Source organism: Glandiceps talaboti, chromosome 16 (assembly GCF_964340395.1).
Source record: "Glandiceps talaboti chromosome 16, keGlaTala1.1, whole genome shotgun sequence".
NCBI classification, from domain to species: Eukaryota; Metazoa; Hemichordata; class Enteropneusta; family Spengelidae; genus Glandiceps; species Glandiceps talaboti.
The window spans coordinates 8,417,595-8,489,683 of NC_135564.1; the positions used below are offsets into that span (position 1 = coordinate 8,417,595).

Here is a 72,089-nt window from a genome sequence, read left to right on the forward strand (position 1 = left end):
ATATATTCAAAAGAGCTTAACCAGGCGTCATCACTCTCGTTCGGATACTGTTTGTTGTACAACAGCGGGAACACGAGTCTACAGTTTCATATAGGTCTTCCTCACAATAAACAATTTGTGGGTGTATCTCCGTAAACAAAATTAAGTCTATGTACAGTCATTTTCAGAGCATTCATATTATGTTCTTTTCAATAGACTTAGCTGCCTGGCATCTAAAGTAAAAATTGAATTGACCACGTTGATCGTTTCAATGGTAATAATGAAAGACCACGGGTGTGTATTGTCACGACACTTCATACTGCATACTGCTATTCTTGCCATTGAGAGCCAACCCACTTTGACAAAACTTGGATCCTTCAACTTTGCACAGCGCATGACAACTTGTAATTATACGACATTAGGATTCAACTGTTCAATCAAGCGGTGTCTATTGCAACCTACTTTGTGTCCACAGGTAAACGCCGTGGCAAACGGTCTGAAACTGCCCATGTTTGAATGTTACTGCCGGATTGTACATGTACGTACAATCAATGAACATGGCAGTGGCATTGTCTTTGACATGGGTTGAGACAATAATTGATTTGTATTATGCGGAGTGACCAATTCAATGGGTGAGATTCTACCATATATAGACCAATACATAATCGATAAAGTGGGAGGAAAAGTATTGCTTCGGTCATCGAGAATATGTTTGTTTGTTTGTTTGTTTGTTTGTTTGTTTGTATATGTATTCAACCAGTAATTGGTCTATCGACATCAACTCCAGCATCACTGGCACAACGCTCACACACAGAGATTATCAAGCTGGTGAATACATACATACATACATACATACATACATACATACATATGTGTATATATATATATAGAGAGAGAGAGGGAGAGATAGATAGATATTATTTTATTATATATTATTATTTTATTATATATATATATATATATATATATATATATATATATATATATATATATATATATATATATATATATATATATATATATATATATATATATATATATATATATATAATCAAAGTGGGTTGGTTGTTGGTTGGAACTTGAGGTGCTTGGTTGTAACTCCGAGTTTCACGCTCAATGCGTTCATCAGACAATGTCTGTATCAACAAAGTATCAAGTTCCAACCAACCCACTTTGATTATTCCCGCCCTGCTTACCCAAGCATCGAGCACTCTATTCTACGAGTTTGATACTATTTACTATATATATATATATATATATATATATATATATATATATATATATATATATATATATATATATATATATAGGAAGTCAGTGGTAAGATTTGTCCGTAGTACAGTGCTCGATACGTCTAAATGAAAATCCCGCCTTACACCACACGATTTATACGAGGTATATTCAGTACATCAACATCTCCTGACGAGTGATTTACTCACGAAACAGGCTTGTAGAGACGAAAAACCCGACTTGATTTTCTTCTACCCTCAACATATATATATATATATATATATATATATATATATATATATATATATATATATATATATATATATATATATATATATATATATATATATATATATATATATATACAGACTGATAGGCGGGCGGACGGACATGCAGACAGACAGACAGACAGACAGACATATACACTCACTTTAGACGATGAATTAAACCTTCATACCACACTGATGTTGTGAAGATAGCCAATTAGAGCGAATCTAATCCAGTAACCAAAGCGATACGATAGCACTCTATTTACTCATTTGTTGATACAACTAATCACGGTATGTGAAATCTTGTGAGTGGTCAGTTTAATTACCAGAACTGGAAACACAATACAATTGAGTGGCTAATATTATTAGTCTAGATTACACTACTAAGTAGTAATCTGATAAATGTAGACGTTGTCACGTAGCCATTATCATGCGTTTTCTGCTGTCAAACGGGCGGTTACTCACAGGTTACCAAATGTCAAGAAGGGAATTTGAAAAGGCCCAGTCCAGATTCTAAGATCAACAGTTCGGTACGCAAACTTGAACAGGTGTCTGGCAGAGTTAAAGCACTGTATGGAATACTTGTAATACAGCATATACTGTAGCTTGAAAGCAATACATTCACGGGGAGCACACCATTGAGTCAATTTAATCATACAGATTATTCACACCTGTACCTATCTTTTGAAATTTATTTTGGTTATATACTCTCTCCGACTCTTTCCCATTGTTACAACTGTACTCTCAATTTCATTTAGCGGATACGGATAACGTTAGTTACACAAAGGAAGTGTTCGCATCCCTTTTATTTTGGTTATACCATAAAAAGTATCACCGACGATACTTCCATGGACATAGTACAAATCTGGACATGCTCTGAACTGATTCCGTCACTATGTCATTTATATTCAAAAACTAAATACATTTTGCAAGCGTTACATTTGACGTTCATGCTGATATCTTGCTCCCGGGAACAATAAAACATTGACGTTTAACTCCTAAAACTATCTGAACTTCGCAAATTACCACTGTGACAGCAAAACTATACTAGACTTAATGTAATTGATACAACAACAGCAAACACGGTCTCATCGTACACGCTTGCAATATATGGTGTGACATCATACTTTCAATTATATAACTTAATTAATTCTCCCGCACAATAACCGTCGAACAGAGGATTTAAAAATCACGTAAAGTAACTGACAGACGCTCTGGAAACTTGACATTTTGCATCGACGCTGGCAGTTTGATGAACAATGGCCGTTGCAATCGAAATCACTGACTTGCGAACAACCAGTCATGCTAACAATAGACAAATCATAAATCCACATTTCGATGTGTAATGGAAACAAAAAACAATAGAGGCATTTCATGGCCATTTTCATACTACCAACATTTCATTAAATTGACTGTCCAGGAACGTGAAATAGTGAAATAATAGTGAAATGCTATGGAACACTGAAAACGAAATGAAGTCAGGCAAAGAGGCATTTTCAAATTAACAGTTCTGAATTCATTATTAGCTATATGCAGATTCATAGCGGGACTTACGATACTGTCGTACCATTATGTGTTTGCGACCTCTCTATCCCACTGTCAAGAACAACAACAAAAAACAAAAACAAAAACAACAATAACAACGCTTTAAAAAGTGACTGAATTTTTTCTAACAGCAAAAGTAACCATACTTATTTGATCATCGTTTATACAAATTCACAACGTTTACGTTATCACATGGTGAAAATACTTTACCTACACTTTATGTGCACTTGTTTTGGCCTTGACCACAATAAGACTCACCGTCAATCATCAGTAGACCCTCAGATCAGACCACTAAGGTGGACCTAATTGCTGAAAAACCCGGCGCCACTAAGATTGGGAAAGGACAGTCATTAGATACACAGCATTTATATGTATAATACATGTCTGTAGTACCACTTGTCTGTGATAGTATCTATATGAAACAAATTGATGTCTATTCAACGGAGAAAGTTTTCATCAATCATCTTTGGAAAAGGAAATGCTGCGCATGCGCTTAGCAATCTTGTGGTTTATAATAGAAACCACGACAGCGGAAGCCAGCAAGCTTTCGACAAACTAGACAAACCATAGACAGTGGAGAAGTCTTTCCATTGTCTCTATGCATAAACTAAACCTTTGTTGCGACATTCTGGTGTAAGTATATGGTATAAGCTAATGAATTGGTGTTTGTTTAATTTTACTCACAGTATAGTGGCGTTTCTAATGACTTGGCAGTGTACATTTTGGTGGACTTCCAGTGTTTACACTATCTTGACTAAAGGGCGATTATATCCGCACAGTAAAAACGCCGCACCACGTACCCGCTTGTATAATAGTGCCATATATAATAGTGGTGTTTTTAGTCTTAGTGCATCTTACGAAGACGAAAGCTTGGTCACCACAGAAGTATTTGATCAACAAATAAACGAGAGAAAAAACAAGCATATCGAATTGCGGTGATAGTGAAACACTTGATAACAAATCAAGATAACTTGGCAAGTATGCACAACCACTTACACTGTAGCTGCATATTGTATGTCAGTCAATGAGACATGTACAGTGTTTGTTGATGCCACCTGTAAGAGTTATATTGTAAATAAAGTGATTTCTATTGTGGTGACACTAGTACTGTGGTTGGACGTTGGTACCAAAGTCTCCAAAGCTCTCATGGTCTCGGTCAGTCAGTCTGTCTACAAATCATCCTATTTTTCTGTCTCGCCTGTCTCTGCCTGTCTATCTGTCTGCCTGCGCTGCCTGCCTATCTGTCTGTCTATCTATCTGTCTGTCTGTCTGTCTGTCTGTCTATCTGTCTCTAAATGGTCATTTTGTTTTTGAATCCGCGATTTTCAATATTATAAGTCTCACCTCCCTCCCTCCCTCTCACTCTCTCTAGATCTCCCCCCCCTCTCTCTCTCTCTCTCTCTCTCTCTCTCTCTCTCTCTCTCTCTCTCTCTCTCATGACAGACTTGATATAATACGTCATTTTTGTGTAATTTCGACAAGAACCGAATTTGAAAGAAGGACGTGCAACTTGTAATAGTGTAATTGTATAGAATATTTTGACCCAAACTATACGCCAACATGTGTTGTGTTGACTTCCATTCTTAGTTCTACTGTGACTGTTCATCGGAATTAAGAATTCAACGAAGAACTAAATCTAGTTTTAAATATTTTAATAACAAATCATAAATACTTATATTCAATGACAATTACAATAAATATTGGGATGTATAATATCTTTAGTTCACTGCTGCGTTTCTGTGGTACTGTAAACATTGTATTTTCCAATGGCAGATTTAACGAAACCTTACAAGCACGTACAATGTTACATTGAAACATTAAAGTGAAAAAAAACACGTTCAAAATTACAATATCAGCGTAAAATGTCACCGTGGCAACGGAAATTCACACCCTGCTATCAGTTAGACTTTTAGAAAATCCTCTTGAACATTGCAATAATGATGTTTTTCAATCTCCTGTCACCAGAAGAGCTCCCTTCGAAGCACAGTACCGGCATTTATTCTAAATAAGTATATCGCTTTAGTCAGTTACAAAATTAATCTTAATATACGTATATATATTATTTAGCATCGACTGTAAGATACATCAGTGTACGTCTTATCACTCCGCCCTCAACGGTGTTGGCTCGTGCGTGAGGGTGCCTTGACAAGGCGTAGCTAACATCAACATTTGGCACAGATAAATATGAAGCCAAAATGAATGAGAGAGATATACATTTAGCTTTCTCCTTTCAGAGAGTAAACAAGTCTGATATTTGAAGCTTTAATTTTTATAGCAATGAGATATGAGTTGTACCAATGGGCTCATTTGTTAATCTCAATGTCATGTGACGTCGACCAACATCTTTACTTCGATCTTTGGGTAATACATGTAAGAACTACTCTATGCAAATTTACTGTCCTGGGACGTTCTTGTTGTTCAGTTCTTTGCTTGTCACGTTTCTTTGACTAATTTATTGTAGAACATTGCCTTATCTTCCCACGCAATTTTAATTGGTTTTTCAGGCATCTCCTTCGGAATGTCTTCAACCTGACTTACCCTTTTCAAGTATTTTGCTTTGGTAGAAATTTCTTTACTTTTCTGCGCCATCATGATGTTCCCCTTTGCCAATTTGACGGCAACGACTATAGCTGTTGTGACTAGTGGCACCACCGCCAACACAGCGAGATGAGCTAGATTGGGTTCTTTTTCGTTTTTGTTAAAGTTCATTTCTTGATTTTCAGACGATGCATTTTGTGTACTTAACTCGTGCATCTGTCGTTGCATCGACGTTTGCATGAGATTTGTACTTGTACTGATAGAATTTGTGGTCACCAATTCTGGTAAATTTTCAGAACTTTGTGAATCATCATCATCATCATCAGCAGCAGCATGATGATTCGTTTGGGTTACATCGAAACCACTGTTGATAATACCATGCAAATCCAAAGTTGTTTGTGTGTCTACCTCCGCGTTTATTGCCTCGATAGTTCGTAAATTTGTTACAGCGCCACCTCGAGTCGTAACAGTTTTTTGACTAAACGTGGTCAATATAGGCCAAGTCGTTTCAGTTGTTGCCATTCTGCCGGTCTTTGTCACTGCAGCCCGTGAATTATAATGAACAGTCTCAATAATGTCGGTACTTCTATCGAAATTATCAGTATAGTCTGTCACCTGTTGAGAAGTCACCAACTTTACTCCAATTGCAGTATGCTGGCTATGTGTAGTCCTATCATGATCAGTTGCAATGAAGGTTTCATCCGAATAATGTTTTGCAATTTCATGATCAGTGGTTGATTGACTGCTTTGCTGACGTTCCCCTGTGAAACCACGTGTGTCATCCGTGCTTCCTATGTTCACGTCACTGTCATGCAAAGTATCCGAAAAATGTCTGGTTTGTTGATAATTCTCACCAGTCGTGTAAACCTCACTGTGACGCGAAGAGGGGTCAGAAGAAGGGTCATCAGTTGAACTATCAAAACCGGTTATTGTATCCGTTGTCATCTCGCCCAGTATTGCCGTAGATGTCCCGTTGGTTGAGAGCGACATATTCTTTGGCACACAAAGCGGTAAAGGGGAACTCCATACAGCACTAGACATACATATAAGTGTATCGTTACCATGGAGATTGAAATCTTCACTACAGGAAAATAGTAATGTTGTACCTGCGTACACAGGAAACTGAATTTCTCGATCAGTAAAAAGATATCCATTTTCGGGTACTCCGGGATTTTCACACAAAGCTGGGAATTTAAAATAATTCAAAATGGTAAATAATTTATGTATAGTGTTCGTCTGCTTGACTACCGTGACTGTATCATGATCATTACACTCAAATAGTAGATACTAGATAGAAGGAATTGTTCGCACAATGGTAACGATCAATCAATCAATCAATCAATCAATCAATCAATCAATCAATCAATCAATCAATCAATCAATCAATCAATCAATCAATCAATCAATCAATCAATCAATCAATCAATCAATGAGATAATAAAAACATTGCAAATACATTATTATTCATTATATTTTGTATATTCACAATAATAATGTTACTAACCTTTGCCAAATACCATAACTTGGTTTATATCTAATTTACCAACTATACCCTCTTTCATAATCCTAACGTATCTTGATGGCCTGGGAGGTCGGCACCGCATTGTTGCCTCGGTTAGAATCTTTAATTTTTCATTAATCACTTTGCCGCATCTCCAAAGTCCCATATTTTCGCTGAAGGCTGTTCTACGAGTGCTACCCACCCTCACGGTCATGAGGAACCATTCGTTATCTTTTGAATTGAAAAGAAACACAAAACACTAGCTTGTCTGATAATACATTATGTCTAACGGTGACAAAATGATGTGGAATTGTGAATTATGCAGACAGTGAGTTGAGAGACACAAATTCAGAAAATATATAAGGGACGAGAGAGAGAGAGAGAGAGAGAGAGAGAGAGAGAGAGAGAGAGAGAGAGAGAGAGAGAGAGAGAGAGAGAGAGAGAGAGACATACATACATACATACATACATACATACATACATACATACATGCATGCATACATGCATACATACATACATACATACATACATACATACATACATACATACATACACATACATACATACATACATACATACATACACATACATACATACATACATACATACATACATACACATACATACATACATACATACATACATACATACATACATACATACATACATACATACAGATACAGAGAGAGTTAAGAGACAGAGACACAGACAGGCTGAGACGGAGACGAGGAGACAGGTAGACAAACAGAGGAGAAAGAGGGGGATCTGTGAAAGAAAAAAGCAATGCAGGTTTTCAAAGCGTTGTGTGACTATATGCATGCGTGCGCGTGCGTGCGTGCGCGCGGTGTGTGTGTGTGTGTGTGTGTGAGCTTCCACCTAGTCGATTTCTCTGCTATCGATGGCATTCAATATCCCTACCGAGTAGGAAGAGAACAACAAGAGAGTGAGATGGACTACAAGAACTCTTTTACTTACTGCATCGACTATTCAGTGAATAATTCCCATTAGCTCGGCAACTGACGTAAATATATTGCACTTCGTACAAACCATCAAGATGAATAACCCACAAGCGTCCTGTATTTTTCTGGCTGTCATACAGTGACGTCATGTTGTCAACGTTACGGATATCGACTGTTTCACCTTGTTGCGTTTGAATTTCGATGTACTTGTGTGCCGCAATATTTTCCAAAGCTGTGAAATATGAAAAAAAAAATCAAAAAACGAAAGGATATAAAGTTAACTTTTCATAGATTGTATCAGATTGTTTATGTAACATCAAGTTTTACATTGCATGGAACTCATTTCTGGTTACTACAAGCATTTAACAAGTGAAATTCACCGGAGATTTTTGGGTTGTAATATAAAGTAAACCTTACACTATTCAAGTGTGAAATATACAGCTCCCATTTTCAATAGAATTTTCAAAAACAAGTAGACCGTTTGTATGTACCACTCACTAATTCGTGCCCTGATGAGATATTACATCCCCTAGGGTCGCGCAATTCAATATCAAAACTCATAAATAAGACAAAAAGACAGGGAAGTCAACTTGGGCCAAGCTATATGGTACGTTACTAGACTAATTGCAGGTGTGATGTGATGTGAAAAAAAACCCACTAAAATATTTATTTGTGAAAATCTTTTTTTTTTGATATGCATATGTTTGATAAATCAATTGTCTAAAGTTCATCACCAAACTGAAATAACTAATTTTTGACAGTATTCAAAGTTTCTTGTCCCGTCTCTGAAACAAATCGACGAATGAACAATAATTCTATTCCGTCATTCTTATATTACCTCAGATGTTAGAATGTACATTCTGCAAACGTCTACACGTTGGAAGGAGAATTTAAGCTCCACGTACACCAACCAATGTTGCATACAGTTGGAATTTCAATATCCCAGATATTATATCTTGTGTAATCTACAAACCTGTACACACTGGAAGAAAGCTCCAAGTAGACCCACCAATACAGCGTACAATTGGATCTCCATACATCGTGTATCCATCGTTACATGCATACTCCAAGTACTGGCTAATATTCCCTTCTAAAACCGGCAAATGTGGTTCTGCACTCACTCTGTAACCATTGACCGGGATTCCTGCATCACGATTACACAAACCTAATACGAGGTATAAAATGAAACTTGGAGTAAGTACAGGTACGTAGATAGAACCCATTTCAAGATACCAAAGTCATACTTAGGCATCGAAGAGTAGTGTTGGTAGTTTAACCCCTAGTCTATCAGCTAGCCCTCGGATGTTCTTCCCATAAAATACGACACACAGCAGAACAACGTTCGCTTATAGTTATAGCATCGAAAGAAAGCCCGAATGTCTAGCAGCAAGACTATTTAACCCCCGGCTACTTGGAAATTATGTGGTAATTATAAAATCAAGAGTCAAATGTGTACATGAGTCGAAAAGGGGGGGGGGTGCGAAGCGTATGTACATGCAGTGGCCTTTCTACGTGAATACACCCCCCCCCCTGGACTAGCACCTGGTCTAAGTTATCAACATACGAATCGTTACCAAGTTAACTCGACTATGAGTATGCACATGTAGATAGACAGTGGCCCATAGCCAAGCATGAACTATCTACACACTTCGAATTCACTGCTAATTTATTAGGTGCATATACAATACAACCCAAAACCACTATGATTTTTGCACCGCAGTATATAACTGTCCAGACTAAATAGTTTCAAAATCCGAGTAAAAACGGAAATTAACATCGGCAACTTTAGTGCGTGTGATACGACTAGGACATTGACATCATAGGAACATGAACGAATACTCACCCAGACCTAACACTTCTACATGGCCTAGAATGAGAACGTCATTGGTGACGTTTTCTCGCTGTATACTGACGTATCGTGTTGTTATTGGTTCGTCACATTTTACGATTATTGGATTGTGTGTATAGTTTACCGACAACACATCGCCCTCTATCGTTGGTCCACACTGTGTGTTGCTGGTGACTTCTTCATTTGTACCAAGTCTTATTACAGATCCGTCGAGTTTTTCGCCTAAGAATAATTACAACAAGAATGAAATAACCACAACATCAATACGTAGACCAGATGTGTACTTTACAGTGAATTTCTATAAATTGCATGTAATGTAAAAAGAGTTCTCACACTCGCCGGCGTAAGACTCCGACCAGTGATTCTGTCCCTGCCAACCAAATGCAACACACACACATATTACGACATAGTATTTGCAGTCTTACAAAGCAGGTTGTTTTCTATGTCATGTTTGAATATTTCGTATTCCTGGGTTGAAATATATTTCGATACGTATATATACGTAAAGCTAATGGCTATTGCCAGTAACATCACGTGATCTCACGGTTGGTATTTTCATCCTATCCCATCCCATTTCACTCTATCTGATCCACCCCGACCCTATCCCATCCCATCCCATCCCAAATCATCACACATCTCATCTCATCTCATCTCATCTCATCTCATCTCCTCTCTTCTCTCTTCTCCTCTCACCTCATCATCTCACCTCACCTTACCTAACCTAATCTCCGACATTTATTCGTCCCATGTCAATGATATGACATATATTACACATCACGTAATGTAATGTAATGTAATGATAAATCATCTATTACAGAATTTACCAACATTTCATTTGCGAATGTTTAGTAGAAATCGTAATACATCGTATGTTATCATATGCGATATGGATTGCCATTTCAGTTTGTTTGCATTTGAGTTTTTCTTTATCATTTAGTTTTTCATTTTCTTACTAACAAATATACGAAAAAAACAAACGACGATTACAACAACAACAACAACAACAACAACAACAACAACAACAACAACAACAACAACAACAGCAACCGTGACTAGTATAATACATTAGAGGATATGTCGCCAGACTGTGCTTTCCTCTGACTCAGAACAGAACATTACTTACGGAAATCATCTTTGATATTCGGGTTATACAACACAACATACTCAACGAGATGGAGACCTCCAAGGTCCAGTTTCCACGATGGTGAGTCGATGGCAGGTGTTCTGAGAAAGTTACCAAATGAACTATCCAGCGGGTGTTTGGCTCTGACCCACCCTTGATATACTTCGTTGACGTATGCTATCTGACCCAGTATCGCTACATTTCGAAATGCTGGTATTATCAAGAAAAAAAATCATTTATATATATTGATTACAAAATAGTTATTTGAAGCAATGGTTCAAATTACTTAATAACCACCGTTTCATCTTTAAATACCTAGTTGGAGATTAAATGTACACAGTCTAATAAAGTGATAAATAGCTTACGTTCCGGGATTAACCCTTCTGTGAGCTAACGTCTGACACTACTGGAAAGTATAGAAATTCTAATGAAATCATGCTGGCATGATAGATTTATTTCTTGACAGTATAAATTGCTTACATTTATTACTAAATTTGCAACGCGGCTGCTGCATTTTCAACCGACATCATTGCCCCTATCCGTTTCACTGAATAGCGACCACGTTAGGTTAGAAGTTACAAAAATCTAATTTCTAAAAACTTTGCAAACATAATTCTTATATACTTAATGTCATCAAAAAGGCGTGTATCGGACCTTCAAATCCACCTACCAAATAAATTTAACATAACCACTTACTTAGGCCTAAAAAAGAAATGATTTGGTTCCGCTTACCCGACCCCACCTAGTTTTTCACTGTCGACCCTAAACAATCTTTACGTATTCGAGAAAAAATAATACAGTCGCGAAAATTGTGTGAAGTGTCGCGAGAGATGGGGGGGGGGGGGGTGCGTAAACTGACATCAACTTAAAAAGACAATATAAAACTGTTCTTCCAATGCAATCTGTAATGGCTGTACATCTAGTGAGAAGAAACCTACAATACAGAGACCATGTGGAAAACAACGGAAAACATAACTACTTAAACTGACACTCACACCTAAATAAGATTTAAAAAAAATAAAAAATCCACCTACCCCACCTATTTTAATAATTGAGCGTAATCGGAACCACACAATTTTTGTTTAGGCCTAAGGCTTACCTGTACAAAGTGGTAGTTGTTTATTCCACACACCCTCTTCCAAGCAGGTCAGTCTGGCGCCACCATACATCAAGGTATACCCGTCTAAACATTTGAATTCTATATTCGTCCCTACAGGTGCCGGGAAAGTCACGTTGCTTGGTGAAAGGATGTAACCATTATCGGGAATGCCAGTGTAAGGACAATCAGCTGGAAAAGGTAATGTAGAAAAGAGAGAAATCTCAGGCTGTAGCAGCTTGCAGAATTATGAACATTAATATCGATATTAAAATTATTCATTGCCAATATCGATATGATTGATAGATCAATTAAATCAATCCGAGAAATAATCATGCACTCAATCAACGTGAACTCACTGGATCACCGATATCCGTGTAAGAGCTTTTTTTCGACCGGCAAACATGATTACGCACTGTACTTGCCAAGGACCAGAATTTCAAAGCCTTGAGAAAAACAAACCATCTACTAGTAATTTATCCTTTGTAGCGGCGCGGCATCTATACCGCGCTCTATCAAAACTACACACCACCTCCCGGTCTCCGAACCTTGTTGCGCATGATTCAGATTAATTCAACATGAACTTGCTCTGAGGAAATCAATATCTCTATCATTACATCTTTCATAATAGAACGTTGGGATTATTTCTCCATCCAGGAATTCTTTGGAAATTCAATGTGGATATTTCACAAGCACGCCGTTCCCAGTAGACTATAAGCTATACGTCGTGTCGTTCCGCCCTCCTCTCACGACCGAGGTGTGAGGGCGCCCGTCATGGCATACCTTACAGACGACTGCATACGTTGCCAGTTTACTAAATGTAGGTTCCAAGGTTTGGCCAATCTTCAAAGTGGTATAGCACGTCCTAGAAAGTACCCCCAGGGTACGCACCTTACAAGGCTCGATTACGGTGGACTTTCTAACATTGTGTATGGTGATCGTATTATATGTGTTATACAATGCCAGTCAGAAAATGAAAGGTCTGTTCACTAATACCATGTGTACCATTCAATGACAAACAATACAGTCCTGTTTGCTTGTTGACCGTGAAAAAATCGGAAATCACCCAACATGCATGTGAGCGTTGCTTAATATCAACTTTTAATAGATCGTTCGCACCAGTAAACGAACTTTTGAAATAATGAAGCTATTGTCAGTACATATGTGTTTCACCTCGAAAACATCACTTTGTTTTCACAAAAATGTTACATCATAAGTGTGTGTGTGTGTGTGTGTGTGTGTGTGTGTGTGTGTGTATGTGTATGTGTGTGTGTATCTATGTGTGTGTGTGTGTGTGTGAGGAAGGGAGGGAGAGAGACACACACATTCACATACATATACACATACACACACCGCTCAATGTGTTTGAAATCCTTCAAATTGCGGAATCTGTTTTGTTGCGTATTAAAACTGTCTACATTTTGTCTAGTTCTCATTATAATCAAATGGATAGTTTGGGAAAGGAAATGGGTACCGGTGATTTATATGTATCGGTCCGAGTCCTGGGCACGGTGCAAGGCTCGTGACATTGAACTAAATGGGTTGGCAGGTCAAGGGTAACCTTGTCACGATTTTTAACCTTCACCGTGACGTTTGAAAGCTTAAATAGAAAGAGTGATGAACTGGTCGGTGTTGTGGTTCGAGGCATAAAGCAGCGACTGGAAAGGCGTGTTTAGTCTGTAGACTGACACGACTGGTCATATGGGCCCTCGGGGATATCTTTCAGTGTCCCTGTCGTATAATCAAACACACGGACGATATTCTTTCACAAACACAATAACTCGACTGTTTACTACATGGTTTGATTGTCTTTCTATTTAACCATTGTTCAGTGATAACCTTGTAATTGTTTTGGTTTAACATTTGCAGTTCACCTTGAAAATAGTTTGTTTCCAAAGTTGACATGACCCCCACACAGATCTATTGTGAGTTAGATCAGAATTATTCGGGTTTTTTTTTTGAATGTCACGACGTCTCCGAATGTGGCTCATATTTATTTCTGAAGTCCATAAAAAGTGAAGGGCAGACTGAGTGATTTATGTCAATGCACCCGATGGTGATGTTTGATACCCACTTTAAACTTTGAAGTTGGGTTTACTGAACATTCAAGTGGATCGAGTACCGTTACTAGCATATACTACTTAGATTTAGAGTAAATAAAATCATTTCATGATTGTTGACATTCGTATTGTCAAGAACGATGCTGCAAACAAACTATCCTGGTACATAGACCTTAACGCGTTAACCTTGCCTCTAGAGAGCAATTGGGTAATGATGACCGCGTCAGAGAACTCCATGATTGAAGTATCGAGTAATTACAAACAAATAATGATATGGCAACACTGTCTACTCACCAGTAACTTGCACTGTGAGAAGTGCCATCCATAAGGCTGAAGCATCAAATATAAAGGCGTAAAATGACTTTAGGTAGATATCGCACATTTCGGAGGAATTCGACGTGGATTGCTTCGAGCTAAACTTAGCCGTAAGAGAGATATTTAGTCAGCCTCTATCTCTCCCTGGTAGTTAGCTGTGAAGATCAAGAAAATAAAAACTGTAAAAATGGATTGGCTATTCTAATTGTTTTGAACAGATTCGCTCCCCAGTATGTCTGTGATTGTTCCGGATAATTGCTGTTTTTTTGTTCATGAAAGTATTCCCCCTTGTATCCTAATAAATCTCTCATCACGCTATTGGAAGTAACAATCCCAAACATACAATCAAAATGACGTGTGGGCACTTTACTGTATCTTTCTAGTCTTCCTTGTGTCCCATGAATTATCACTGCGATAAACAAACCATGAACAGGAATTAAATACACAACAAAGACAGTACTGTAATGGGTACGCTCATGATTAAAGCAATGTTGTGAACAATTTACAAGTGTAAAACACCATGAAATATTGTACCCAATTTTTCAATGTTTCTGTCTCTCTGTCCGTTGTCTGTCTACGTATTTGTTGGGTTATTAGCCTCATCTTAAATACTTAGCTCACCGCACTACGATGAAATAAAGTATATATAGTAATTAAAACCCCTTTTGTTGAAGAGATATTTTGGATAAGTTATGAACATTAAGTCCGCCATATTATAATTATGATGATCAAATACAGTCTCGTTCGTGTTCTCAAATCAAAATAATGTGTACGCGAGATGTTAATAATGTAAATGGCGTCTACTGTCGAAGTAATTGTGTCAAATACATATCAAATAACACAAAGTTAAGTACACAGATTGCTTCCACGTACATATAACCTTGTGGAGTGTATTTTCGTATAACGTACGGTCAAATAAAAAAAAGTTGTTTGGTTCCGGTTACCCTCCACCTAGTTTTTCACGCCGACCCAAAACTTATTTTTATGTATTCGAGAACAAATAATAAAATCACGAAAATTAACTAAATAGTGGGTGCGGAAACTAACATCAACTGAAAAAGTCAATATAAAACTGTTCTTCCAATCTCTAATGGCTGTACATCGGATAGGAAGAAATAAACAACACAACGACCATTTGGAAAACAATGGAAAACCCGAACTAGACACTCACACATGAAAAAAAAAATAAAATAAAATAAAATAAAAAAATCTACCTACCCCACCTATTTTAAAATTGAATGTAATCGGAACCACACCATTTTTTACGCCTAATAGGAAACCGTTATGAATTTGTAACTGCTATTTCAACCACATATTACTTACCGGAAATGCCACTGTGGACTTCAACTTGAAGTTCAAATCCGTCAACTGAATGTTCTACTGGCGACGTACAGTTACTGTAGTGATGGTTTAAGCAAAGCACATATTATGGAAATGAACATACCGGAAGGTCGGATGGTCACGGCCACACTGTACCCATTGTCTGTCATCAATGTTACTGTGTCATATCATGTGTACCAAATCTGGTCGTGGCAATAGTGCATACTACCGTTATATGAACGTCAGCGTTACCTAACGTTGAAACAAAATACTTGCAATTAATCTGGCTAAAATATTATTAGCGGGTCACGTCATATCGAGAATTCGTTGCCATGTCAAATCATGCATGTGTGTCAAATCTGTTTGTTACACTAGTGCCGACATGCACCGTGACGTCAAAGTCACTTAACTGTGAAACAAAATACTCGGATTTACTGTGGCTGAAATATTATATTTGTGGGTCATATACTTGTTGTATTGAGACTTCGTTTAGTACTTATTACACGTCATTAGTTGCACGTATCCCAGGATGCAATGCAAACGTTCTAATTGTGACATACGGAAGTCTTTTTTTTGACATCAAACAAAGAGATCGATCTTCGCCATACGTTGAACAGTTTCTACTTTTTACTACAATGTGATACATGACGTACACTCAGCTGTCGAAATTGCGCTATAAAAGAAGCTTAAAAATAACCAAATGATAAGACTTTCAAAATTGTTTGTTGGTCTGAGGTTGGCCTTTTTTTAGTTTGTAAGTTTGGGCAAAACAAGTCGGATAAATCGATTCCGTGTGGTTATTTTTGTAGCCGTCTTACGAATGGCGTAAAACACTATTTTTTTGTAAATATAAAGTGAATATTCATAAATACATACAGTATTTGAATGGGGGTTGGGATTGGTTCGCATTTATAAAATATACATATGTTCTACTGGCATGCCAAGCTTACTGTATCTATCAAAATAATATACTGTGGAGAATCCGGGTATCGATCCCGGTACCTCTCGCATGCTAAGCGAGCGCTCTACCATGTGAGCTAATTCCCCTGGTCTTACTCCTTATTACCGCATGATGTGAGAATTTATTTCACATAATAATGACTGGTAAGTGTAACCGATAGGATTTGTGAAGACCGCATTATTCAACTTGTTATTACACGTACAAATCGGTTGTAACATAAATTTACGGGTAAGATCAATAGTTCAAGTATTAATGGGGATAAAAACATAGATACTTTTACAGGGGGTGTAGCCATATAGTTGATATCCTACAAAATGATTTTACTTTTAATGGATCTGTTTTGTACCTTAATTGCAATTTTTTTCTAAAAAATTAAAATGAAACTAAAATCATACCCGATGAAATTTCGTCATAGTAAATGCATACCACTAAAATACAAAAAAAGAACCATTTTTTCTCACTAGATAATGGCTTTCTATTCATAGCACTACACTACATATAGATTAGAAATTGATTTGCTTCTGAAACAATTTTTTTGCTAATTTAGTTACATGGGGTCTGGGGCCTAACTTTAAACAATTAGGTTTTTTATCCTACATTAATCTATTGATCTCGCCCCTAACGGTGAAGTTATCTGCGATAATCTACCGCCAAGTTAAAAACAGAGTCTGCTGTGTCATTTTTATAATGAATCAGTGAAAAACTCGACCATCATGGCTTCAAGGAGAACTCGGGCAGCCAAAAAGGGGAGGGGAGGATGGCTTAGTTACCTTTTATTTTAACATATATGTAAATCTTCATTTGTCTTTTGTCAAAACAAGTGTCATTTTGTGTTAATAATAAATGAAATGTAAAAGTTACATGCGCTTTATTCTGAACGAAAGTTTAACAAAATTTGCAATTCATCGGTCGGCTATAACACATTTTTTTTCTGACTGGTGCTATAAAATGATCAAGCTTTGAAATTCATTGAAATATAGCATTCTAATCATGACACGTACCCTACTTTAACAAAGTTTGTCAAAAATATCATCTATAAGAAGTCAGGAAATAATTAGAGAACTACCAGAATTTACGGCGGGGCGGGGGCGGAGGCTGAGGAGAGAATATTTTGGTCAAAAAGAGGTACCGGGATCGATGCCCGGATTCTCCATTGTTTTTTGTTGTTTGGTTTAACCGATGTTTCTGTGATGTCATGACATTGAATGATTACTTTTAACAAAGTTTGACAAACTCTTGAATAACATCAACTCTTATTTTGTTTTAATACATTTCATATGAGAAAAACAAAAACCTTCCTTGGCATGCGCAGTAAGCACTCAGTAAACACATTTTCTTATCCAAATTCTTCTCTATCCCCAGCCCCCTCGTACTTTGGCGCATTTTCAGGGACATCATTATTAATAACTTATTTGAGTCGACCACTACATTTTCAGCAACTTATTTTGCTCTTAATTCGATAGCTCCTTTGAGTCGACAACAACATTTTCAACAACTTATATGATTATCGAAGAACAAAATAAGTTGTTGAAAATGTAGTGGTCGACTCTAATAAGTTATCCATAATATAATTACGTCCCCGAAATGCGCCGTATTCGTACCGTAACCATAGGCAACGGTTACTCTCATCATTTGTGTTCTGGTTGCATCACTTTACGATATCGTTTGCCAAATTGTATCGAAAGTAGTCTGTAAAGTAATGTCGGTGGTGGCGCCGTACACTTAGCATTTTCGACCATTCATGAACGATGAATTGCATGCATTATTACAAGTAAAGTAATACTACTTTATATTGCTTACTTCAGGATGTATATTTTCATCTACACAGGCAAACTGAGCTACTAAATCTAAAGTTGATATTATTAGAATTTTTGACAAACCAGTCAAATTTGGCAAACAATAAGATAATCCGGGCAAAAGTAATGATTTTGATACCGCATTTCACTACATGATTGATCGAGTCACGTGGTCAGACAAATCTCTGAGACTCACAATAGCAGGATTGGTAAGATCATGGTAATATAGACTGTGGAAGGTCCCTTAAATAACAATAATTTTATATATCAGTTAATGAGTCGAAAGCGTGATTTTTGGTGGTGCTGTTCAATCACAAAGGCTTACACGCTAATACTATCTAGGCTCTCAAAATTCCATAACTGCTAGAAATATATCTCAAAAACTACACTGTTACTAAGAATAGCAAAAGCAACTCTCCTTGGCAATAACTCGGTCATCACAAAGTCAAGTGGCGTCGTCGTCGACGACGATTTGTTAAAAGTAATCATTCAATGTCATGACATCCCAGGTGAAATATCGGTTAAATGAAACAACAAAATCAATGGAGAATCCGGGTATCGATACTGATAGGTTTGCACAAAAATATTAATTTTTCAGGCGTCACGGTAAGTTCGCCTAAGTTAGGTCGGTGCTAACGTGAGGGGAGTTAATGCACGTCTCGTCCATATCAAAGGGTCAAAGGTTACATTTATCGAGACCTGGTAAACGTTGTCAGCAGATGATGAATCACACCATTGAGAGCGACACCTGACTTAGAAGCTAAGCCTTAGAATTATGTACAAACTCACAAGACAACTATTGTAAACTTTATTAGTCTAGGATACGGTAGTCTAGGACACAGAGTCACTTTAGAGTAAGAATTCCGTTTTAAAAGGGATCCTAGACTCTCCATAGGGGTTTACCGATACTGCTCATTGAATAATTGCAAAGTGACAATTCCATTTCGAGATTACGTAGACAGTAATGTTAAACTGCCTCGTTTCCATATACTGCATCACACAGTCCCTCTATCATGAATTGTTCGTTCACATGATTTAAATTAAGGTAATTCCCATATGGTGATAGCGAGTCGACGATAACACCAAATATAATATCCATATGGTCTTACCCAACGATCTCGCGGTGAGGTCACACAATAGTGAATTGTAGGAAATCAAACAGTTGTACCAGTCTAATGGACGACTCTAGTTTTCAAACTGAATAGAACGCATTAATTATAAGTACGAACTTAGGGTTGACAAGAGTTGAGCATAGCATTCTAAAGTTTGGTGTGTTATTTCATTATCGCAGCAAATCCAGCAAATTGAATTTTACATGTCAACTGTTAAAGAGAATTGACCTCGGATGTTATAAAACGGGGAAAAATACAAAACATGGAAATAAAGGTTATGTAGAATGTAGATCTACCATATTATAATCTATTCATTTTGTAGTGACAGCCATCTGAGATGTACCACTTGTGGATGATATGGTCTCAGACGTATAGAGTGGTCTGATTATATGATAAAGTATGGTTGATGAGTTATACAGCTACGTAATCTTTACCATGGACACTGTATGGAGTCAAAGGTACGTGAACGATGGGGTGAAAGGTCGCGTATGCTGGTGTATCGATGCAAACTATTGCTATTGGGTGGACTCTCTCGCTCGCTGCGGCTCTCTCTTATTAACACCTGTTTTCTTCTCAGTGTTCAAAGAATTGATATACGGCATTATGCTTAGCAAATTTAGGGAAAATATTTCAATGCAAAACGTAGCAAAAATTAAACTAGGTAAATATAAAGTAACTATGTGATATTCTTGCTGAAAGTAAATGCAAGTGTGACAATGCTACATAATTTTGCTAAACTGATTTATCATTTTTTTTCTAGTATGTCATTCAGGATCCTTGTTTTCTTAATATTTAGTCAAAAATTTCCTTTCAAATCAAGGAATTGTATCCCGTACAGGAACGAAAGAAGGGGAATTAGCTCACATGGTAGAGCGCTCGCTTAGCATGCGAGAGGTACCGGGATCGATGCCCGGATTCTCCAGATTTTAATTTTGGCAAACCGTTGAACTCTCGTCGACGCCGCCATTCGACTTTGTGATAAAAATACGACATTGCTAGACAGTCCTTTGTAATTTTTCTTTCTAAAACTAGTATTGTTGTCATTTAGATATACAGTATATTTGTGAAAGTCTGTCTGTCTGTCTGTCTGTCTGTCTGTCTGTCTGTCTGTCTGTCTGTCTGTCTGTCTGTCTGTGTGTCTGTCTGTCTGTCTGTCTCTGTCTGTCTGTCTCCCCCTCTCTGTCTGTCTGTCTGTCTGTCTGTCTGTCTGTCTCTCTCTCTCTCTCTCTCTCTCTCTCTCTCTCTCTCTCTCTCTCTCTCTCTCTCTCTCTCTCTCTCTCTCAGTGATCTGAGGTACACTTACGGAATGAATGATGGTCATGTGATATCGTGACAAGCATGCATGTGTTAGAATATATGACTTGTAATCATGAGACCCGGGCTGATATGAATATTACGATAAGAAAGTATTATCATTTATTAACACCTGTTTTCTTCTCAGTGTTCAAAGAATTGATATACGGCATTAGAGACTATGTACATCATATTCGCACTTATCAAATACTATTGCATGATTCTTTGTAAACGTCATACACCAGGCAAATTTGCATTCACAATATATCGAATGGCAAAAATGGAGAAAGCTGCTTAGCAAATTTAGGGAAAAATATTTCAATGCAAAACGTAGCAAAAATTAACTGTGATATTCTTGCTGAAAGTAAATGCAAATGTGACAAAATGCTACATATTTTTGCTAAACTGAATATTATTTTTTTTCTAGTATGCCATTCACGATCCTTGTTTTCTTAATATTTAGTCAAAAATTTCCTTTCAAATCAAGGAATTGTATCCCGTAGAGGAACGAAAGAAGGGGAATTAGCTCACATGGTAGAGCGCTCGCTTAGCATGCGAGAGGTACCGGGATCGATGCCCGGATTCTCCAGATTTTAATTTTGGCAAACCGTCGACGCCGCCATTCGACTTTGTGATAAAAATACGACATTGGTAGACAGTCCTTTGTAATTTTTCTTTCTAAAACTAGTATTGTTGTCATTTAGATATATATTTGTGAAAGTCTGTCTGTCTGTCTGTCTGTCTGTCTGTCTGTCTGTCTGTCTGTCTGTCTGTCTGTCTGTCTGTCTGTCTGTCTGTCTCTCTCTCTCTCTCTCTCTCTCTCTCTCTCTCTCTCTCTCTCTCTCTCTCTCTCTCTCTCTCTCTCTCTCTCTCTCTCCCCCCCCCCGAAGATTTAAACATTTTTGTATTAATACCGTATGACATAAAATCTAAACGTCTAACGCTCATTGCATGCCTAGCCTGGCCAAAAAAAAACACTTTAAGAATTGCTCGGAGAAGTCTAGAAGAGGATTGTGCTAAATGAAATGCTACTTTATTCGCAAAATTGTGAAAAATCAATTACAAAGCCGAACAACTGAGCGAATGGATATCGATGAGCGAACCATTTGCCATATTTGGGAAAAGTGTGCCGGAGAAAATTATACGGAATGATACGGAAAATTTTATTGCTCTGGTTCGATGCTCGTGTTCTCCATTGAATTGCATTGACAGCGATACTGGGTATATGATAAAGACTATTTCACGTTAGTGTTCACTGGCTCTGAATAGATCCATGGGTCAATACAACCATGCAGAAACCAATAAGAAACTACAATGTTACACATTAAGATAATAGTATTTAGATTGAATGAACGACTAGTAACGTGCCACCATATGATGCAGACACTCAATATTGTAGACATGAACATGAACATTGGCGCCAGCGTGTCTTCTTCTCATAGTAGCTGATTCAGAAGTACTTTTACATGTAAATGTTTTATTTCATTTAGAAGATTATGTAGCAAGAAATTGCGCACTTGTTATCCTAAAGTGTACAATGTGCAGGTTCTTATTGGTCGTTTCAAACACAGCCAGTGAATACTAACATGAAACTGGCGGTATCCGTTAAGTCGACTTTATACCAGATTACTCCGTACATTGTTTTCTAGAGTCACTGTGGTCTAAGCTTTCTTTGATGACTAATGGTGCAATAAAGTAACACACAAAAATAATAATGATACATTCGTGTACACACTGACTCTCCTGTACGTGTGTTTCTTATTAATACGAACACTAACAGCGGCTTCTACTGCAAACCGTTATCAGTATTAATGAGTAAAATAATAATAAAATACAAAAAAATTTGTTTCCGATAACTTGACTTCAGAAAATAGGGTAGGTAATTTCTTCGCCCAAAATATAAGATACTCCTTGGTCACAATACTTCCGTTTCAGTTAATGAGGTGTAAAAGAAGTAAATGAAGACAATTATGTGATTCAGAAGTAAACAAACACAATATGCAGACTGTGACATGGTCGTTTCTCTCTGGAATGTGATTTTAAAAAAAGTGACCAGAGATACCTGGCAATTAAATCTACAGGGAAAAAAAATAAAATTGTTACAATTCTAGCTTTTTGCATGTAAACAATGTGTAGGGTCGACAGCTTAAACCAGGGTCGATCGGATTATTGTATTAAAACACACCATTATTTTATTTGGCCTAATTCTATCAGCTGAATTTGAAAACTAATCATTGACATTGTAAAATTTTAATTTAGCCATTATTATAAAATTAATAACTCGACAGTAAAATTATCAAGATTATCATAAACTGGTTTAAATAATAGAATTTTTACTATATTACGTATAAATAAATTGGTATCATATAAAATAAAGATCGCTCTAATTAAGATTATTGTTTATCACATTTTCAAATTGTCTTATCGTCCGCCACTATTCCAGTTATTGTCAACATTAGGATGAAACTGCCGAGAAAGAATGTCACAATAAATGCTATCAGCAGAATGCGATCTATTACCATGGCAACGAACTTCCACTCTTCTTTCACCTAAGAGACAGAAAAAGAAAGATGAGTCGAATTTAGGATTATGTAGGATTATATGAACAATTGATGAAATGCAGATATATCGAAATCTGCCGGAATGTAAGTTTGAAAATAACATATGCGGTTTTGGTTTTAAGCTGCAACTTTTTTAAGCTGCAACTGAACAAGTTTCTCGAAAATGATGTGTTCGCTACAATAACTTACTGATAATATCGTACACCATAAACAGTATTGAATCACCTATGGGTGAACGTATTTTTTGATGATATAACTCAAATATAAATTGATTTTTCGGTCCATACCCAAAAAAAATCAGCGCCCTCAATGGCGATCACGATTTAAACTTGTTATTGCAGTACTAATGGATAAGATGTAGTGTCATGTAACATGCTAACGGATTCAAAACCAAGTTTTCGCTCAAGATTTAAACTTGTCACTACAGGCAATACCTACTGATAATATTGAACACTAATCAACGGATACAATGTCTTTTTATATATACTTAGGCTACATGATGAAATTTCCCCGACAGTTGCAGCTATAGTGCAACTTTAATTTATTCTAGTTCATTGTTAGTTTTTTATGGGTGCTGACTATGTTTATGTGGATGACCGCCGAAAGGTTTTTCCACGATTGTAAAAAGACTTGTGTGAACGGTCAGGCAGGTTTTCTTAGTTTAGATGACAGTATGGTTAACGTTTAAAACACGACAATTCATTTGAAGAGCTGTGCGTGCTACTGGTCAAGTAAAGCTACTTTAGCTACCCCTGTACATGTATATGTAAAGCCTCACAGACGATAATTGAAAAGATACTCAAGTGCAAATTCGAACTGCAACAAATGTCGTTCTGATCGTGCGTTCATTACAGATTAATGGTGAATTTACCACTAGTGTTTGCCTTGTTGTAAACGTGATAGGTCACTTGACATCACATTAAAGTTGAGTGCCGAATAATTTACAAAGCTGTATATATGTATATTGAACCAACAAACACTGACAAGGATATGTTTGTCCATGTACTAAACCTGAATAGTTTTTTATGTAAAATTTAATGTTATTTGAATGTTGTTGCCGTTCACTGCAACTGCGTCACTGCGTCACTTATGGTTAGCGCAAAGACCCAGATCGAATTAGGATTAACGATTTATTAGATGTGAATAAAAGATGATTGCGGGGCTCCCTCACACATTGCTCAACCCCTCCCAGAGAGGAGGCCGGTGAGGGCGGTATGACACGACGTATATAACGTATCTAGATACAGTCTAGCAGAAATACAGTTCTTAGCAAAAGAATGGCTCTACTTGAATTCGATGAAATCATTATAGATCCGAATGATAAGATAATACTTCTGAGAAAATATGGGAATGAATACCTGGGCTTTAAAAGCCAATGATTCAACGACAGGTTCTCTCTAAACTCTCTTACAGCCCTCACTGACTTCGCTAAAAATTGTCTGTTTTCCATTTACTTTCAAGTTACCCACTGAATAGCTAGACCGTTCCCCTGGTTTGGTGCGCCCTCATCGAATTCGCTAGTTCACCATGCCTAGCTGCTAGGACATTAAAGTAAATGTAAACAAGTCATTGAAATGACATGTTGTTTGGCCTAATATGGTTGTTTTTGATATCACTACTCTGTTCAAGCATGTCTGAGTTATGGCTTTGGACATGAAAACTGTACCAACAAAATGGCTACCAGGCAGCCATATCGGATTGTATCACGACGAAAATGAATATGTACATGTATGTCACAGAACACTGTGCTAATACCAACTTCAAATGAGATCTGTTCAAGTATGTCTGAGGTATGACTTTGGACATGGAGAATTCACAAACAAAAAGGCTGCCAGGCAGCCATATTTGATCGTATCACGACAACAATGAATGTGCACATGTATGTCATAGAACACTGTCCTAATAGCAACTTTGAATGAGCTCTGTTCACGCATGTCTGAGCCTGGCTTTGGACAGGGAAAATTCGCAAACAAAATGGCTGCTAGGCGGCCATATTGGATCGTATCATAAAACAAATTGACGTGCATATGTATGCCATAGTATGTTGCCCCTGTACCAAGTTTGAAAAAAATCGGTCCTGGCATCTCCAAGAAACGGCTGCGGACGGACGGACAGACGGACGGATGGACGGACAGACGAAACCCAATCCATAAGTCCCTGTCCGGACTTCATCCGGCGGGGGACTAAAAATAGACAATTTACACAACAAAGCTATCGAGGTCTGTGACCTTAAGCTTGTCTAAGGTTCTTGTATTAGTGTTGGTGGAAACACAGTTTTTGATAATAGATCATTCAACCTATTTTATCCTCTGCCCGAAAACTGCAATGCACGCATGCGCAGATGACATTAACTTCACCTTCCAATCGAAACTTACGTTGTATTCCTGTCGTTCTCTTCGTACATAGTTGGCAATGACTTCAACATTCTCCAACAAATCATGCTGGAAGTCTTGATCAGTTCTCATTTTCTCATCTGTCAAAGCAAAATAGTCATCGAGCTCTCCATCCAAACTCCAAGGAGTAGAAACTGAATTGATCGGTATTTGTGTTCCTGACTGGCTTCGTTCTCCGTGCGAACAGCAACTCTGCGTCCTTCTCCTGCTCCGTTCGCTATCATCTTTTGTTCCCTTTTGATAATTTGATTGTTCCAAACTTGATGGTTTTTCAAAACACCGTGGGTTTACCGTCTCGCGTTTCGTTAACAACGGCGTTTTTGAGAAACTGCTTCCATTTGTTTGCTTCAGTCCTCCGTTCGGAAACCATTTCAGATTCTGTGGCGTTTTCTGTTCACTTCTCAAACTCCGCTTTCTCCTCCTCCTAAACTTTTCGCATTTCACTTGAAGAAACTCGTCTCGGAAATCTTTATCGAAAGTAGATAACTCAAACAGCTCCTCGTTCTCCTTGCTGTTCCCGTTTTTGTCTTGAGATGTACACCTGCGTGGGGCACTCATAAACAGATACGTTGGCAGTACGCCGATAAAAAGTTTCCTGACCCATCCGGGCATTCTATGCATGCTTGGAGTACGGTGATGTACGTTCAGCACAATTATGGTAATGATTATTGATGACATCACGATGGACATGCAGAAGAGTAAATATTTACTGATGAGTGGTGTAGTTTCTGACGTTGGGGGCATTATATCCGCTACCAACAAATGTAGTACAGAAAGTGCTAGAAGTATCGAAATACTCAGTGTTATTTTTTCACCAGAATCGGGTGGTAGGTAAAACACACTGAGTGTAATGAAGGACATGAAAACACATGGTATTATGATATTTGTTATGTAATAAAGCGGTCTCCTCTTCAAGACGAGCGTATACACTATATTGCTGTAAACATAAGGACAGCACGGATATTTAATCAGCAAATCCTCAACGTGGGAATCTATCATCTCCCATTCAACATTCCTTAAAAAATCCTCTTTGACTACGAAGTCCTGCTTTGGCTTTAATATCGTCTCATTCCCGTTGTATTCCCAGGTTCCAATTTTCAACGAACATCGCTGAACATCAAAAGGGAAAAATCTGATGTTGATGACACACGGGCTGACTAACACCGCTGGGGGCGCTGCTCTAATAACTCCGTCTGATGTGAGTCTCGCGTTCAATGATTTGGGCAAGTCATATTTTCCGTCAGCGCTGTGAATGAAAAAACCCTCAAAGATTAATGATGTAGTTTAGGTGAGTCCACAGACCGTATAATTCAGAGTTATGTACTGTTAAGATGTAATCAGTAATTATAAAGTTGGCATGTAAAATGTTATCCGGGTTGCAATTGACTGCTAACATACATGTAGTACCTCAGAACACTAAAAGTACATTGTACATATGCATGACGTCGACACCCACGCATTTCAGGGGCTAGATCCGAATAACTCCATGTAGGATGAAAAACAAAATTCTTTTAGTTAGGCCACAGACCCTCCCCTTCCCCCTCTTAAATTTGCCAAAATTGAAAATTGTTTCAGACAGCACAGTGAATTTCAAATCAGTATGTAGTGAGGAAAAAATAATTCTTTTTGAATTTCTCAATTTGGATTTTTTTAGAAATGTTTGTATTTAGGGGGACAAGACAGGTCCATTAAAAGTGAAATTGTTTTTGTAGGATGAAAATTAAAAAATGGCTCACCCCCACCCCCACCCCGCCCCAAAGTAAAGGAATTTAGTTTTTTATCCTACATTGAACTATGCTCCTTAGTAAACCGTCCTATTTAGCTTCAATTCGTGACGGTGAATAATCACTATTTTTAAAGTTTAGTCTCCATATTAAAAAGACTCTTCCTTTTACAGATAAAATGTGTGTTGATTTAAGCGCTCTGATACATATCTGTATATGCAAATTATAAATATCACCATAGCCCAAATGCATGACTTTATCAATCGATCGCGAACCTGCTACATTTCACCACACATTTAGCACAATGTACATCGCCCTGATTGTAATGTGATATAAGTACGTTCCGTCACCATACTTTAAATTTACGAACGCTTTGAGGTGGTAGGGTTTTTTTTTCAGCTATTACCATCTTAGTGAATTTTTTCTTTGGAAACATCCACGACTATGAATTTATGATCACCATGACAGACACTGAAAAGCAGACAGTGGCAATAAAACAAACTATGACAAGCCTCTGTTCTCTACTCACTACTAAACTAGAGTGACTATAGAGTTTCAATTAGGCGACACAGTATTTTTCACGTCTCACACGAGGTTTTTTGTTACAAATTACATAGATAACACTGATAGCGCCCAAGCATATACAATGTACATTTTATATCAGTGTAAACACTAATCAACATCACTGTCGGATGATACAAGGAATTTTCAAACACAAAACTGTTTATTTGTGTTCACAGTGAGATAAAAATAAATGTAACATTTTATGTGTTCATGCTACCGGTGTCTGTTTTTTGTTTGTGTTATTTATAACAGAACACGTTGTTTGAGATGTAATAACCATTCCATCATACCGCCTAATTAGAACTCTATAGTCACTCTGGTTTGGTAGTATTGTTACCCATAATGGAAAAACCTTCGTAATAAATGAAAAACCACTAGCTTATTCTCTTTTTCGACCAAAGTCAACTCCTATAAGGGAAACACATTTCATTGATTATCACGTTAATTTCACATCTGCCTCTATTTATGCCAGAGTTTCCGATAGCGTGTCTCCATGTCACATCATTATCGAGAGTTGCCTTGATAAATAATCGCAATAGATTTATTATGTTCGCACTTTGTTTGGGAATATCGTCTTGTTTCCATGGTGACGTCATTTACTGAGACAGATGATGTCAAATTAGAAGCCATTTCCTCATCCCCCCTGTACTTACATGAACGATTTACAGTAAAGTAATTCTGAAGAAGAATACTTTGAACATTTCATCGTATATTTGTGTAGCGCAATTTACGTTGAAAAAGGCGAACTTCACAGTCTGACGAACTAATGACTTGATTTTGGGGTTGAATAGTTTTCTCTCATGCAGGAAATTACTGCCGTGAGAGTTTCTATTCAATATAATGACCATCGACTGTTTTAACATACTTTTTTTGTAAGACATCCTGATGATGATGTTGTGGTGTTTTGGTAATATTTTCCCAACATTTAAATAACAATCCGGCTTTGTATCCGGAAATGTATGCATCACCGCCCCTTGTCTCCTCACAATTATTTTATTGAGTGCGTCTCTCCCCTCCCACTCGATGTTTGGTGGCCTTTTTGACCTCAGTTCCCGTACTTATATACATGTACATGTAATAAATCACACATCTTTTGCCGCCAAACATCTCGTTATAGTTTATATTACTTGTGTGGTGATTGTCATGACTAAATGTATGTATGTATGTATGTATGTATGTATGTATGTATGTATGTATGTATAAAATGGGTATGCATATAGAAACACACACACATATATACACACAGACACACATAGACACACAGTCACAGACACAGACGCACAGACAGACACAGACATATATATATATATATATATATATATATATATATATATCGACAAACACACACACACATACATTTGTATATATATGTATATATATATATATATATATATATATATATATATATATATATATATATATATACATTACCTGCTATATAAGACCATGTCTGGATACCATAATTTTTCAAATGCAATCACTAATGTATCTACACCGCTGTAGTTCATAGGATTCCAAGTAAGACGAAAGTCTGTCCATTCCTAGGGGAAGATTGCAAGAAACGATGAAATAAGCGCCGCGAAGCATTGTTGTAAAACCATTAGTCGAAGCTTAGACTGCTCTGCGGCAACCATTAAAGAAAGAAAATGTGAGAATGAAATTAATCAATTACTTTACCAAGTAGACATACATGTACATGTACGTATTGGTAGTAACACAGGGCAAAATACTTTATATACAAATGTACGTCAGACTACTACACTATATGTATATGTATGTCGAGATATTCGTGCCTACAGCAAAGCTCTAATTAGAAACCCTTTTCCTGCACAAATGCAAATGAACTTTGACAATAATGTATGAATATGTATTATTTTAACGAATCGCAACCTTATATAAAATACGCCATTTATCATATATATATATATATATATATATATATATATATATATATATATATATATATATATATATATATATATATATATATATATATATATATATATATATATATATATATATAGAGTTTCTATTCAATATAATGACCATCGACTGTTTTAACATACTTTTTTTGTAAGACATCCTGATGATGATGTTGTGGTGTTTTGGTAATATTTTCCCAACATTTAAATAACAATCCGGCTTTGTATCCGGAATATATATATATATATATATATATATATATATATATATATATATATATATATATATATATATATATATATATATATATATATATATATATATATATATATATATATATAACTTGGTGAGTATCAATCTGCTAAGACAGTGCTCTATACCGCAGTGGCAGAGCGTAATAGTTTTGGTAGTACTGGAGCTCTTTCTTGGATGTAACTCGGAGTTTCACGCATAGTGCGATCATCAGACAATTCAGAATTGTCTGATGATCGCACTATGCGTGAAACTCCGAGTTACAACCAAGAAAGAGTTCCAGTACTACCAAAACTATATATATAAAAATATATACATATATATATATATATATAAATCGTCACTCCAGATGGTATAAGATTGGTGTTGGTCAGTGTTTGTTTGTTTGTTTGTTTGTTGTGTGTGTGGGGGGGGGGGGTAGAAAACTGTTTTCGACAATCACATTTACACCCCCTTTTACATATCGAAGACTATTTGTACGGGGGAGGGGATTGTAACGGAGTGACTATTTGTATATCTATAAGACCCAAAGAATCTAAATCAATAAACGTTGGTAGGCTTTGTATAATACGTTTTTATATGTGTGTATGTTCATGTTGTTATAATATGTTGATGTTGATGATGATGATGATGATGATGATGATGATGATGATGATGATGATGACGATGTTGTTGTTGTTGTTGTTGTTGTTGTTGTTGTTGTTGTTGTTGTTGTTGAGTTTATTTGTAAACTGTCAACACAATTCTCGATTAAGACCTAGTCAGTCTCCTTTGATTTTAACTTAGTATTTGTAGCTTGCCTCAGGTAAAGTTTATTGTTGAAACGTACGGTCTAGGCATGCATGCGTAAAATAAGAGGCTTAAAATTCATGACGAGGAGTGGTGACAATTCGTGCTTTGTGAACAAAACACTGCAATAGGAAATAAATACAGTATGCGTAATGACGTAAACGTTTATCTGTACAAGATGTCTTAGACACAATATGTCATTGATCGTCATTAACAGCCAAACAACGAACCCCTATTTTGTTCTGTCAACCCGTGTTTCGTTTTCCACCGTGATGCAATCAATCATAATTTCTACGGGACACCTTAAAGTAGATTTAAATTTGGCGAAGGAAGTTTGATGTATTTAGGTCGTCTAATTCTGATCTCAATCGCTTTCAGTTGTCGTTAATCTTTATGCAGGCATCACTTTAGAATTTGCTATGTCGGACAAACATCGATAAAAAAAACACTTTGCGCATGGGGGAATAATGGTAAAAATAAACGAGAAACTGAGACGTTACGTGACATGCTTGAACCATTAATTGCCTCGGATCGAATGATTGTTGCGAGTGTGTATACCTTCCTGTAGAACGAACCTGCATTACAGGAAATGTCTTTCTAACATGGCCGAATCAGAGTTTCATTTAATTGCTGTGACCTTTCTTACTTTTTTTTTCATGCACAATCGGTCCTGGTCATTGCAGATTAGAGTACTGATTATTATCAATGGTTTCCCCGTGTTGTGAAGTCGGAAATAACATGTTTGATTTGTTGACATGCTTCAGGAGCAATGCCACACTTTACAGCTAAAATGATGTAGGCTTGGTGTTTCACTCATGGGACATTACGTTTTTGACACAAAGATAGACATAGTTGAACTCTAGACTAACAATAACAGAGACAACAAATATCACGTTACATGAGTGAAACACCAAGCCTACATCATTTAAGCTGTAAATCAGGAGACTGGCACAGCCGCAGCTGATTTAGTTTGTTTTGCGATACTACACTTATCAACTATAGGCCTCCCTAGCCTTATAAAAATTGCTCAATCTTCCATGATACTGTATTTAAGTTGACAGGGTCAGAAACATTGAAGTTCAATTTATGAGAAATAGTTTAGAGGCCTCGATAGCTAGGGAGAGAGATAGATTGACGAAGATAAACACGTTGCTATCGAGTTTACCACAAATGAAATGGCCTATTATTGGAACTGAATAAGACATTTCAATCTTTGAAATGTTTTTTTTTTATAATAATCTATTTTCAAGATCAGAGCAGTAATCGGGTTTTAGGGAAGTAATAAGCTAAACCACATACAACTAATCATGTCTAAGATCTTTGTTGTCTTAAAACCGCAAGACGTAAACGTACAATGTTCTATAGCATTAAAAATGCCTCAACCTCTTACGTATGTCTTTCATTAATTGCTTCAATTCTTTCATGAAAAAAGCGGATTTCAGGAATTATCAATGTTATTATGACATTAAGACTTGGCTATATCATGGTGCTGGCTCGACAGCATAGCGAATGATATATCGCGTCAAACCAGATAGCCAAATTGCTAGACTACAGGCAAACTCATAGATAGTTTCACTTTTACTTATACAAAAAAATGACTTCAAGTTGTACGTTTAAATTTAACTAGTCTGAATTATACATGCAGCCAAATTTAATATTGAAAACATTTTTTTTTTCTAAATATGAAAAAAATAGATGCATTAAAGTGTATATGCTTATTCTGTTCTTGAAACTAGTTTGATACCGTTCCAGCCTTCGGTTATCTTCGGTAATCCGAACTTAGTCGAGTGGGTAAGAATTAGAGAGGCAGTTACTTTTGCGACTGTCTAGTTTGCTGATCTTGGTATAAACCTAATTTCATTTGACATTGTTCTAAGGCTAATATAAACATAATAAGCGAATACAACCAGAAGCATTTTATGTTCACTTAAACATTTATGCCATTAATACCCTAAATTTTCCTCCGGGCAAAATAAAGATAACATCTAAAAAAAGATGATACCATAAAATCAATAACGCAGCTGCCCGATTGAAAACGTAATACGAGTAAAACATAAATCATACTAAATTGATTTCCTCCTTGAAAATTCATTTTCGCAAAATGTATTCATTTCGGGTGTTTGCAAATTGATTTTCTGTAATGACCAACCCTCTTTCAACATGCTATACAATAAGGAAATTGGAATCCAAAAACCAGCGGCTGCTTTGGCTAAATAAGTCGGTTATTTCCTGAACATTTTTTTTACATAGGAGAGTAGGGGATATTAGGTATTTACTTTATTTTGTATCACTCAAAGGAAATATACGAATTGACCATAAATGTTTGGGTCATCCTGTTCAGATACAGGAAACTATATATGGAATGTTGGTAATTTGCATCGATTGTCAGGATCGATCCATAGTATGGGATTACACAGTTTTACACTTTACCCACGAATGTTTGAATATTTCCCAACACATGTACTTTTTAGACTTATTTTCACCGTAACGGGGGAATCGATACTGAAGAATGCAGGTATATATATATATATATATATATATATATATATATATATATATATATATATATATATATATATATATATATATATATATATATATATATATATATATATATATATATATATATATGTAGTTTTGATAGTTCTGGAACTCTTTCTTGGTTGTAACTCGGAGTTTCACGCATAGTGCGATCATCAGACAACTCGTTGCGCTCTGCCACTGCGGTATAGAGCACTGTCTTAGCAGATTGATACTCACCGAGTTATATATATATATATATATATATATATATATATATATATATATATATATATATATATATATATATATATATATATATATATATATATATATATATATATATTTAAACAGATACATTTTTATTCTAGTGGTACTAACTCTCATGTAACCATGGGAACGATGATGTGGATGTATAATAATAATAATAATAATAATAATAATAATAATAATAATAATAATAATAATAATAATAATAATAATAATAATGTTCATCATCATCGTCATCATCATCATCATCATCATCATCATCATCATCATCATCATCATCATCATCATCATCATCATCATCATCATACTCATACTCATGCGTACTGCCAGTACACCAAAAATTCACTTTTTCTGATTTACATGTACATGTACCGTGCTGTTAATATTTGCATTCCACTTCATCTATGCTGTACAGCCTAGAATCTACATCGTCGTAAAAAACAACCTCTTTTACGGCACCATCCAAGACGCACATACATATTTCGTTGTTTCCGCAGAAATATGTGCTCTGGCTTGTGAGAATGAGAATCTACATGTTTGTCATTGATTTTGGCTATTATCCACAACTCACACGACAAGTATACATAGAATCTAATCTAAAGATTGTATCGCACTCTATCTTCTTTGCTATCCCAGGATCTCTATTGTCTCTCCTAAAGATATAATCTAAACCCTAAATGATGTGATGATAAGGTCAAAAACAAACTGATTACGCTTAATGTTAGAATAGGTGGGGTTGGTATATTTGTTTTCATACATGTGAGTGTCTAGTTCAGGTAGTTATGGTTTCCGTTATTTTCCATATGGCCTCTGTGTTATTGTTTCTTCCCATCAGAACAGTTGTATGTTATATGTTAGTTTACGCATCCACTATTTCTCACATGAAACTTCCCAATTTTTACGATTTGATCTGTTCTCGAATACGTAAAACAAAATGTTTAGAGTCGGTAGTGAAAAATTATGTGGGGTTTGGGTAACCAGAACCAATTATCTTTTTGGACTAATATGAATAATTGGTTGTAGAGTATTCCACGAATTTCAAAGACTCCTTAAATTGGGAACTTCACTTTATCTTTCGCGAAAAATTACACATGCACTGGTAATGCATATTTGTGTCATTACTGCACCGAGTACAGGGCGCGACGTCCGCTTTTAGCCTTCATCATTCCCAGACATGCGCATATTACGATTGTAGCCCTTTAACCAAGGACTAATGATTTACGGCGCCAAACAGACAATGAAAAGTAAGCTACATATATAGTATATATATATAATATAAATATTTTAACTTGTTCTCAGTACAGATACATTACACTTGTATAACTAGCTACACATGTATAGCAATGCACGACTATTATATTCTATGCCTACGGACAATTACTTAGGGACCATTTGAAAATTAATTAGAGCGCCAGAAGGCACTCTTTATACTCCCGAAAACATTTATCACATCAGTTTATAGTTGCTGTAAACAACGACCCACCACTTAAATATATTCTTTGATTTTAGAAATCGGATATTTGAGTTTAATATAAATATTTTATCTTTATGTGATAATATTTAGTATTGGATTAATAACACGATACAAATAATGAGCGAAAGTGTCATCTTTCTGTTCTCCCTGACAGAGCGAGATATAGTGGTGATAAATTAGTTACTGTAGTTAGATGCACTACTAGCCAGCGCTGTTATTTTTGAATTGTGGACTTTAATCAGACTAAGGTTTGGTCTAATCAGTTGTATTACTAGTAACACTGTAGACGTATCGGTTACGCGTGCTGACAATTAGAATTTGCCACTACACACAATCAGACTACTACGCGTGCCGGCTCGAATCATTTGCGGACATTTAACTATCATCGCTTCAGTTTTCAGAGATGGTCTGTTCTTTACATGCATCATCGCATATTTCGGGATCTCATATCACTTTGAACATGATATAGAAATAATGTATATAGTGTCATATTGATTTCATAGAATCGTTATAATATGTAGTTACAAAATGTACTGTGATGGGTCTATGGATGTCACTGACAACCAACAGAGAGGCAGAGCCAGTGACAGACAGAGAAGGAGCGACACAGACAGACAGACAGACAGACAGACAGACAGACAGACAGACAGACAGACAGACAGACAGACAGAAAGACAGACAGACAGGCAGGCAGGCAGGCAGGCAGACAGACAGACAGACAGGCAGACAGACAGACAGAAAGGGAGACAGACAGACAGACAGACAGACAGACAGACAGACAGACAGACAGACAGACAGACAGACATTTCATATTAGACCACAGGCCAACATTGATTCATGCAATTACGTATTGCCAATAAACCTTGTCGGTGAATTTTCTGCCATTTAACTGTTGTATCACCAGTGCATGGAATGTTGATTTTTCATCAGATTGGAATTCACTCAACTACTTGTACGACGTATCAAATTCAACCGTATTGACACTTGAGCACGTAAACTATGTAATATTGTGTCTGGGATATACATGTAATGCAGGAAGGAGTTTGTTATCGATTGATGTTTGTATTTAATTTGTTTTGGGTTGATGTCTATACCGTAGAGGTGTATGATTTGTATTTGTATGAATATCAATCTATCATTGTATCCACACGGGTCTTTAGGTTGTCCTTCGCAGTCTACATGTACGTCACCCGCATATAAAAGGTTCGCACTTTTTTTCCAGAGAGACACAAATATAGAACTAGATTCATACATTTATATTGCAGTGAGTTCGGGAAACGAGTGTATATAGTTGGCTCTCATACACAGAGAATTGGGAAATCGGACTGAAACAGCCAGCAGTCATCAGAGAAAACGGAATGAAACAGTTCCGATGAGTTGAAGTCAAGTGAACGCACAAAGACAAACATGCGTACACTTGCAAAAAAATAGAGGAGGGAGAAACAAAGGTATCTGCTCACATCTATACAAGTACACTAAAATGTCCGAGAAAAAATTTAATATACAGAAGGGTTGCAACAGCCAGGCAAACATACGCCGAATCGATGATGTATATTTTATCAGACCATCTTTTTTCTTCTTCTTCTTCTCCTTCGTCTGTCTGTCTGTCTGTCTGTCTGTCTGTCTGTCTGTCTGTCTGTCTGTCAAAATGAGAATCCCAAACACGTATTGAATTGTATTATAAAAACGCAAGTCACAGATCGATCGTTAGAAGTAGGGAAATGAGTATGCAACATATACAATATTTATAGCGGGGCTTTCAAACATCCCAGGGTTTTATTAATTTGAATTGAAACTAACGGGCGAATTCTATTCAAGAAAAGAGAGTATTTTGTTTTTGTTTTTGTGACTTTTGTAATGTTGACGAAGAACAAGTTATTCGGTTGATTCATCGGCTGCAGTGTAAATTATAAATTACTAGCACTCAACGATGCTACATTTCTCTTTTAATCTTTATGCAGGTCTAGAATCAACCTAGAAAAAAACGTCCGAAACTTTTGAAATTCCTAGGCCTCGATCAATACCTTCGATCCGATATTTACCGATGGATGGTTTTCATACGGTCATATCCTCAAAGGAAAGGTAATGATATGCATCCTGTCAGCTCAGTTAAGTCAAACTCCGTTTACAACATGACTCTATTAAATACGTACTGACAGTTAAGGACAAATAACAAATAGAATTGTGCTTTCAATAACCAGACCGAGCCCAGTTTAAACCGCCCACCCAAAACATTTTTTCATGCAAAAAGGAAAAATTATGAAATTAACTTCTATTTCCCTGTAGATTTTCGTGCTAAAGTATGTTTGGTTATTTCTTTAAAATCAAATTCCAGAGAGAAACGATGTCATTTCAGCCTATAACAGCACAGTCTGCATATTGTGTTTGATGTCTTCTGATAAGTCACACAATCCTGTCTTCATTTAACACTTCTAAATTGTACACCTCATCAACTGTAAAGTACTGTGACCAACGAGTATCTTGTCTTTGGTGCGAAGTGAATTTTTTTTAAATTTTAAATAAAATAAAACCCCGACCAACCTACCCTAATTTTTGAAGTCGTGTTGTCGGAAAGAAGCGTTTTTAAAATTGTTTTTGTCCAACAAGGGCGACATCGTAGGTTTTTTGAAAAATAAAATTCTCGAGGACCTCTCCGTCACCGCAAAAAAAACCCCACATTACATTTTGTTCCTGAGGGTGGTCAACACCTGGGGAAAAGGAGTGCACATATTGGGGCGACCCACAGGCCCGAGGGAAATTAAATGGCTTATAATAATGTCGTCGGTAATTTGCCAGTTGACGTGTTTTATAATATACAGCATCCATTTTCTAAGCATATTATTTTCTGCTCTAGCGACATTAAAAATTCAAGTACAATTTCTAAGATGCCACGAAAATGATACTTTACAGAATCATGGAGAAGTACACGTAATGTCGTAAAAAGAGCAATAATAGAATATGATATACAAGCTGAACATCAACAGCGTTTTAAAGGAGCACAAGTTGATCAGTTTGTGTTTTTTTGGGGGTGTACATTTTTTTCCGGCATATTAAAAGGTACTCACCGTATTCTACTTTGTGATGTATATACTTTACCATCACTTGCAATTGACTGAACCAAAACTTGGTATTAGGATGTTACTTATAAACAAGTCGTACAGGAACACCCTCCTATGCAATCAACAGTTTTAAAACAATGCCAGGACACAAATTGTAATAGAAGGCAGGCATCGACATTAACATTATACTAGTTTTTGTAAATATTTTCACTTGAGTAAAACGCTAAATAAACCCAGCTTGCGCCACTTTAAAACTTAAGGGTAACCTCAAATACTCTTTTTTAGGTCTTAAAATATACTGTGAAAAGTCATGATAATGAACGGTTTTCAAACTGTTACAGTAAATAACAGAAACGTTAAAGAATAATCTTACCTGTGTCATCCACACACCGAGTGCCATAATTTGGTTTTTCTCGTCCTGTACAATATAGACAAACACAGTAACATATGTCAATGCATCACAACACAATAATGAGTGTGTCTATACTGATTGTGATACTTGATGACCATGATATTGCATTTGATTGGTCGTGAGAAATCATTACAGCAATACAGTGTCAGACTTTGTGAATTCAAATGGCAAGATACATAAACAACACGATATCGACAACATATCGTTGTTCATCTATTTCACCTTGAATGAAAGGAATTGCAAAGTTATATGACGCGGCCGTTGGAGATTTAAAAACAGATAAATGTATAATATACATGTACATACATACATACATACATACATACATACATACATACATACATACATACATACATACATACATACATACACAGACAGACAGACAGACAGACAGACAGACAGACAGACAGACAGACAGACAGACAGACAGGCAGACAGGCAGGCAGGCAGGCAGGCAGAGACATGAAAAAAAGACACTACAATATTAACTATTGTATATATGATAAATATTGTGACATATTATCCTTTCAAACCCAAATCACAATACTCACAAGGTAATGAAGTTGTGTTATCGAAAGACCAAAGGACATGTTGAGAGGATCACATGGCTTGACTACGGGCCTCACTGCCTTGTCGTATCCAACAAATATGTCATGTTGTAAAGCCCTCTCTGCTTCTGAACAAAACACACCTGAAAAAAAGAGTATTAATGCATTTAGAACATGGAAAAGAGATTTTCAATTTAACGTCATAGGTGTAGGTACACTAAAATGCTTTTTGTCTTATCGACAGAGTGTTAGATAATTTGACAGGAAGGCGCCATCAGAAGGAGTTGGGAAAAGATTATTAGAATGACAGACGCAAGGTTAAGTTTAATATTTCATAAAATTCCAGCTATACATGTATTTAGGAAATTAATCTCCCAAGAGAAACAACCACATTAGGAAGTGGAACGAATCACTGCATTTTGATTACTTATCCAAACCAGTCATACTGGGTATAATGTGTGTAATGGAATGTAAAATATTATTTAAGAGTATGAGATTGTAAAGTCTCGTAAAAAAAAGAGTACCAATAAATCACACAAACTAAAATAAATTCGCTTAAATTTGCAAAGTTAATCTGATTGTTCTGCCATTATGAGTGTGAAAGTATAAATATTTATTTTTGGACAAATTCATGTTCATAAAATTTATAGGAAGTGCTAAGTACATTTAAAATCACGACCTGAATCAAAATGTCGTCTGGCTCGACAAAACATCTTACGAACAATGCCACATGTTCTTGCTCGACATTATCTCTGTTGGCAAGATTTTTGTTGAACCAGATGATAAAATGTAGAAATGTTAGTATGAATTTTGTTGAGCCAGACGATAAAATGTCATACTATATAGTCCGATTTTTGTTGAGCCAAACGATAAAATGTAGCTGTTGTCGTCAATAGAGGCTTTTCTTCGGATTATGACGTAGGGACGACCAGAGAGTGAGAAAGGGTCATAAATTAGCATAGAAATATTCATGACTCGATGAGACTTTGATAAGAGCGTTATTAAAGGTGTGCACGATGAACACTGTTTCCTCCATCAACCCCATTCCCCCATCCACACATTTATCAAATTCACTGTGACATATTTACATTTTTCAGAGAGTGTCATCAGCACCTGAAATTAACTACCTTCTTCAATTGTTACACCAAGCATATTAATTCGTTTAAAACAGTTCAGAGTCTCTTTTCAAATATGAATAAAACAAATTTGAACCTAAACAATATTTGATTTGCGGTATGTAAATTGTACAGTCTTTAGGAATTGAACTTTTTTCTGAAAACTTGACTTCGTTAATATGTATACAATTTGTTTTATGTACATGCTCATCATAGGACATCTGACTGAAATATGTTTCCGACATTTGACACTTGATCATCCAATTGGCTTTTAGAATCACTTGTAATTAATGATATGATATGATATGATATGATATGATATGATATGATATGATATGATATGATATGATATGATATGATATATGATATGATATGATATTAGATATTATGATGTGATATGATATATGATATGTCATGACATGAGATATGATGTGATTTGATGTGATATGATATGATATGATATGATATGATATGATATAATATATGATATGACATGGAATGACATGACATGACATGAGATATGATATATGATGTGATGTGATGTGATGTGGTGTGGTGTGGTGTGATACGGTACGATACGATACGATACAATACGATATGATACGATATGATATGATATGATATATGTGGGTCAGTCAGCCTACATGCATGCTCGCAAACACAAGCGCGTACACACTTGTGTGTGAGCCCGTTTTATTATTACGAGAGATAATTTATCGTACGATAATATTCATTCACCAAATACGTATATTTAAACGTGTTAATATAAAGATTGCATGCAACTATATCCATATATATATATTTATGAGCTATCCATGTACTTAGTTATTTCCTTATAGTTTTGTGATGAATTTAAATATCTACAAGGCCCTTGTCACACTATAAATCAATGACATTATTATCAAAACATGATAAATCATCAGAAAAACAAATTAATCCTAACCGACAAATATAGTGAAATTAAGGGTGGCATGTACTAGCTTAAAACACTCCACTTAATTTTCATCAAGTCGCTCGTATAGTAGCCCGACGCGTCGGTATCACGAATGATTTCTGTGACTTATCATACCAAGTCATGGTTTAGTAATGAAAACAGAGTTTCCTGACAACTTCTCTGTAAGTTTATCCGGCGAAGCCTTACAGAAGCATTCTTCACAATTGCATTGTAAATTACTTCCTAGGTGGAAGACTAGCAACGTTGATCGTTTTGTGTGCTACAACTATCAATCAACTGGTGGTGGCGATTAATTACAAATCCAGTTTTCAAATTTTGTTTGATAACCACTCAATACCGTGTTGATAGTTTCTGAGAAAGATCTTAACTTTGTGGTCATTCAATTAATTGAAAATGGTAAAAATTGACCCTGTTTTCGACTTCTCTCGATCTTTTTATGTCAGCGCTTACGTCATACTGTCACGGTATGCACGTATTTTAAGTCGAGATACAATCTCAGAGTCATATTACAGTGATGTATACGTATGTATAACCTTTCGGATTCGTTTATCGGATATCGGAGCTATCTGGAGAGAGAGAGCAATCATTGTTTGTACTGATACAGTGTTACGAAGTATAATTGATCATGGGAGATCACGACACAGCACTGTGCTGTGTATGTAAAAGATCATCGTGAAAATAATGAATTCTACGATTAATATTCAAGTTATAAAATTGCCAGAAGAAAATATTCTGTACAGCATACACAATAATGAGAATATGGTATTGAATGTGGAAATCACTCGGAATAAATAAAATGACTTTCTAGATAGAAAATAGTAAAGGAAATTAAAAATAACCTGTTGTGAATGAAACCTATAGCTTTTTATATGTCAAACATTATAAATTACACATTATGTATACACATGAAATTCTGAAATATTAAACGAATAATGTCTTCCTAAACTGTATTGTTTTTAAGCTACGGCAGCTGCTTCCTAAACTCACCAACAGTTTGCGTTATTTACGTACACGAATGGGGATGTACAATCCTTCCCATACAATATGTGATTTTCATATCTATGCTGTCTTTTTTTCTTCTCCATGTTTCCTGTCAGTCTCAGTCTCAGAAGACAACTTGGTACTCACGATATTTATCTTGTTAATTGACCATGTAGATTTAGTTAATCAAACGATAAATTAGTTTGCAGGCTCAGAGGATAGACAGGTAAGATAAGAGTAATTGTCTTTTAATACGAATAAATGAGAGAGAGAGAGAGAGAGAGAGAGAGAGAGAGAGAGAGAGAGAGAGAGAGAGAGAGAGAGAGAGAGAGAGAGAGAGAGAGAGAGAGAGAGAGAGAGAGAGAGAGAGAGAGAGAGAGAGAGAGAGAGAGAGAGAGAGAGAGAGAGAGAGAGAGAGAGAGAGAGAGAGAGAGCGCAGATAGACATTTCACACACGCTGGCAAACACAAACTTAGGCACGGTACAAACGTTAACTGACAGGCAGAGTTAGTCGAAGCTGAGAAACGGAGAACAACTTGGAGTCTTGGAGAGGCAAAGAGCGATGTAAAGATGAAATGAATGAGTGGAATGAATGGGAAGAGAGATCGGGCATGAATGAAAGGTGTATTATCGCATACGTATAGTTGAGCCATAATTGCTACAGTCTACAAGAAATAAACATTTCAAAAAACGTGACTGTATTAGTTGGCAAAGACATGAAAGGAAATGAAAACTGAGAGGATGAAGCAAATGATTTGTGGCGTGTGCCGGGGTTCTAACTCCAACTGATACATGAGTAAAGAATAGAACGTTGAAACCAATAATCCCCTACCTTCGAATGTATTACACGTACTTGCTAGGACAATAACCAGTACAGAAATCCACGGCACACATGTATGGTGGTGCATGGCTAACACTTTATCCATCGTCTACGCACAAATGCAAGACGCGAAATGGATCCTATATCTAAAACAAAAATACAGCTATCAAGTACTAGGTATAGTTAGTGACGTCATTTGCTTGTCACGTGACGTTTCTTGCGCTGAGCCTCCAAAAGCCAGTACGGATTTTCCTTTCCAATCATATGATACCACTGGTACATACATCATTCATATTTTAGCAACACTGCATGGAAGTAATTCAACAAACTGTACACATTTTGACTGACAATTATGAAATTGTGACCTCCACCAGCTTTCAAGACACTCAACTATTTACACAGAATTTACAGATAACAAATACATCACGTACGTGCACAGCTTATTACTTAATTATCCCAGATTGTCGTCTCGTTCGCTTTCTCCAGGTTCCATTTCTTTGTGTATATATGATTGACATTTGCCTCGAGATAGAAAGTAAGGTTCATTAATTGTTCACTGCACTATTGCCCTTCACTGTCAGATTACCTACCCGAACTACTATCTCTCAACAAAAAGCAATGTCGTCCATTTTTTTGGAAAAATATTACCCTTACCTATGTTCTAATAATATATACATTATCATATAAATGTATTCGTTTGGATGAAACAGCTGATAATGATCTCAAGAACTAAGTTAGTTTTCTTTGTGGGATTAACGCACACTTGGTAAAAATCGCACGAAATCTTCAATGATGCCTGATATGGAAAGGATAACGTTCAAAATATATATTTAATTTTGTCGGAAAAGCCCGCGGGGAGCACAGGTTGTCATGGAGATAAAGGGAAAGCTAACTGAGACTCTTCAAGATAATTTTCAGAGCGTTGAATCTACCTGTCACATCACACAAACAAGACTGATAAGCTCCCATATGAGATATACTTGAAGATATTTTCTAAAGGAAACAGACTTTTTCAATCATCGAATTCGTGACTCTGTGACTGGAATGCCACTATTTCTAAACAGGTGAAAACTTCAAGAACGTGCTTGAATGTTGCATATAATACTAACTCATCATAGAAAAGGTAGCATACGTCGTTTGGATATTAATGACCTGTGAAGGTATTATTGTGACAAAGCGGTGTAGTAAACTTATGACGACAAACTAGCACTTGGTATAATACATTCTACCTCTGTCCATAAAACTGAAAATCTCCCATACATATTTTGTATGCTCAAAGGAATTGGTACCTATAGGTATTGATGAACGGCACACATAATACGTACACACAAGTGAAGCACACATTACTAGCGTTGAATAATTTACGAAGTGTCAACACTCTAGATCGTATAGTTGGACTAAGCCTAGTGTCATATCAGAGCAATTTAGTTCCATCTTAATGACAAAATTACCCTACTTTCAGTTTTATCTAATATCAGAACAGTTTACATACACGTATAACAAACTCTAATCTACTCTATCATAATAAAAGGGCCAGTGTCAGTATGACAAATTCCAAAACATTCAGAAGCAAAGATAGAATGAATGTACAGTGGGTGTTCTCGATTTTTAGACGAGTTCAGAAACAAATGGAACCATGTTTAAAACAGGAAATTAATGTTCAGAGGAATAAACATGTCATGGTTCTGAATTCTCACAGAGCAGTAGTATTATAGATTTATGACAGTGTCGTAGAGGTGCAATATTTGCATGTATGTATGTATGTATGTATGTATGTATGTATGTATGTATGTATGTATGTATGTATGTATGTATGTATGTATGTGTGTGTGTGTGTGTGTGCGTGCGTGCGTGCGTGCGTGCGTGCGTGCATGCATACATGCTTGTATTTATTTATTTATTTATTTATTTATTTATTTATTTATTTATTTATTTATTTATTTATTTATTTATTTATTTATGTATATGTAGGGAGTTAGTATTTACTATCGGTTGCAATTCAAGTAATGCACATCCTTCACAGAGGTCATGATGAAGAAGAAGCTATTGATATCTGAATCATGCATGATTTACTAAGTGTCTGGTGGACGGGCTCGATGCAGGACCGACTAGAATATAATGTTCATCAGTCACAAGTAAGCATAAATGTAGAGAGAAAACACTGGGATCGCCTTCGTTAAAAGCTCCAGGACACTTTAAGTAGCTCACATGAATTGTGTTCAACGACATAGACCTCATTAATGAAAATACATCCAATTTTAGTATTTGAGGAGTGTGTATCAAAATATGATATTAACAGAATACAATTCTCATGGGGGAAAAATAACGATGTTAATATGAATACCTCGCGGGTTTTTTTCTTTTTATGTGCCCTACACCTCGAATTCAACCAATAGTATAGAAAAAACGGGGTCAGGCATACAGTCATTGCCTATGCACAAGTCATACATACGTGTACGTTATGTACTTTGCAGAGAGCGTCAGATAGGTTTAGATAAAAGTGGCCTTGATGATTTTTAATATCTTGAAACCGTCACAATTCATATTTCTGAATGGTTGTCATCATACATCTCATATACCTAGATATAGAATAGAGATAAATCAATTGAAAACATTTCACGGGGGAATATGGAATCCAAGATTATAATTAAATTGTTAAAATATGCAAATTTAAAATAAACGTAGTTGTACAGTTTAGATAACAATCAGAACTGTTCACGTATTCTCAAGGAATATTCATAATGTATAAAAAATGATAAAATGTAATAACGCACGCAACTATGACGTAAGTGAATGGGGCAATAGATAAACTGGCGATTATCATTCACAAAAACCAATTAACAATACATTTTGATGTATTTATCAGGTGGACATCAGAAGAACTGTCAAAGGTTTTGGACAGTAAAATTAATTCATTAAATATACAATAGCTATGTCACAGATACATTGACTAATAAGGGAACAAATGTTTGTTTCTGATAAGTTAACGTGACTTCTGAAAATAGGGTAAGTAGGTCGGGACTTTTTTTTTTTTTTTTTAAATTTTACCTTAAATTTAAAAAAAAAAATTATTTCGACCCAAACACAAAACACTCGCTGGTAAAAATACTTCCGTAAGAGTTGGTGAGGTATAAATTAATCTTTCACAGCTCTTTCAGACCTCTATTTATTTTCCATTCAATGTCATATTTCAAAGCTTGTAATATATTATCCGATTGTACAGCAACTTTTTCAATGTCTAATTTCATTCATGTTGCTAATGACCATGAATGCAAGTTATGCACACTCAGTATAATTAATACCATAATGTCAAATGTCTAGCTGTGAACCCCCCCCCCCCCTCTCCCAAGCTGTGCAATCTACTCTTGGGTTGGTGTTTAATGATCATACCGATCATCTGTCATATCTATTCCTTTGTCTCGGTACACTTCTTGTTAACCAAACATCACTACCAGGAGATCTAAATCTCCGAAGTTCCATTTCATTATACCCCAAAATTTCCTTGTGTTGCCGTATAGGATTATTTAGTTACTGGTTACTGATAGGTCAGTGGCAGTGTCAACCAAATTCGGTGGATGCTAAATCTCAAAGTTCTATTTCATCATACCTCCAACATTTTCGTGAGTTGTCGTACAGGATTATTTTGTTATTGATTACTGATAGGTCAGTGACAGTGTCAATCAACTTACATGTACATGGATGTTAAAACAAGTAACTCTGAGAAACTTACTCACCGAGAGTTGAATTGTATGCTGTGTTTAAATTTGTTTTACATAATACTCTTGGCGTGTTATGATACGATGAGGATGCTGTCCATAGAATTATCGGCACAATTTATTGACACTGAAAGATTCCCATTTCTATCAACTGTAAAACATCACACCAACACACCAACAGGATCAGTAGTCGTGAAACAGCGCCCCCATTTGCTTCAAAATTTGTTACTTCGTTTGAAAGAGAGCTCTTATAAGTTATATTAGACTTATACTAATAAAGTAGAAATTGGGTAGAAATATCGCAGGCTTGGAACTCCGAGAACTCCGACACGCCTTCGTTCCACTCCAAAGCATATTTTCAGAGATAGCGTAGATCGGCGATAGACGTTGGCTTTGAAGACAATTACGCGTATGAACCATATGCTATATTTTTGTGGATTATTGACCATGTAGTTCTTTATATAACTGAAAAGAGGTTATTAAATTTATTTGCAACGATAGGAGAGCGGATTCCAATTTAGCCAGAAGCATCTCGGTGGGAGAAATGGCGGCGTCACAATGTGATATAACTTATAAGCTTTGTGGAACGTTTCAGCAAATCTAGTAATCAATGGTAATGTCTGACTCTTGTGAATGATATTGGAAATCCAGGTTTGAAACACACTCTCTCTCTCTTGCTTGATATAAACAAATAAATTAATAAAACATGCATTTATTGCCAATATTTATATGTGCATGCAACGTTTCGCACGTTTCGTGTAGGATCATTCCGCACCCCCCCCCCCTATTTCCCCCGAGAAGAGATATAACTAACAAACAAACATATGTACGAAATAAAAATGGCGGCCTCCAGTAAAAATAAAGTAAGCCTGAGAGAGCTGATGAAAAGACAACGAGCCGATCCGAAAACAACAAAGAAGAAGATCGATTCACCGTTGGCAAAATATCCTTTCTGTGAATTACTTTATTTTTAGAAGAAGTTTCCATCGTGTTGACATTATTTTCAGGTCATCCACATATGTGCTTCTGAGCGGCTCTGTGTCTGTGTCTTGTTAAATCTACATGCAAGTCCATAATGTACGTCTGCAGCAGTAGTTGCTGTACAGTGAGAAGTGTACTCAACGATATACAACATGCCCATAGCTATAGTTTCGAAACGAGTTCAGGTCGGGTATTTCCAGTTTTCAAGAAGGCGTCATTTGCTTACGCGTAGCTGCAATAGTTATACAAGCGTTTGTTGTGATCATTTTGACTGTTTAATTGTTTCCAGTTCAAATCGGAACGAAAAAAAACAACAACACAAAACAGATGAAACAACCATCAAAATCACAACAAACGCTACAATTAGTGCAGCTAATGTATGTGTTTATATGTAATACATGTGTCTAGTCCGGTCTCAATAATAGTCCATGTCCTGACGGAGTAAATCGTGACCCAGTTACAACAATGTTCCCCTCCTTCTCCTTAGGGCAACTATCTACATGTAAGATTAGTGATGCCTAATGGGATCTCATTGCTTTATTCTTCACAGATTCATAATCTAACTTGTCATAATTCTTGGTTGTATTCTTGTTACCTACAATGTACACGTAAATTGTCATTGAATTGAATTAAAAATGGATAACGTAATATAATAGATAAGAGAATGATCAATGATTTTAGGTGCACCCAAGTTGAGCAATAAATTGCAACAGCATTTTTTTTTTACTTGTATTAGTATTTCTTCAGCTACCTGTAAGTGTATTTTTTCTCTACAATCATTATAGAATATTACCTTAACTCTGTTCACATATAACAACATTGGTCAACTTGTGTGTGTAGTTTGTAGCACACAAATAAAAAGTGACCTACTATGGCCAGCACATGTACAGGGTAAGAAACATAAAGAGGTAAGTGTTCATTTCTTTGTGATCCTAGTAAGGTAAGAGGTAAATGTAAAAAAAAAAAAAACCCAGTAAGATACGTAGAAGGGATAAAGAAGAAGTCATGTACATGTACTCTGGCAATCATGGTTTCAGTTTCCTAAGATATATGCAAGCTAAAACTATTGTTTTGACTTGTTGATATATGCTATTGAATGGACATTGGTTTGATTATACTCACAGTAGGGTTTGTAGCGTTTCTTATGCCATTCATGATCTTGTACGTTTTTAGGGACTTCCCGTGTTGATCACATGATGATTAAATTTTTCACAATAGAGGAACTGCTGTCACCAACTTGCATAATGTACCACATTTCAATTCTTTGGAATTCTTTGAAATAAAACTACACTATTACTTTCAGACAAATGGAGATAGCCACTTGTAGAAAAACAGTTGACAGTATAACCCCTAGCTACATGTATTTCTTCATGCACACACACACACATAATGAAGTATTTTAATCATAAATTGTTGTCCTCTAGAATGTTGCCGCTTTGAAGACCAAAACACAACCAGTGAGGACAGACACATTTGTCAAACCAACAACACCAATTCTATCAACTTCAGCAGCTTCTGTCAAACGGAAAAGTGACACAGGGGCCGAGGAGAAATCATCACATATCGAGAAAAAACAAAAAGGTATTATTGTTCACCTAGATTATTACACATTTGTTTACTACTCGAGAAAGAATGTACTCTGCAGCAAAAAAAACCCCCAATTGTTATGTTTTTCCTTATTTATTGCTGGAAAATACTCTTGATTTTGTCATTCTTTGCCAAAAAGTCATAAGATACAGCCTCACAGGACCTATCATATCACTTGTATTTCCTTGGCTGAAAGAAGGCAAATTTCATGAATAAAATGTGATAATTATGTATGTAGCAGAGATTACTTGCATACTAGCAGTATGCAAGCACTTGTGTAAATACCCCAAGTATGCCACACTTGTACTCGCACGTCATGGGGTTCTGTTGTATTATTTCTCTCATTACAGTGATATTCTATAAATTGCATGTATTTCAAACTTTCGAAACTTATCTGGATACTACATTTGTACTTGTATCAGTACTACAACTGCTTATCACTTTGTTTAAGTATTACGGTACTCCACCCATAACCCTAATCTACATATACAACAACCAGTATTGTTGTTTGTATGTCAACAATACAGATACAGATATTTTTTGACAAAACCACTTTTTGAATGGCACCACAGACAAGGTCTGTAATTGTGAACACAGTCGTGTTCAATAGAGTAATGAAAGCTTTTCTGTCCAAACGTTTAGCCTAAGTTCACAAATTTAACATCATTTCGCACCAAGAAATACTAATATATCACCAACGCTTTCATCAGATATCCACCATGGCTTTGTCAACTTCCAAGAATCTAGGACAATCGTCCGAGGTCCCACATGCGTCAGGACTTCAGAAAACACTGATGAAGCCATGATGGATACCCAGTGAAAGCTATGGTGAGCTTTTCACTATTTCTTGGTGATAAGAAATGAAGTTAAATATATACATCTAAACATATATAAAACAAAAATCACATTCAAGTGTAGAACAAACATAGAAAACATATATTAAAGTCTTAATTATTCAAGATAGATGTCACAAAGACAACATCCAACATTTAGTAAGACAAACTTGTACCAGTTTCCCCTGTTGTAATTAAATGAATTACATGAAAACAATCCATGATCTTGACATCACAATTCACATTCATGATGTTTATGACTGTAAATCTTTTGTATTTCAGTACCTGAAAATACAACAAGCCAGTCATCAAGGTAATGTCGAAATTAGTTGATAAATCACTGCATAAGTTTTTTATGAATGATGTGTAAAATATATTTTCTTTAGGGCTACAGACAAAGAGATAAGCTGTGTTTATAGGTATTTTCTATAGGGCTACAGACACACATAGTTGTGTTTATGGATATTTTTAATAGGGTTCAGACAAACGCAGATAAGATATTTGAATTCCTGTGACACTTTAACTTTAAGTTTGTCCTTTATCTTTGTTTCTATAATTACCTTTGTATCACTCACAAAATGTCGTCAGCTTGAAAATCTGCATAAACAACTCTCATTTATTTTGGAAAGGTTACCGATAGATTTCTTTGATGAGAGTGATAGTGAAAGTTCAGATGAAGAGATAGAATCATCAAAGAGTGACCAAACAGCAACACCATCGACATCATCATCACAGCTACCTGCAGGTTAGTTCCACTCTACAGATTATACATAATGCCATATTTGAAAAAAAAATAGGGCTTTTGATGGTCGAGTGGTAAGCTTATTCACCTCTATAACCTTTGCAATCTGGAATCAAACCCACCAAGCACCATTTTAACAGGGCTGTGTGTAAAAAAAAGAGTCTGGTTCAGGTAGCCCTAAGCCTTACTTACAACAGTGGCAGTCAAGGTTTCGTCTTGTTATTAAAGATAGACATAAACTAAAACTATTGTTAGTGTGACCATGGATCTATTATTGATAATTATAGATCCATGGTTTGACATGATACATTATACAAGTGGGTGATAGCAGTGCCTCTGTTGTGCAAATCTTATCACCCTGTAATCAAGATAATGTAACCATTGGTAGTCCCCAAAATTTACACTGCAATGTCATGGAAGCTATCAGAAATGTCACCCTACTGTGAATGTAATTCAACCAATTTCCAATAACAAATTATTATATCAACATGTTCCAACAATATAATAGTTTTAGTTTGTGTCCAAGTAAGCCACAAAACTTGATTGCCACTGTCGTCGTAACAACACACTGGTTTTCCACAGACACTCTGGTTTCCTCTCTAGAATACCATGGCAACAGAATAACAAATTTCTGAACTTTCTATTACTATTCCTCCTAAGAGCTTACTTCCTTCACAAACACAGTCATGAATATTCAGTGTTCATCTAATGAATAATCATGTCTGCTAAGTCCCATCAGACAATGGTACATCACAGAAAGAACCATAAAGGTGAAGACGAGTTTAAAATGACCATATGGATGACAAATGGCTATTTATTTTAAATTTCTCAATACATAAAACAACTCTATTATATTTTAATACTAAATCCTTGTTTGTAAGTCAATAATTGCAAAACATAAAATTTTGTAAAATATTTTTTACTGTACATACTATAACAAACTTTTTACACACTTTTTTGAGTTACAAACATGAACTTGGTTGATGGTGTTTCTCATTATGTTTACAAGTAGAAAAACATTGTGGAGTTATCTTAAGAGTTAAAACTCCAAAATAAATACACATTTGGCATCCATATGGCCATGTTAAATTTATGAAAATATGGTAATTTTATTCCCAGTGTTCAATGTTATTGCTATTTTGAAGTGAAGAAAAAGCAAAAGGGCTTTGTTTTCTGAAGCCAGATTAAAAATTTGTACTAATAGCTGAAAATTTAGTGCCAAAAACTCCAATGATATGTAATCATTTTCTCTGTATTTAGATTTCTTTGATAGTTCTGTATCTTCCAAATCTACTGTTGAAGAGAGTGAATCAAGGTAAGTCTAAATTAACATAAAATCTCTTATTACCAGATTGCTTCAGATGTTTGCAAATAGTACACATTTGCCAATGGCCAGAACTGTTTATTGATTAATAAAGAACCAACATGATATAAATAACTACTAATGCAGTGCGTAAGGTAAAAGTCAATACATAATTGACAACTGTAAGAACTTGATATAATTTAATGTGGACCAAGATATAGAATTTTCTTTCGGGAAAAATACATTCAATATCCAGTTATAAGCACAGATTTCAGTTTAATAGGAAATTCAATGGTCCACACAAAAGCGCAGATCACAAAAATGTTGAACATTATAGCACCTTAGATGGTCTGTTCTGTGCGATGCCTTTGTTTTCATCGTTTACATACTTTCATAAGATGAAAGATGGGGATTTAACTTTCATGTGGCTACACAGCTGTTACACTCCATGTATAAACATAACCTAGTGACCCAGGTGAAACTAGTATGATATTAGTCATTTATTTCAAGTATAGTACTGGCCATTGTTCCAGGATTGTAAATTTCTGATAAAGTAAAAGTTATTACAGCTAAAATGATATAGGCTTGGTGTTTCACTTATGGGACATTATATTTTTGACACATAGCTAGATATATTCCAACTCTAGACTAACAATAACAGAGACACCATAAACACAGCAGGATCCTTTACCCAATCACTTTGAACACTGATAAGCATTGCTATTCTTTCACAGTGCTGTAAAAACAGGATTCTAATGAAAACATTACACATAGACTGGATGATTTTAATGGCTTCAATGGTTTATTTTCTAACTGATAATCACTATTTAAACTTGATTACTTCTACATCCCCACTGTGTTCGGCACTTACATATATGTCCTTGTTTGTTTTGCATTGGAAGTTATCTGAGGGTGTGTATTAAATGTCAAGTCACATGAGTGAAACACCAAGCCTACATCATTTAGCTGTGATGAGGAATGTTCTAAGAGGCCTCTCTTTTTGTTTGTATACTATGCATTTTATCTCAAAATATTTTACATATATTCCTGTCAATATGGTGTCATATAATTTTGTAAAAATGTGAATGATTGATATTATTGCTATTTTATGAACAGTACTTCCAAAACGAACACAGCTGAAGCATTACCAGAAGGATTTTTTGATGATCCTGTCATGGATGCCAAGGTATGATCATTTTGAATCAGCATTTGCTATAATTAAAATGTTGGGTTGTGAAATTATAGAGGTCGATACTTGCTTTAACCCAAATTCCAACAAAAGCTTTCATGCATATATATTGTATGGTTTGTATCTAAGTGTGTCTATGTTTGTATGTGTATACTAGAGAGTGTGTGTGCGTGTGCGTGTGTCTGTGTGCCTTTGTGTGTCTGTGTGTGTTTGTGTGTCTGTGTGCCTGTGTGTGTGTGTGTGTGTGTGTGTGTGTGTGTGTGTGAGTGAGTGAACATACATGTATTATGTGCAGACCAGTAACAACATACATATTCATGAGTATTTATCTGAATGTAATAGGCTGTTGGAAGTCATGAATATTCATTGTTCAAAGTGAAATGGAGTTTCAAATCGGTGTTTCTTCGTAATTGTTTGGAATTTATGCAATGTGAAATCATGAAATAACTCTCCAGATCCCAAAGTTTATGAAGATACCTTTATTTCCTAGAGTGGTGTACCCATTTAAATTTTACATGTATGTGTAATTTACATAGATGCAATGGTAATATCTGTTTTGTGGGTTTTTTCAGGTTCGTAAAGTTGAAGTAAAAGATCCCATGACTGAAGAATGGGAAAAATTTCAAAAAAGTATTGCTGAGGAAACCAATGTAAGTGTCTTTAATATTTTAATGAGACTCACACTAGGCATTGTCAGTTGTTGAAATGACGCCATGTGATTTATCGTACTGTATGGTTTTTTGTAGTTCTTGCATTCTCTAGAGTGCAAATGTTCTCCAGCTTTCCAACCTTTCCCCTTTGCACACTAGGCTTAGTCATTGCTAAGAATATCATGCACTGAGTTCTTTGGTATTTTCTCAGATTGAACTTTTAAAGTTCTTGTAGTGATATAATTTCATTCTAACGTTTGCACAATGTTGACTAAAATATACCTGTGAGGGCGTCCTCCTAATCCTTTCCCCTTTATTGAAAGGGGTGACAAGAATGCCCAAACTATCAAGATCAGTAAGCCTGATCACAAGGTTTCTTGTTGAGATAGACATAAAAAATATAACACATAAACATAATACACACAGTATGGACTCTTTATTTAGTTATTGCTATACAGTAACTGCATGAAAGAAACAGTTCAGTTGACTGCTGACCTTGGATTTAGTTTGAACTTCAAGAAACAATACCTCATGTCTGTTTGTAATTTGTAGCAGTGTGCATGCTGTTACTGTTTATATCGCTTCCAGTTCATATTTGTAGTAGTCCACAATATCACACTTAGAGCATCATGATGTAAAACTTATATTGATTTCGTGGGATTATATGATTTTTCCATACTATCCATGCACTATCAATTCTTGATGAGTTGTCAATTCTGATAATATCACATCAATGAATTGCTGTAATCTCAACAGGTATCAGAAGCTATTGAAGCTGAAGAAGATGAAGAAAGACAGAGGGAAAGACAAATTGATGAAATAGATGAACAAATGTAAGTTAAATTCAATACACTGTATTCCCGTTACTGAAGTTCCAAACTTTCCACACCTAACAACCACAAGAGGGCACACCAGATTTGGCAAAGTGAGGGCTAAAATTTGCTGCAACACTCTACTAATCCGGCACTCACTTCCTGTCAACAAATGACTTATGAACAGCACTCCTTGTGGCCAAATCATGAAATATTTTATCTTTACTATAACCGGAATATGGTGTATTTTGATGCGATGAGACAAAATTTGCATGCAGTTGTTACAACTTAATCAGTGTGAGGAATCACATCGTCACTGAATTTCATAAATGATCTGAGATAATTTATGGGATCAGAGCTTCAGATGTAATGCTAAAAAAGCATAGCACCTGTATCATTACTTCAGATAGAGGGTGTAAAAAAAGACATTATACAGAAACAAACTGAAATGAGCTCTTAATGGCCAATTTCAGATTAGGATTTAGATTAAGTCGTGAAAAAAGCTGTTTGGCAGAGTTTTCAAAAGTTGGTTTTGAACAAAAGAATGGTCATCTTTCATCCCAAAGGAGCCTCACCGATAAGATATTAGTCATTCAAAAGCAAAATTTCTGCTTTCTGTGTCTTCATTAAATTTGAGGTTCTTTTCATGTTATTATTCTTATCTCTACGTCTGAAGTAATAATAATGATAAAAAAGGTGTATGAATAATATGGCTGTCCTCTGGAGAGCACCAGGTGCTAGCAATTATTACCACTGGCATGGATCTAAAGTGGGCCAACAGCACATATACTTTGCTCAACTCCATGGGGAGCGTACAATCGACTAATATACTACTAAATTCCCGTCTGTACAGATACTGCCTCCAAAAAGTTGAAAAATTGAGAGATAAAAAAGAAGAAATTTCTACCAAGTCAGGTGAGAAAGCTGGACAGGAAGACAATGAAGGAAATACCAGTGACACAGAAGAGGCAGAATTTGAAGAATTCCTTGATTGGAGAAGTAAAGGAGCATGGCGATGATATTGTTGTTACAATCTCTGATTACAGTTATAACTCTCGGTTGCTTTGATAAGCTCAACAAAGACTCTTAACATTGATAGACCAACACTGCAAATGTTATACTGCCCATTTGATGTTACTGTTGACCGGCTCTGTTTGATACAACCATGCAGCAATAAGAAACTGCACATTCTATACTTAAAGAGCAAGATCATAATTTCTTGTTACATTTTGTCTAAATGAAATAAACCATTTCAACATATTGCAACTGGACGCAGACATGCAGCAGCAATGTTTTGATGTTTGCATTTGATGTCTATATGTTAACAATAGTTCATTTCATTTAGACAAAATGTGTCAAGAAACTATATTCATTCAATCTTAATATCTTAAAGTGTAGCATGTCCAGTTTCTTACTGGTTTCTGTATGGTGGTATCAAACAGAGCCAGTGAACGTTAACATGAAATGTGTGGTAGTACAACCATAGATGCTGGAGTGGATCCACTGTCTGTGGTATAACTTTGTGTAGTAAATTTTGTACATGGACTAAACAGCCAGCTGTCATACACTGTACATCTGATTAGTGCTTTGTGACTATGTATTAGCACACTTCAAGTGGAGGACACAATCAAAGTCGGTTGAAAACATCATGCAAATCACTTCACCAGTGTAAGGCTGGCACCTTAATGTTCTTTAGAGCTAGAAGAAATATGACTGTTCCAGGAACAAACATTGAAATTAATCATCAAAGGATTTTTCGAATAAGAACCTCTGTGTTTACCAATGTTATTGCTTTAGTCATGGAGAACTGTGGAGCATTTACACAAGGAGAATGTAATGTGGTGCCATCTTTTTACACATACACTTATATACATATAGCAATCCTTTGCAAAGAAGTCAACATGTTGGTACAGGGTTATTGATGAACATGAAATTGTTTGTTGCTTCATTCCATGATCACAGTGTTAAGCTGAGATCTTACCACATCAACACTTATACCAGGGGTAGTAGTGTCTTAGAATATAGATATGTATTTTTATAGTGTACATTTTCTTTCATATTGCAGAACAATAAAAGCCACTGATTATGACTTCAAACATCTGAAATGTGCAAGACCCAGGCTACATTATTTGTTTAGGGCATTATTTACCCCTCTCACTCTCCCTCCCTCCCCCCTCCCTTTACTCCCTTTGCGCTCTGTGCAACGGTGACACATACACACATCAGTTTTGGGGATGATCACACAATGTCGCACAAGCTCAACAAATGAACATCGTTCGTTTAGGTCAAAACCCCCTGTACCTGAACGAATGCTCACAAGTGTGACACCGAACACTTATATATGATGTAAACCATGGTGAGAACTGTAGAGGTCACACCACTATGATCGATGTAATGTAACAACATGATTGTAAACGCATTAAAATACTACCAGAAACCCAGCACCATATCTCATATTAAAAGTAAATTTTTATCAACTTATCGATCAACATCTCAGTAGTAAAAAAAAACAAATTTAAAAAGCTGTTATCATTGAAGGAGTGAAAGTTTACCGTCGAAATTTGGTTAGAAGTGCGAAAATAAAGTTCAGCAGTCGCACTGCCGCCAGACCCCCCACGAATGAAATTCGCTTGCGTGATCGTAAGTGGTTATGAGTCTAAACTGCTGTGTTGCCGTTGCACGCTTCTTTATCATATGCTATGAATGAATCAGCTGCTTACACGTATTAAGGTAAGGTCCTTTTATTGAATCCTAAATTCTGTTATTTGCACTGCTGCATGCTGAGTCTGCATACTTTGGAGCTGTTATTTACAGAGCAGAGACAGCCAGAAATATGTAGTGTAACAAATATAGGGGGTAACCTCTACTGTAACCCTCCTTCAATGTTTCTCTCTCTCTCTCTCTCTCTCTCTCTCTCTCTCTCTCTCTCTCTCTCTCTCTCTCTCTCTCTCTCTCTCTCTCTCTCTCTCTCTCTCTCTCTCTCTCTCTCTCTCTCTCTCTCTCTCTCTCTCCACTCTGTACACGGGATCGACTTGGACTTTAGGGAATTAGCTCAAACTACACACAATGTTCATGGTTAACCTGGATCATTTAGAAGTTAAGTGGCCACGGAGCAGATCGAAGCTCCTTGTCTAGGCCTAGCTGTTGCCTTCAGTTCTAACTTCCAAAGAATGAATCCTTAATTTATTTCATTAAATTCTTATTAAACATAAAATATACAATACTCAAATGTTTGGGTGATAAAATAATCAGCACCATAAATGACTAAAACGGAAGTATTGCTGTCGTCTTAATTCAATGCAAATGATATTGACAAATATGAAAACTAACCAAACAATGTGATCACGTCATTGTTCTTCCAACTGTCTGTAATCAGTCATTATTTGACACTGTTGATCTTATAATAACTTAATGTCATCTTAGAAGAATATTATTCGCGATATGCAAACATTTGTTCTAAGTATTAAGTCATGACAGCTGAGAGTTCACGGTGACCTCGCAAAACATCAAAACTTAGCGAATATTAAAAAGTTGTATTCTGTCATCCGTAACAGTAGTGACAAGAATTACATTTACCAGCGAGAAACGTGAGTTACAGGAAAATGAATGCCTCATGGGAAAAGTAATGTTTTAATAATTCAGTTGAAAAACATTAACTTGTAAATGTTCCCTGGAGGTTTGTAATACAGTCAGCGATTCAAAACGGAAACGAGTGGTTGCGAGGTTAGGATGTTTTCCTGTCAACAAAGTGACATTTAAAAACGTATGTGTCAACAAACTGTATGAAAGGGTTGTAGAAATAGCTATTTGTATTTGTCATGCAAAGGTTCATTGCCCATATTCCATTAACCTCCGAAAGACATCACCTACACTAGCTGTAACTTTAGAATTATTTTTTCGATTACACAAGCAACAATTTATTTACCAAAAACTGTTATAATACCAATAATATATGAGGCACTATATTTCATGTTAAATAGACTTCGATTGTATACATAAGTAGTACTGTAATAGGTTGAAATCGAGATAGATCGGGGCTGTGATTTTTTGGTGCGGACCCAAAAATCAATTTGATTAGCAGCACCGTACTATGTATACTGCTACACAAATATGTTTAACCACATAGGTGATTCAATACTGTTCAGAGTGAACGATATTGCGACTAAGCCATTATCTCTAACAATTTAGTTTTCAAAAAATGTTCCAGTTAACATCCAAATGTTGTGTCTTTCGTGAAAATTCACAGTATTTATCTATCTTGAAACCCGATCTGTAAATGATTTATGCGTGATGTATATCCGGTTAATATAAGATACGCTGCGCCTAGTGATGTCCACGTATGGCCATGTATATCCGAAATGAGCCTGCTGTTCAACGAGCTGATATATGTGTGGGTGTGATCGATTCCGCTAGCTTCCGTAAGCTATTCCGGAGCTATCGGAGTCACAGATCGGTACTTTAGACTGGCTAATCAGAAATTGAGGCGATTTTATATTAAGGTAACTTAACCAGAAACACCCCAATGTTTGATATAATCATATTGTTTTGTTATCATTTCAAAACTGAACAGTTATATCAGTGGATGATATACAGAGATAACGTTGGATCTTTGTGTGTTTTTCTTTCCACTGTATTGCTGGACATTTCTTAGCTTTCACATGCTATTAAATGATTTATCAAGAACAGTGAGACTGATCACAATACAAGTTTCATTATGAGGAAGACACAAAAAAGATAACACGCAAACATCTCTTACAACAGTGTCTCCTCTCTTATGTATTTTGTAATAACAATACAGAGCAGACACGCATAAGGGATGTCTGTGTGTTATCTCTATTGTGTCTACAGAGCAGACACTGTGCAAGGGATGTCTCTGTGTTATCTTTATTGTGTCTACAGACCAGACTGCGTCTACAGAGCAGACACTGTGTAAGGGATATCTCTGTGTTATATTTATTGTGTCTACAGAGTAGACACTGTGTAAGGGATATGTCTGTGTGTTAACTGTATTGTGTCTATCTCATCATGAAATATTGTGACCAGTCGCACTGTTCTTGATACATTGTTTTAATAGTATTTGCAGGCTAAGACGAAATATCTTCTATTTCAGAATTATCTCAATGAATCAGCAGGTAACGCTTGGATACTAACACTGAAAAACTGCACTGTATGTATATTTCATTACCGGTTATTTCCATTGTATCAACATCTTTTACGTTGATGATAATATTTTGTCTTAATCGTAGATTTATTATTATTATTACCAAGCATATATACCAATAATATGCCAAATTTAAAGTAACTGTATGTATGAATATTATATCATTATAGCAAAAGGATATTAGATGATTGTACACAAAAAAGAATTAACGATATTGGCAGACTTCACCTTCAAAGTCGTGGATAGACATTAGGATTGGGAGAATTTCCATTAACTCAGTGACACTTTAATGTCTAATAGTCAATCATCTACACTTGATTGACACACGGGTGTAACAAGATGTCTTCAGCATTCGAAGACATAAACACTAAGGTACTGTTGAATATGTGGTGGCTGTGTGTTAAAATAAGGTCTTGCAGTAATCTGACAATCATTACGTCATTGGCTTATAGCAGAAAGAATGTCAATGAATTCCATTACAGGAGAAGTGAACCCTGACCAGTACAAATCACTCGCATGTGAGACAATATCAGTCTGTTTAGACAGATTCTCTTTGATAAAATAGGTGTTAGCACTTGAATAGCTTCAATTACATTTAGAGAAAACTTCCAAGTTTAGTATCTATATGTAATACGGTAAATATGGCTGCTGTTCTCTATAGTGATCAAATATGGAAAATAAAATATCAAACATATGTACCCTATAATGTTTCACATTTGTGTGCCAAGTTTGGTTACAATTTAGCCGTGGATACCAGAAGTAGTGATATCCACGGACAGACGGACGGACAAACGGACTGCCCACGGAGGGCTGTTCTCGTTGAGGATAATAACAACACACTCATTTAAACATCTACTAAACTGCAATTGCAATATTCTGTTCATCGAACAAACAAAGATATATTCATTAAAAGTATATTTTCTATATTAAAAAAGATATTGTATCTGTTAATTAGTGGTCAATATCATCTGTAGGTAGTGTAGTGGCAAGTCGGTTTTGAATCTGTCACCATGTTAAAACTGTACCGGTGTAACTGAAGTTATCATTTTCCGATCAGTTAATCTCAATAAAAATTGTTAAAATACCAATAATTAGACATTAGACGAGGGCGCGAATCGCGCGAATGCGCGACCCAAAAATCAATTTGATTTTATTTATCACGTATACAGCTAAAAAAAAAAAACGTTCATTCACGGGTGATACGATACTGTTCACGGTGTACGATATTACGAGTAAGTCATTGTACCTAATAACACATTTTTTAAAAAACCTTTCCAGGTGAAGCTTTCTAATGTTGTTCAAATTCTACTTCTCCCACACTTGTCATCACGAACATTATGTACTTGAAAGCTTGAACAGTTTTGTGTTTGCCTACCATATGTACATATCGCTTGATTCAACACCATAAAAGCGTCGTGTTTTCCTGCCAGTGTAACTATGGAAACAACTTTGGAAGGTATTTAATGAATATCTAACCACGCATCTTTCCATCCATTTTAGCTGGGTTTTTTCCCTTTTACCATTATAATGCGTATTCCCAGTCTGCAACATACATACGGTGGATAATTTTGACACTGACCCTATTCTTTGCTAGATAGAATACCATTTCAGGATATATGGAACATGGGACAATGTGACAGGTTTGTTAGGAAATAATGGCGTATTGTATCATGATGGAATGCCATATGGGAAAAATAAGACGACATTTGTCCAATCTCCATGGATTGTAACAATTTAAAGAAATGGCTTTGACTTTTAATCTATAAGTAAGACCATTTAACTTCTTTATCGGCGGATACATTACAGACACGAGGAAGTCAACTACAAATCCATTACGTACACCGATGCAAAGTTCAGTTTACTCGACAAGTACACGTTCAAGAGTGTGATAACCCAAAGCACACTTGCTGATTAATTATTCGTTTTTGACAGTTAAACTGTAATTTGATGGTCGAAGTGCACTGTCGTTTTTTCTGGGAGATTTGGTCACAAAATAAGACCATTCGATTGTTAGGAGCATGATCTATAACTGAAATATGTTATCCATTGCAGTCATTTTGTTATTGTGCACCCCACAAAAGATATGAATTTATTATTAATTCTGGATGTAGTATTAACCTATAGAGAGGAAGGCGTACCAGCCTACTACCAAACCAGAGTGACTATAGAGTTTAAATTAGGGGGCACGAGGTGTTTTGTTACAGATTACATAAAACAAAGTACAGACACATATAGCGGGCAAGGATATAAAATGGTACATTTTACCTCGCTGTGAAAACAAAGCAACAACACTCAGTCTGTGGAATGAAACGTACGATTCAAACACAATGCTTTTATTTGTGTTGACAGTGATGTCATAATTATATCATTTTTATTACACCAGTATGTAGCCATCGTACAATATTTGATAATCTCGTTCCAACTACCATCTTGGAAACTTGTTTGTTGAACTTGCTTGAAAATTAGACAATAAATCCGAACGTAACTCTAGCCATGATGGCGCCATACGATACTGGTCTATAGAAATGGTATTGAGTAACTTGTCCTAACGTAGGAGACATGTCTTAACGTTCATAAAGTTAGAAATTCAAGTTCATGATCAATCTCCCTCTACTTTAGGGATAGGTTAGCTAGGGTATATAAAGTGAGATTTATACGACGTTCGTGGTTGATTGGTCGACGACATTTGAAGTCGTGATGCTTGAAGATCCATGGAATGCCGGCGTGTTGCAGAACTGTTCAACCCGATACTGTAACTTCGGTATGAATTAGGTTCCTAGTAACTTTAATATATATAGATGTATCAAGGTGCTTTCTCCTTTGGCATTAAATTCACGATCAATGGAACCTCAAACCCTGAGTTTATCCAGTATGTGCCAACTTACGATTCTGTGTACCTCGAGCTGCTTTATAAGTTGAGTGCTTCTCATTATCACGGGCTATACCCCGAGAGCGTCTATTCCCCCCCCCCCCCACGGCAACTTAGTACCTTTACAGTGAGATGAAATGTAACATTTTATGTGAGTGCCATCAGCTATCAGTGCCTGTATCACATTCGTGTATATGTAATTAAACAAACAGAACACTGTGTGAGATGTAAGAAACACAGTGGCTCCAAATTGAAACTCTAACGTCTTTCCGGTTTGGTAGTAACATGGTGTCTACACAATAGTGAGAAAATTGCAATGTAAGGATTACTAGTAGCAATATGCTAGTGACATAGAATTCCACTTGTAATGAACGTATCAAATGTTATGTAGGCAGCTTCGAAGAGTTTGATGCAAAAGTGTACATTTATGTTGTTACGTTCGTGCTATGCCAAGTGTTCGTGAAACACTCGGAGTCTTTCAAATTGCTCTACTAAATATCCACTAAAACTTACAGGATATCCTGTGATCATACACGAAAGAGAATGTGATCGGACTTTTGATGTTGTTTAATTGAGTTTCTTTTCAGGATATGGCCCACTATCCAAAGGAGATAATTTTACTTAATTATGATGTTGGTGTTCTGTCTAGAATGGTATGCATACTCATGCGAATTCCCAACAGCATGATGGGAATTGCTACACGTGATTGTTACAGTATTGTGTCTTTAAGTGGGTGATAAATGAGGCAGTCATTGGGGCGATACTCAAACCCAATTCAATGATCAATTCAACACAGCTGTTGCGACTGTATTTTCTACATTGACAGTCCTTAGCGGTGAAGAGAATTTACTTGACCACTTATCAGTCAGTCACTCAGTCACTCAGACAGACAGACAGACAGACAGACAGACAGACAGACAGACAGACAGACAGACAGACAGACACTCACTCACTCACTCACTCACTCACTCACTCACTCACTCACTCACTCACTCACTCACTCACTCACTCACTCACTCACTCACTCACTCACTCACTCACTCACTCACTCACTCACTCACTCACTCACTCACCAAACCCTCCCTCTCCTTTAAATCTGTACTGTCTGTAATTTGGGTATTGTATTTTCAATCAGTCAATCAAAAATATAGTTAAAATACCAAATAATTAGATATTATACATGTTACTTAGATGTCTGTTTTATCTATAAGCAGTATATCAATATGTTGAAATCGTGATTCGTTGGGGTTTTGATATTTGGGTGCGGACCCAAAAATCAATTTGACGATATATTGCATCATACTATATGCACTGATACACAAATGTGTTTACCCACAGGTGATTCAATACTGTTCAGAAAGTACCATATGTAAAGAAAGCTGTCATTATACCTAACAAAACGGTGTCAAAACAATTCAGTTGTAGCTAGTGAAATTTTAACCTAAGTACATGTAAACACAGGTCTGGCTTCAAACATGTATACCTAACAGTGCAGTTTGTCAATTTGTGTTCAGTTTGACACATCGAATCGAAATACTTCCTGTTGCTTCTAATGTGTTATTTCACGGGTTTCATCACGTATACCTATTACTCTTGTAATCACATTTTTGATTTACGGTTGTACTCGTTGCCATAGTAACCCTGCGTTCAGTCAATAACATTTTCCAACATTTCTGTCATTTAAATCACGTGGGTTATCCGTATTTTAAAATATACGTGTAGCATGCGTGTCAGGTACCACGATTCTTTGAAGTGACCGTTCACATAATTACATATATATAAAGAACGATATTCCAACTAGACGGTAACTCCACATTCCGGAATACTGAAGTTGCTGTGAACGTTTTGGAAACTGGTTTCTGTATATTAATCATAACATCAAGACTACAAGGCATAAAGGGAGTAATACATACACCGGAAACGAGGTAAGCTTTACTGATGGCAAAAAAACATAGATCGCCATTATGGTTTTCAGCATCCCAAATCACATTATGCCAGCCGGTTTATATTCCATAGTGGCTGGTAGGGCTTAAGGGCCCATGATTCAGTCCCCTGTTCTAGCATTAGTTTCATGTTATTAATGGAGCCACAAGGATTACGTAGAAGCACTATTTTGTTCAGGACCAACGTAGAAGTTTTTATCCGAATATCTTAATCTTAATCTCACAGGTGCCTTTAAGGAAGAGTAGGGGATTTTTGAGAATTATCACCCTATTAGTGAAGTTGATCAGCACTTAAATCTTTCACTTTTAAAATCGAAATTGAAGACAAGTCTTACCTGATAAAAATTGGGTAAACGCTCCCTTTTTAGCTCAACTGAACTGGTAAGGTTCAGTAGTGATATGGGCATGGTGCGGTGTGTGTGTGTGTGTGTGTGTGTGTGTGTGTGTGTGTGTGTGTGTGTGGACGACTTAAACTTAAAAACTGCCAGACTGATTGCCTTGGTATTTGGTGGGGAGATTATTTTTGGTGTCTAGTTGGGAAAAATGTTCAAATAAAATAATCGCATCACAGATGTGTGTGATTTGGGTAAAAAAATGTCATGTTTGGTAAAATAAATTTAAACTCAAAAACTACTGGGCAGATTGATCTGAAATTTGGTGGGAATGTTCACAGGGGTGTGTAAATTAAGATGTTTATTGACATATATAATATGCAAATTAGGTGTCTTTTTGGTCAAATATCTTTAATTCCAAAGCTACTGAGCAAATTGGGCTGAAATTTAATGGATGCTTCTGTGGGTGTATAGATGGAAGACATATTAACCATGTAATGATCTCATCAGTGATGTGCAAATTGGGTTCAAAAATGTGAATTTTGGTCAAATACTTATATCTCAAAAAGTACTTTTTCAATGAGACTGAAACTCGGTGAGATGTTTCTAGGTATTCTGCAAATTTTGTTCGAAACATTTTGACACAATTGGCCCTAACAACCATGACCGCACCCTTAGCAACAATCAAATGGCAGTATATGTTACAACATCATCTGATAGGCAAGTGAGTAAATATTCAAAAAATGTATGCAACCGTGACCACACCCATACCAACATTCAAACGGTGGTGTATTTCAAAAGGATAACAAACGTGTATGCAAATATGCCAAGCAGAAGACCTCGCCCATGGCAACAGCCAAATGATCACATATATTGTAAAGATAACAACAAAAATTAATAGACAAGTGAATAAACATTCAAAAATGTATGCAAAAACACCTAGCAACAAGACCACGCCCATAGCAACAGTCAAATGATCGCGTATATTGCAAAGGTAATAACAGGATTAAATAGGCAACTGGATAATCATTCAGTAAATGAACACCTATACCTAGTATGGATCAGCATGTGGGTAAACAATTTTTTAAAAACTGTACAGTTGTGCTACTGTCAATGCCATTGGCGCTATTTTCTACAGCGTATTCATGGTTACTCTTTGTTCAAATCTCCTGTAACTTTCAAATGATTTATCTATCTCATATCGTTTTCTATAGTGTGCTGGGGTAAATGCGACACGAATCTCATCAATTGTTCTCAGAAACGTGTACATCGATCGAGAACGTAGTCACATTTGAATGATGACGTCAATGGCATACAAATAATCATTTCCTTGTTTAATTCTCAGTCTGGTATTCTGTATGATATAACTACATAATATGAATCTGAACATATCTACATCACTAAAATATAATATGTGCTACCTCAGATATACATCCAATCTGTGTGTCCCTCCGTCTCTGTCTGTCTGCCTGTCTGTCTGTCTGTCTGTCTGTCTGTCTGTCTGTCTGTCTGTCTGTCTGTCTGTCTGTCTGTCTCTCTCTCTCTCTCTCTCTCTCTCTCTCTCTCTCTCTCTCTCTCTCTCTCTCTCGCTCTCTCTCTCCTTTGCCGATTTGAGAATAATCCCAAAATACAAAAAAAAGAACTGATGTGGGCTTCTTCTTATGAAAATAAAACTAAAGAAAACACTAAGTGAAATACAAAACTAGCACAACACACTGTCAAATGTCTGTCTGTCTGTCTGTCTGCCTGTTTGTTTGTCTGTCTGTCTGTCTGTCTGTCTGTCTGTCTGTATGTCTGTCTGTCTGAATGTCTGTCTGTCCCTCTGCCTGCATATATGTCTGTCTGTCTGTCTGGCTCCCTCCCTCCGTCTCTCTCTATAAAATGAAACTAAAAAAACACTAAATGATAAAAAGAAATGAAATCTTATCAAATTATTGTTACATCAATAATAACAAGTTTTAAAAAGATAAAATCAAATTGAACAATGTGTCGTAGAAAGAAATTCAATAATACAGGTCAATACGAATGAGGAGAAAATGAGAAAGCTATACAGGCTGACATGAAAAATTGGATTTTCGACCCTCCTTCAAAAGTGGTAATTGCGCATTACCTGATATATGTGGTGGGTGATTATGAGTCGATTTTGAATTTTTTAATTGTAATTTAATATAATATAATTGTAAATATATAATTTTAAATGTAACTTTACTAATATTTATTAACAATAAAAATAGTAGTAAAATCACATTATGGTGAAAACAAAATCACAAATTCGAAATAACCTTGGGAAATAAAAGTCTTGATTACATGATTGATGTCTTTTCACCCACTTCCACTGACTGCAAATAAACAGCAGCATTAACCTCTTTTCTATATGATTATAAGCAAATAGACATTACGGTACTACACATAGTGTCGATTCCATGTGCACACACTAGCCCCAAATTACTTCCCTATGTGATACGAATTGATCGGTTCATCAAGCACCAAAAATACATATGAAATAACAGTTCTCAATTTGCTTTGATCATTTAAACGTGTTTGAGGGTTTGAGAACACCATCGCCAAAACCCATTTCTTTAAAAACCGAGTGATTTTTGTAAAAAACTGTTTGTTTTAATTAGTATGCATGAGCATACACGTACACTTGAAGTATAGTGATCTGTGACGCAGTATTGCTGCATATGAAGAAGACTTTTATTTGTTGTGATATCAGAAGCATTTTTTGTCACTTAAGAGGGTGTGTGCATTCAATAATAAACGATAGGCCACCCTTTACTTCGATTATCATTCAACTTTGACCTTTACCATGTTCAAGTTTTTTTAAGACACAATGCGTGTACGTGATTCATATATATATATGAGTCATTTTGTTGAAAAAAAGAATCAAATTTAAACAATTCATCAAAGGTAACAATATTTAAATATTCTTCCTCGATGTTTTGTTTTCGTTTAGCTAACGAATGACCTAAGGGGCCTTGTTACTACGAGTCGCTAGACGAGTAGTGAAACACACTTAGGCTACAAGTATTTTTCGGCTGAATGAAGGAAAAAGTAATTGACAATGATTATACCTCCTCAAGCGTAATTGATGAAAAATTTAGAAAAATAGTGACGTTTTGTAACGTTTTGACTCGTATTTCGAGCACCACTCGATGACGTAGATACGGCTTGTCGTGACGTAGAACGACTAGGGTATATAATCTATATTTTCTGTTCAAAGACAATAACCTGGTTTGTACATTGGATGATTTGTGTTATCCATAACTAAATTCTGTATTAAGTTCATTTTGTCGCTAATTTTTTTCAGGCTATTATGTCTTTTTAGGGCATATGAAAATGATCACAAAAAAATTAATAAACAAACATTCAAGTAAAAACATATAATAATAACAACAGCTTTGCAAGATTACAGGCTGTCTTAAAAGCTGCATTAGCTACAACTGGAACGTGTGTTTTTGTTTTGTTTTGTTTTTGAAAAAACTCGTCATATTGTACACCATGAACATTATTGCATCACTTGTTGGTAAATACATTTTTGTAGCTGTGTACGCAATAAATCAACTCGTTGGGTCCGTATCCAAAAACGACCAAGATTTCAACCTGTTTCTGTACTGCTTATTGATAATATTGATCAATGATTAATATTTACAATGTCTAATTATCGGTATTTTAACAAATTACAGCGAATATATTCTGTGATCTTATCGAAAAATGATACTCCGGTTGCCGTTAATTTTCATGCACATCGTAACAGATTGAAAACCTATCTTTCGCTCAAGATTTAAACTTGCTACTACACTACCTACAGATAATGTTGACCACTAATTATAATACTAACAATACATGGTTTATTAAGACAACATTGTGCCAAAATAAAATGGTCAAATTGCTTAAGTTTACATAGCAGTAAAGTAAGCATGTTGAGAAACAAAAAAAAAGAAACAAAAAAGTTGATTAATAAAACAAGTCGTAAAAGTTGTAAAGTCTAATAAAATATAAAGTACAATGATTAAAATTGCAATGTCATTTACGAGGAACAAAATAAAAGGCAGGTAATACACACACAAAAAATAATAAAATAAACAAAGATATATAAATAATAAAATAAAACCCAACAATCAAACAAACAAACAAAAAACAAAACAAAAAAACCATCAACACACTAAAATACAATTTACTCAACCAAAAATGCTCTACACAATATGACTATTTTCTCTTCTCTTCGTCCTACACTAGAAAGTGACTTTTCCATCTAACTGATGTTATTTTATGAGTAACTGATCAATTTTAAGTGAACACATCTTTGGTTATTTGATTTAAAAAGAGCCTCGATTGTAGCTGGTGCATGTTTAAGATGACATAAAACTTTTACTGTACCGGTACATTTGAATGTTGATAGGGTTATTGTTAATTAGATTTCATCATTTCACTTTACTGCATGTGTCAGTGTCATTTGTCCAGTCGATACACTCGTCTTGGTATACCCAACCCTCAACGCAAGCGCATTTTACCACGAATTCACGACCCAACTCACACGAACGAAATTGTTGATTGCCCTTGTGGAGTTTGCTTACTTTTTTAATCAAACTTCTGAGTTCTAATAAAGTTATAATACTTTTTTCTCTTCAAGAAGTTGTCGCAATTTTTAAAAGGCATTGACACTTAACAAATACAATTTGCTCTACCCTACCACCATGTATCAAATAACACGTTATCAAAGTCTAAGTCTTAACTTCAAGGCAATACCCGCTAAGTGGTGCTTTTGGAAGCCTTGTATACGTATTTATCTCATTATGTAAATCCGTCCGAAAACAAAATCTATCATATTTGATACCCAGCTTCCCATTCACATTACATTTGTATAGAGTATCAAACTATACAACACTGAAAAAATCTTGAGAGCAATCAAGTACGTGTGCACGTGGGATGTTGACATACACGCCACTTATTATTCATAATTACCACGCAAAGTGGCAATGCACTTGATTCTTATCTTTACCTCATGACAAATACGGTGGATTTCAAAATACCGTAACAAACACACAGATCTCAATAAAATATGCTACTCTTTAATACTAGCTAGATGTCAATTTATTGCAATATTTTGTCTAAATGAAATAAACCATTTAAATGAATGTATTGCAACAATTTAGAGTCAGACATGCGGGCGCCAATGTTGTGACATCTGCATTTGATGTCTACAAGGTGGCACCTCAGTACATTTCATTTTAGACAAAATGTTGCAAGAAACTGTATTCATTAAAATCCTGCAGGGTTGTATCAAACAGTGAAGCTGTACGATATTTTGAAATTCGCTGTATAACACAACGTTCTGTTAAATGCTTGTTTTGACACCGAAATTTTCGTCGGAAATGAAACCTTCAAGTTGGTCCTTTTCAATTCTTTTTTTTTGAAAAAGAGCGAGTGAATGAATATGTATATGTTTAATAGACATTTCACATTGACATTTCACATAAACCATTTCACTTGATTACATGCGTTGATGCACAAAATAGTTTCTTGAAAGCTTAAAACACGACAATGATGAAATATTCAGTCTTTAATGAAAACAGTTTGATACATTTCTTGTATTCTTCACTTGAAATTGTAACACCGACAGTCTAACTATTCTAAACTGAAAAGTTTGGATTATGTGTTCTTTGGGTGGTAGGTATAGGATGTTGGATATCATATTTTGCATTCAAGATCCTTGGGAGTGGCGTTTTCCTCTCTTATGTGTTCTTCGAGTGGTCGGCCGGGAATAGGACAATTTGAAAAAAAGGCAGACAAGAAGGGTAATTGTTGACTTAATACACACACTCTCTCTCTTTCTTCTCAGCTTGTATTGAGGAGCGAGATTCCTTTGGTAAGTACTGTAATTATTACATTCGGATATTGAGATTGAAAGTACACAAGTTTCTGATCGTCATCAAAAACTAATTACATTGGTACATGCGCAGGTTGAAATACCAACAAAGAAGAATTAACTTTCGCGATCGAAGTCTACTTACTTCAGAAATATCGTAGAAGGCAAACTAACAGTTACTTGGCTGAGCCTCGGTCGACATCTTTACATCGTAAAACTGTATTATTGATTGCGGTGCACAGAGACTTCGATTTACAACTAGAAGGGAAAAACCGTTCAAGAAGTGTACACAAGCTAACATTCACGACTTCTGTGGTGCGAATAGTTTTATTTGCTGTAATTATCTGGGATTCTTGTTGAAGAAAATTCTACGGAGCTGACTCAATAGAGGTATTTTTTTAAATCAGAAACTGCTATAAACTCAGTAGATTGACATTGTGGTTTCCTTTATATTGATATCGGACAGAACTCATGGTGAATAGTTCTTCAGTATCATATTTGTCGTTGAATAATTCATTATAATGTCATCTGTATATCCATGAAAACTTTGCTGCACCGAAGAGTTAATATAGATAAGTGTTGATATACTGTTGAAAGAAGACAGAGAAGTTTGTAAGATATTCGAATATGTTATGACTTATATTAATATGTAAGAATATCCTTCGATGTACTGAAAGGAGCACAGGCTGAGTTCATATGTTTTTGGGCCAGATTTTCGCTACATATTTAAAATGAACGCAGTATTCTACCTACTGAAGCATACTTAAGCCTCACTTGCAATTGACTGAAGTCTACC

At 36.0% G+C, this 72,089-nt stretch overlaps 3 protein-coding genes and 3 non-coding genes across 7 annotated transcripts in view; 4 read left to right on the forward strand and 2 right to left on the reverse strand.

Annotated features, from left to right (window-relative positions):
* Positions 1-16,758: 16,758 nt before the first annotated feature.
* Positions 16,759-16,831, reverse strand: Trnaa-agc (transfer RNA alanine (anticodon AGC)). The gene has a single exon. It is a non-coding gene; the product is annotated as a tRNA-Ala (tRNA).
* A 3,671-nt stretch (positions 16,832-20,502) lies between these two features.
* On the forward strand, positions 20,503-20,575 carry Trnaa-agc (transfer RNA alanine (anticodon AGC)). Its single transcript has one exon. It is a non-coding gene; the product is annotated as a tRNA-Ala (tRNA).
* An 887-nt stretch (positions 20,576-21,462) lies between these two features.
* On the forward strand, positions 21,463-21,535 carry Trnaa-agc (transfer RNA alanine (anticodon AGC)). Its single transcript has one exon. It is a non-coding gene; the product is annotated as a tRNA-Ala (tRNA).
* A 1,822-nt stretch (positions 21,536-23,357) lies between these two features.
* LOC144447743 (acetylcholine receptor subunit alpha-like) lies at positions 23,358-43,412 on the reverse strand. Its single transcript, XM_078137823.1, has 6 exons — positions 43,319-43,412; positions 39,439-39,578; positions 38,849-38,893; positions 29,620-29,729; positions 25,883-27,146; positions 23,358-23,495 (listed from the first exon to the last, which is right to left on the reverse strand). Exons 1-6 carry the CDS (start codon positions 43,410-43,412, stop codon positions 23,358-23,360), a joined length of 1,791 nt encoding a protein of 596 aa, XP_077993949.1.
* Positions 43,413-47,861: 4,449 nt separating this feature from the next.
* LOC144447745 (zinc finger protein 830-like) lies at positions 47,862-56,216 on the forward strand. The gene is made up of 10 exons (XM_078137826.1): positions 47,862-47,965; positions 48,812-48,911; positions 49,428-49,584; positions 50,706-50,736; positions 51,053-51,168; positions 52,426-52,480; positions 53,585-53,654; positions 54,230-54,307; positions 55,064-55,140; positions 55,973-56,216. The coding sequence occupies exons 1-10, from the start codon at positions 47,862-47,864 to the stop codon at positions 56,136-56,138; spliced, it is 954 nt and encodes a 317-aa protein (XP_077993952.1). The 3' UTR covers positions 56,139-56,216.
* A 1,548-nt stretch (positions 56,217-57,764) lies between these two features.
* The window catches only part of LOC144447630 (galanin receptor 2b-like), a 16,508-nt gene continuing 2,183 nt past the window's right edge, over positions 57,765-72,089 (forward strand). Inside the window, exons 1-2 of one of the 2 annotated variants that reach the window (XM_078137708.1) lie at positions 57,765-57,849; positions 71,267-71,293. The gene's annotated coding sequence lies outside the window, so the exon portion shown is untranslated. Of the gene's footprint in view, positions 57,850-65,052; positions 65,075-71,266; positions 71,684-72,089 lie in introns of those variants that run through there. The other variant, XM_078137709.1, reaches the window with a different exon arrangement.

Bases quoted from the DNA above. Each gene is read 5' to 3' on its own strand.
- LOC144447743 (XM_078137823.1), bottom strand. From the start codon at position 43,412: ATGGATAAAGTGTTAGCCATGCACCACCATACATGTGTGCCGTGGATT. The intron at 29,730-38,848 runs GTAAGATTATTC...ATCTTCCCCTAG, and splicing joins TCGGTGTGTGGATGACACAG to GAATGGACAGACTTTCGTCT. The intron at 27,147-29,619 runs GTAATGTATATA...TTTCATTCACAG, and splicing joins GACATGGTCTTATATAGCAG to CGCTGACGGAAAATATGACT.
- LOC144447745 (XM_078137826.1), top strand. From the start codon at position 47,862: ATGGCGGCCTCCAGTAAAAATAAAGTAAGCCTGAGAGAGCTGATGAAA. The intron at 48,912-49,427 runs GTAAGTGTTCAT...GTTGTCCTCTAG, and splicing joins AGGGTAAGAAACATAAAGAG to AATGTTGCCGCTTTGAAGAC. The intron at 54,308-55,063 runs GTAAGTGTCTTT...TAATCTCAACAG, and splicing joins GTATTGCTGAGGAAACCAAT to GTATCAGAAGCTATTGAAGC.